The 70048-nt window shown below is 38.6% G+C and overlaps 7 protein-coding genes and 2 long non-coding RNA genes across 11 annotated transcripts; 4 read left to right on the top strand and 5 right to left on the bottom strand.

The window, feature by feature from the left end:
- The first annotated feature begins 3596 nt into the window (after positions 1-3596).
- Positions 3597-4670, top strand: LOC149621333 (uncharacterized). Of its 2 annotated transcripts, XR_016375429.1 has the most exons (3): positions 3597-3957; positions 4051-4179; positions 4240-4670. It is a non-coding gene; the product is annotated as an uncharacterized LOC149621333 (long non-coding RNA). The 2 variants fall into 2 exon arrangements; XR_016375428.1 differs by having other exon boundaries at positions 3597-4179.
- A 507-nt stretch (positions 4671-5177) lies between these two features.
- LOC149621332 (uncharacterized) lies at positions 5178-6549 on the bottom strand. Its single transcript, XM_089854171.1, has 3 exons — positions 6209-6549; positions 6091-6135; positions 5178-6012 (listed from the first exon to the last, which is right to left on the bottom strand). Exons 1-3 carry the CDS (start codon positions 6303-6305, stop codon positions 5612-5614), a joined length of 543 nt encoding a protein of 180 aa, XP_089710297.1. The 5' UTR covers positions 6306-6549; the 3' UTR covers positions 5178-5611.
- A 761-nt stretch (positions 6550-7310) lies between these two features.
- On the top strand, positions 7311-8794 carry LOC149621331 (uncharacterized). Its single transcript, XM_089854755.1, has 3 exons — positions 7311-7746; positions 7811-8078; positions 8174-8794. Exons 1-3 carry the CDS (start codon positions 7311-7313, stop codon positions 8196-8198), a joined length of 729 nt encoding a protein of 242 aa, XP_089710881.1. The 3' UTR covers positions 8199-8794.
- A 1755-nt stretch (positions 8795-10549) lies between these two features.
- LOC149621330 (uncharacterized) lies at positions 10550-11198 on the bottom strand. Its single transcript, XM_089854754.1, has 2 exons — positions 10779-11198; positions 10550-10708 (listed from the first exon to the last, which is right to left on the bottom strand). The coding sequence occupies exons 1-2, from the start codon at positions 11196-11198 to the stop codon at positions 10550-10552; spliced, it is 579 nt and encodes a 192-aa protein (XP_089710880.1).
- Positions 11199-29115: 17917 nt separating this feature from the next.
- On the bottom strand, positions 29116-36139 carry LOC149621329 (uncharacterized). Its single transcript, XM_089854206.1, has 2 exons — positions 35392-36139; positions 29116-30437 (listed from the first exon to the last, which is right to left on the bottom strand). Exons 1-2 carry the CDS (start codon positions 35927-35929, stop codon positions 29584-29586), a joined length of 1392 nt encoding a protein of 463 aa, XP_089710332.1. The 5' UTR covers positions 35930-36139; the 3' UTR covers positions 29116-29583.
- A 4399-nt stretch (positions 36140-40538) lies between these two features.
- Positions 40539-42107, bottom strand: LOC149621328 (uncharacterized). Its single transcript, XM_089854753.1, has 4 exons — positions 42069-42107; positions 41895-41999; positions 41437-41568; positions 40539-41366 (listed from the first exon to the last, which is right to left on the bottom strand). Exons 1-4 carry the CDS (start codon positions 42105-42107, stop codon positions 41199-41201), a joined length of 444 nt encoding a protein of 147 aa, XP_089710879.1. The 3' UTR covers positions 40539-41198.
- Positions 42108-50553: 8446 nt separating this feature from the next.
- LOC149621327 (uncharacterized) lies at positions 50554-53300 on the top strand. Of its 2 annotated transcripts, XM_089854214.1 has the most exons (4): positions 50554-51346; positions 51436-51596; positions 51672-51837; positions 51906-53300. In XM_089854214.1, exon 4 carries the CDS (start codon positions 51958-51960, stop codon positions 52489-52491), a length of 534 nt encoding a protein of 177 aa, XP_089710340.1. In that variant the 5' UTR covers positions 50554-51346; positions 51436-51596; positions 51672-51837; positions 51906-51957; the 3' UTR covers positions 52492-53300. The 2 variants fall into 2 exon arrangements, with proteins under 2 accessions (XP_089710340.1, XP_089710341.1); XM_089854215.1 differs by lacking the exon at positions 50554-51346 and having other exon boundaries at positions 51414-51596.
- A 2107-nt stretch (positions 53301-55407) lies between these two features.
- LOC149621325 (E3 ubiquitin-protein ligase UHRF1-like) lies at positions 55408-62634 on the bottom strand. The gene is made up of 11 exons (XM_089854204.1): positions 62438-62634; positions 62158-62358; positions 61259-61476; positions 60798-61001; positions 60181-60314; positions 59611-60107; positions 58288-58394; positions 57440-57602; positions 57233-57370; positions 56910-57140; positions 55408-55698 (listed from the first exon to the last, which is right to left on the bottom strand). Exons 1-11 carry the CDS (start codon positions 62603-62605, stop codon positions 55468-55470), a joined length of 2292 nt encoding a protein of 763 aa, XP_089710330.1. The 5' UTR covers positions 62606-62634; the 3' UTR covers positions 55408-55467.
- On the top strand, positions 55846-59645 carry LOC149621326 (uncharacterized). Its single transcript, XR_016375207.1, has 4 exons — positions 55846-56025; positions 56105-58636; positions 58721-58994; positions 59054-59645. It is a non-coding gene; the product is annotated as an uncharacterized LOC149621326 (long non-coding RNA).
- Positions 62635-70048: the final 7414 nt, after the last annotated feature.

Raw genomic sequence — 70048 nt, 5'->3', positions numbered from 1 at the left:
TGGTGCGATTCCGCTTGCGGATTTTTTGCAACTGTACTGAAGCCGTTTGTATTGACCTCGTCGCGGTTGTTTAACAGCGCCAGAGGATCCGTTTTCGCCAATAATTCATCGGGAGTTAATGAATTTTCGTCTTCAATAGTTCCGTTAATCTCTTCGGTGCCATAAATGTAATCCTCATTGATAAGAGTAATATCAATGTCTTTGTACAATGGATTAATTTTTTTCAGTTTAGCGACGGCCTTTTTCAAAGCATCAAGGCGAACAATTTTTTGCCAAATCTTTTAGTCACTAGTGGGCAAACCATTAACCAAGACGTGCAATTCGTGATCTTTAGGCAGTGCTGTTGGTATCATATCCAAATTTTTTTGGACTGGAATTGGCAAATATATGATTCTACCTTTCAAAGCTTTCACTGCGCCAAACTGCATGTTGGAATTAGTTTTAGTACCTAACCGGACAACAGTGTGAAATGCCTTCACAAGCTGAATTAAGGCTTTTTCAAACATGTTCAAACTCGTGACCTCGGTCGGAGGAACATCAACCCCCAAGCCGTTGAGGAAACATCTAATTGGAACCTTTCCCTTTTGCAACTCTTTAGAACAATAAGGGCATAAAAGCATGTCCATTTCTCTAAAGTCTGGATTTTTCAACAGTAGACCAGCTCTTAAAATGAGAAAGGCGTGGCTGTCAAAAACTGAAGTGCATGCTAATTTTTCCACGGTCCTCAAATCAGAATTTTTCAATAATCTAGCGCAACAATCGCAAGATGTGTCGTGAAATTCATTCGTATCACGCTCAGCTCTAGCAAATTGTTTAGCGTAGAAAGCCAAGATTTCACCCTCATCGAGACAAGGCCTTATATCGTTCTCACCGCCTTTCGTCGCCTCGTTTTCGGCATTTGACATTTTTAATCCACGTGCCTCCACAACTTTACTAATTTTGGGTATAACTTTATGAAGAAATTCGTAATCACCATGCTCAATCTCATCGGTCAATGTTGAAAAAGCGTTAAGCAACGCTCTAACGGAGTAGATTTTACTCAAAATAGTTCTAATCCCAGAGTAATGCGGAGCCAGTTCTCTGAAGGCCCTCAAGTAACTTTGGCATTCCTCGCTTTCAGAGCAATATAAGAAATGACCAAGATACGGCAAAACTTTAACTTCAAAATCTGAATCGTCCAATGGCAATTTGACAATGGATTTCTGGCAAAACTTGTTTTTGTAGGAGCAAACGTCAAAATCAGAGCCAAAAAGTTCATTTAGGTCGCTATCACTGGCCTTTGCCGCCTGGTTAATGAAAGCTACGACTTTAAAAATTGCCCGCTCTCTAACGTTGCAAATGTCGCTGCATTCCCAATACGAAGCTTTTTCTTTGGTTTCAATAAACCCAGATTCGTTAATTACGATATTCGCTTTGGGATTTTTTTCCTCTGACACGTTTTCTACTGCATTGAATAGATTCGTGACAACCCCTAAATCATTAACTTGCAAGCAGCGTTCAATGCCTTTGTTCAGTCTTTTCTGGTCAATAAAATTACCACTTTCATCAACCCATAATTCATTAACCTTTTCGCCGATACGAGAGCTTTCTCTTAACACTTTTATTAATAGACCATTTTCGTCGAACTGCAAAATTTTTTCAAAACGCGTTTCGTGGTCCTCGTTTTTCAAAATTCTGCCATCATTCCCCAAAGTAAAATATGTTGTCTGGTGATAAAAAGCTTCTTCCAGACTACTGTGAAGCCTTTTTCCTCCAATGACTTTGATAAAATTGTCACTATCCACCAATCCAATTTCTTGCACTTTCTTCGCGAAACTTTTGAAATCTTCAATAAGTAACGAGCGCCTTGCATGGTAGGCCGAATATATTCGCCTTTTTAAATAGAATGTTTTTCAAGATAGCAACTGGCATAGGAGTTTGTGGGATGCAAATTTGGAACTTTGCTTTTTACGTGAATTAGCAAAAGTTCTTTTCGTCATTAAACGGTCCGTAAGTCGCGTCACCAAAAACCGCTTGAAACTTTCGGCAATCATTTTTTTATTTTTTGTTTTAAAAATTCCTTTGTTAAAGGAGACTTTTTTAACATAATTCTTAGTCGGGTTCGCACCAACTTTTATTTGTCGAGAAGCGCCACCTATTTTAGGGGCCTGCAAAACCTTTTGAGTTTTTATTGAACTTGTCAATAAAGACTTGCGATTGAGTCCATCACTCGATTTTTTCTTCTGAAAGAGCTGTTTTTTTTTTATATAGTACCTTTTGCACTTTGATTTGTTTTTGTTCGCTAAAGTCTTAGTTTTAGCTATCAACCCTCTTTGACTTTGTTGTCTCAAACGTCTCTTGTCCCTTCTAGCTTTTTCTCGAGAAACCATTTTGAGTTTTTAAATTTAGCACACAAAGATGTGTTTCGTTGCCACAAAAAGGTCGCTTTCCAAGTCACTATAGTTATTTTTTTGCAAAGCCACAGGTCTTTTAGCAAGCCAGAGAAGGTCTATTAACAAGTCACTGAAGGTTTTCTCAGTGTGCCACAATAGGTCTATTACCAAGTCACTGAAGGTTTTTTCAGTGTGCCACAATAGGTCTATTACCAAGTCACTGAAGGTTTTCTCAGTGTGCCACAATAGGTCTATTACCAAGTCACTGAAGGTTTTCTCAGTGTGCCACAATAGGTCTATTACCAAGTCACTGAAGGTTTTCTCAGTGTGCCACAATAGGTCTATTACCAAGTCACTGAAGGTTTTCTCAGTGTGCCACAATAGGTCTATTACCAAGTCACTGAAGGTTTTCTCAGTGTGCCACAATAGGTCTATTACCAAGTCACTGAAGGTTTTCTCAGTGTGCCACAATAGGTCTATTACCAAGTCACTGAAGGTTTTCTCAGTGTGCCACAATAGGTCTATTTTATTCAGTGTTACAGAAGCCGTAAAGAAGAAAAATAGGATACAACACAAACAAAGGAAACATAAAAGAATACAGCACAAACAACGAATAAAAATCAACAGAAATCTTACTTTAATAAATCCTCAAAGCAGCAAAGTTAAGCTTAGAACGCTTTTAAAAAAGCGTAAACCCTAAGCAACCCTTGCAGCAAAACTAATTAAACGGCTTGGAGAAAAGTAGGCCTATAACCTAGAATTCGTGAAATAAATTCAAAAATACAAGAATTTATCTGTCCTCGAGCCAAAAATGAACACGAGACAAGTGTCAACGTGTTATATTTTCCAGCTAGCTTATGATCAGTTCAGTTCAGTTTAGTTTGAAATGTTATCGAAGAAATTTGCAAATGTTAGAGAGAGGCTGAGTTTGATTGTCGTTTCCGTGGGATATTTTGCGTGGAGTAGATTTATTGTCGTGTAAACGAAAATTCTTATTAAAATACACCAATTCTCTCTTTGGATCACTTAATACTACTCCATGGTAATAGATTGCTAGTACTCCACGGATAACGCAAAAGATTGTAAGGCCAACCCCTTCTTCCACGGTAAGACCTACAAACAGCGCCCCACTCAGATGCGGAGAATAACCCTCCATTGAAATTTGTGTTTTTTTAACCATCATCCATGGTTTTAGTCAAGCCTTGGTCGATCTTTCTTGTTTCTATGACTTCAAAGTTAAATTTTAATTTTATTTATTATGTGAGAGCTTTTCTTTTAATTTTACCAAATTTCCGGGTCCCGCGAACGTAATTTATACAATTTTAATGTTGCCGTATCGCAATGCACACTTTGGTAACATCCTTGAACGTTCAATTAAATGCTACGTTTCGAAATTAGTAAACTTATAGCCAACTTAGGCCAATTAATTAATTATAGTTGGATTTCAGTAATAATCTAGTGAGTTGAACTACGTCTTTATTCAAGGCCAATATAATATGACTCTTGCTTTGATTTGAAATGACTTAAAACAACAACTTGCACATTGCTACCCATTCCCATATCAACGATCCACGTCTGTCTAAAGGTATGAATTAAAAAGTGGCTAACAAAAATGCAAAACGCCATTGGATTTTCTAGAAAGATGGAGTTTGAGAAATATTGTTGAAATTATTAACAGCCAAATTCACAACTAGGCCTATGACCAGGATATAAATTTGAGTTTTGATTCAAACATTAAACGTGCGTCTAAATAGTATGGAAGAAAACTCGCGTGGAATGTTCAATCTGAAGAAGTGGTAAAATTCAGGTAGAGTTGAGCTTTACATTTGGTGACATATTTCCTGTTTCAATACTTCCTTCGTTGCAGGGTGGCATGACTGTATGTAAAAGGGAGTTTAGTGAATAAATACTGAAACCGACAAGTATCACGTTGCAATTGGAATTCAAACTATATTAAATCAAAGAGGGTAAAAAGAACGGGAGCGGAACTAGCAGCTTTGGGAAAGCATTTTAGGACCACATAGGAAGTTCAGAGAGAATATTTTAAAGCCAGAAGACTTCAGTCAAGCCTTCTACTACTCGTTTTTTACCTTCTTTGATTAAATCAGAAGATAAAATTACTGTTTGTTCCTTCAAATAGATAAACATATTTCTTAAACTACACCGTTTCCTAAAGTCGTCACTTGAAATAGCACAAACTTGTTATATACTAATACTTTTAAAATTAATATGTGGTTGTGATTATTTCCTGTAGTCAAGTTGCTATTTTAGAAAAAAAAATAAAGAAATATTGTAACTATATTGTTCTTATATTTTTCCTTTAAAAGCATGGAAAAGTCTATTAATGAAGAAATAGGTTTGCTTTTTTTTAATCTCTTATGATAAAAGCTGTGCGGGTAAACTTCAGGTAATAGAAAATTTTACCCGCGGGTATAGGGTCCAATTTTCAATTACCCGTTGGGTCCTAGGGTCCGTCAAAATCCCCAAAATTAGCTTGCGCGTGTCCAATTCAGACAAGTCTTTGTTCTTCCTTACAGTCCAATTAAAACCTAGATTTCAAAGCTGAGCCATTTTCCCATAGCAATATTAATTAATAACTTGTTACTAATTAAATTGTTAAATTATGAAAGACAGAAATATTGAAACATGCGCGTCATAAACTGGACCCATAGGGATTTTGTCAGACTCATAAAAAAATATGTTTCAGATATCGAGTCGGGTACCCGCGATACCTGCACACCCCTGATTATTCAATTATAAGAAATTTGAAAATTTTAACCAATAAGCCTCGAAATAATTAAAATAATTGTGGAAAATGTGATCTCAATAATTTTCACTTTTATTTGAAATAACGTACACAGAATGAAATCACAAAAATGGATTTAATTAAGAAAAAATAAGCGAAGCTATTTTTCAAAACTGCCATTGATGTTATTTAAATTTGTGAAAATTAGGCAAACATTTATTTTGATGCAATTCTATAGTCATTGATTTTTAATGACAAAATGTTCAGTAAAAATTACTCTTGCATTTAGTTCCTTTCACAATTTCTAGACTTCATCTTCCGTCGCATGTTGTTTGCAATTGTTGCAATTAAGCTTGGAAGGAATTTAAAAGGTATTCTTTACAAATATCTCTGGCATCTGTTTAAAATATTAAAAAGTGTTTTCCATTTCTTCTTTCGAACTATTCTTCATACTACATTCTTCATTTGTGGTTAGTTTTGATACTGTTTCTAATCAATCATTTCGGAATGTTTTCTCTTCTAGTAGCAATACCCGAATAACTTCTTTCGATTGAAACCAAGCATTGTTTATGTTAAGTGTCTGAGTACCTTTTGAAGCCATTGTAATGACTGTTTGCGTAGCTTTACATTCGGTGCCAATTTTCGCTGTTTCAATACTAATTCTATCCATGCAGGGTGTCATGACTTTATCTACAAGCGCTGGGTTACCTTCAGTTGGTTTTGATTTAATTGCTGTTTCTCTTTCATTATCATCAGAAGCTTGAACATGTACTAGATTTATATCGTCATGTACTGTTAGTTGAATTTTAGAATTTGAGCTCTCTTCAAGCTCGTTATGTAAAATTGTTCCAAGAATTGGTACTGAATGTGGTTTAAGTAACATCCTTTTTCTCCCTTTAGTAACAATAACATCGTCGTCACTAAAATGTTTTGAACAAATAACGGAAACTTTGTTCGGTTTCCATTTTTTACCACGATTTGTAGCCAGAATCCACTTTTCAGTAAGATCACCATTACCTTTATGTTGGGAAATACTTAGCCAAATACCCCAGTCGCCCAAAAAGGCACTTTTTGTTAAGGTTTACAATACCTTTCGGGAATAAATGTAAACTGTAAGAACCATCTTGGGCTAGATTGTCACTACAACTTGAACATCCAAGAATGACGCATCGTTTATTGTATGGCATTGTAAATAGATTCTGAACACTTGCTTATTACTTTAAACAGGTAGTTTAGTAAAGAAATTACCCATAATGACTAAACTTATATTAAGATCAAGAAAAAGGTTACAAACAGAACATTAATGCCGAAATTATACTGTTTGCCGTCCCTTCTAAGAGAGAGCCTCAACATGTTTTTCCTAGAGATGTCGCTTGAAACAGTACAAACTTGCTATACCGCGACTTTTAAAATTATTATGTGATTGTTTCCTGCAATTTAAGTCGTTATCCTAGAAAAAAAAAGAAATATTGCAAATATAACTGTTATTATTTGAATTTTCTTATTTTATCTTTAAAACCACGGAAAAGGTCTATAGATGTAGAAACTAAGTTTACCGTATTGCCCGGTTTCATTAGCAACGTTCAGCTAGGTGTACCATAAAAGCGCATTGGGTTACGGTTCCGTATAAAATTACAATTCGGCATTAAACCGAGAACTTGGTTGTGATTGCTGAACGCACTTACTCTTTTAAAACATTGCGTCCAGAAGAAGTAAGCGAATTTAGCTTTATACTTATTGTCATGGAATATGATTTTAAATGGAAAATTTATTAACAAATAGAATTTATTTTGCCTTTAATTACATTATTAGTAGCCTTTCAAGCACCAACAGCTTATATTTTCACTTTGAAATCTTTTTAACGTCTTTTTTCAAAATATATCCCTTAAGCCTCGGTTCATGAACGCTGCTTTCTTTCATGGCTGCAGCTAAGGCTTAGGGGAAGTAGAAAGAAGGCAGAATATTAAAATTACGATACAGGCCCGTAATTAAGATAAACAAGGTTACAAGACTGTTAAAATTAATAAGACTTAAGATTATTCCAGTGCAACCTTTTTCTTCCCTGTTTTTCAATCCCGTTAATATTTTTTACTATTAAAATCAGCTTCCATGAATGTGAAAATAGTCCGTGAGTGAAAGAAAGATTAGTACCATAAAAATAAATGTCTTTATTTCAAATTGTAGTTACGAAAATGGATAAACTATTTTATTTTTCGGAAAACTGCCATGTTACGGTGCACCATGTGCACCTTAACAGTAATGGAAGCGAGGAAGGTGGAAGAGGAGGCCGTATTGCGACGGGGGAAATGGGGCCGCCTCCAAGTCGTGGAGAACGCGGAGGTCCTGGAGGCCGCGGGGGCCGTGGAGGCCACGTAGGACGTGGGGGCCGTGGAGGCCACGTAGGACGTGGGGGCCGTGGAGGCCACGTAGGACGTGGGGGCCGTGGAGGCCACGTAGGACGTGGGGGCCGTGGAGGCCACGTAGGACGTGGGGGCCGTGGAGGTCACGTAGGCCGTGGAGGCCGCATAGGCCATGTTGGCCATAGCGGTCGCAACGCCAGAGGCCGGCGTTGCAATAATTGTGATCGCTATGGCCACTTGGCACGCGACTGTTGGAGCCGCGTTCGTGGTATAAAATTCGTTTGATACTTAAATGTCAAAATGTACAAAGTATTATTCAATTCTGTTGAAAGGGGTCCAAAATGGCCAACAAAATCCGTTGGCGGAGATTCCGCGTGGGGAGGCGCCTACCCCTCCTCAGGGCGCTGGAGTGCAGCCCCCCCAGCCTCTAGGCGCTGGGGAGGAGCCGGCCCAGCCTCTAGGCGCTGGGGAGGAGCCGGCCCAGCCTGAAGGCGTTGGGGAGCAGCCGGTTGAGGAGGATATCTCCTTGGACGAGCCGGCGGAGGAGGAGGGCTCCGGGGACGACATGTCCCTGGATGAACTAGAGGCCAAGTTAAATTCGTAAGCTTTATGTCCCTTATCACAACTAAAACAATTACAGAATTGGACCTTCATCATTATAATTTAAGTCACAATTTTAAACGATTTCCTTACAGGATTGGCATTAACAATAAAATTTAATTGGTTTGTAAATATTTTTTTTTTCTCAAGTGTTATTATTTTAAATGAAAATTTTTATTTTAAACTATAGTTTTTTTAATATTATGAATTATTTTAAACTTTATTTTTTCCTAATTACAATTGTTTAAAATTATAATTTTTTTTTATTAGAAAAATGTCCTTTAATTTTTACAAAATTTTTTCTTCAATAATTTTTTAAAAATAAAACAGTTATTTAAAAAAAGAGACGATGTTTTTTCTCGCATAATCCCTGTGTATTTTATATGGTAATGTTGAAAGAACTGCGCTAATGTAAACAGCTCCAGTGTTCAAAACACAATGAACTTTCTGTCAGTTCTCCCTCAGGAAGATTTCCGTTGTTGAAATTTTGATATGGTACTTAGCTCCTACACTGAAGACCCTGTATATCAAATGGGACTGGAAGTACCTGAAAGTTGAGTTTTCAAAGATTGCCAGATTGAGCAGGTCATGGGATTTAAAGTGAAGAAGGTCGCTTTAACGTTCAACAAGTGACACCGCAGTATGTTTGGATTTACCAACGGCTTGGGTAGTTTTAATCTTAATTAAACAGTTTATTTAAAAGTTATTTGAGCTTTGAATCCAAAAAATGAATATTTTTGGTTTGATTTCACGTTAATTATATTTAATTGATTTTAAATTAACGTAGGATTGTGTTTCGGCAGTGTACATTTAGGTTAAAAATGACTTTCAATATATACTTAACCTTAATTGCAATTTTTAGCGGGTTTTGAATCTTATTTTACCTTAAACTTTCGAATTTCGCGCCTATTAATGTACTTTAAAGATAATTTAAATAAACTAAGTATAAGATAGAAAACATGGGGCTATACTAACAGCTTGTGCAGTTTTAATCTTAATTAAGTATTTTATTTCAAAGTTACTCGAGTTCTCATCCATAATGTATATTTCATGTTTAAATTCCCGTTAATTATACTTAATTAAGTTTAAATTAATCAAGGATTGAGGTTTGGCAGTGTTGATTTAGCTTATAAAATGAGTTTCAAAGCACCTTAATTGTAAATTTTAGAAGAGTTTTTCATTCTTGCCAACACAATGTGTTCAATTTTTATCATACCACGTACTAAATTTGCGGTAACATATAGATCATCTATAACATATGTTAATGAATGATGTGATTCTATAGTTTAGCAACTTTGGCTTCAATAACAGTAATTAAATTAAATACCTAAACAATTCATAGCAATTTAAACAAATAAACAAACGGCAATGTGAACTGTGGAGATAGCGAACAACGTAACCCTCCGTTGCTGACGTGGTTACATTGGAAAAATCTGCGCTGATGTAAACATGGAAATTATTTGACTAATTAAATTACATAACGACACTGTACTCCAGGATTAATCAGCACCACTGTTACTTATATTTATGAATTAGCAAAATCCACTGTTGGTAAAAGTAAATACAGCATAAAAAACCTAGGGTTAACCCGGTTAGGCTATGTTTGTAGCATAAAATTGAGCAGACTATACACAGGATTCCAAAACAAATGAGAGGCTTCAGAGCTGGAAATCGGCCTTTTTAATAATCTTTAAAGAGGAAAGACACTATATGAGACTATAATTACACAGAGTAACTAAAATAGGGTAATGGCAGCCCTCTGCCTTCGACTGTATTAAGCTCTATGGGGAAATAACATGAATTGACATTAGTCTATACAACTTAAGCCTTGGCCGTAAAGAACGTCGAAAAACTTACTTCAAAAGATATAAAAACCTCTATTAACTGTAATTATTTACCTGAATTAATTTTTTAGACGAAAATTCGACCTGATATCAAAGTATTTGTTATTAAGGGTGTTATAGATAATTAGCAAATCCAATCAAAGGTGTTCAAGCTCGGACAAAATACCAAAGTAACTAATTCTAGTTGCCTTACTGTCGTCTGCTATGAAATTAGGAATTTTCAACATAAAAGCAAACGTTTGAAATATATCAACGTAACTTGTTAGCACCCACAAACCTAGTTGTCAACGAGAACGAAATGAAGAAAATAGGTTTAAGCGCGCTATAAGGTTAGGCTGACATCTGACCCAAAAGTAATTTTTTGACGTACTATCTTAATTAGTTAAATTACAAAAATTAGAATTCATTAATTAAAAATCGAAACAGGTAAGTTTCCGATTTAATAAATGCTTGTTAATTTAGAAGTATCCCGAAAACTAACTTCGCTATAGTTTTTCCGTATGGCCGGCTTCAATTGCCTTAAAAAACCGAAATTTTTTTAATGCTTTTTCTATGGGACGCTAACCCTAAAAGGTGTGACTTTTTCTTTAACATTACGGAAGGGTGTCATGTCATATCTACAAGGGCCTACCGGCCCTGTAGAATTTTGGATTGCAAAACTTGGTTTTCTGATAGGTTTTTGGACGTCCCATACATTGTTCTTCTTTTTGATTTGCGCCAAACTTCCCCAATACAACCGCCACCGATTGTTAGCAACGATCTTGCATAAGATTCTTCTTCGTATACCTATTCATAATTTGTTTCTCGTTAATCAAAACCAAATTATCGTCACAATAATGTTTTAAGGTTAACATACTGTTGTTTCTTTAATTCCCACTTCATCACTTGGATTTGAGCGTTCTTTTTTTTGACACCAATATTTTACTACCTCTTCTCCATATGTTTGCAATATTGATAGTAAGTCATTCTTTTCGTATGGTGTTATCGACAGGATAATATCTTCAAATGTTTTGAAATTGTTTCTTATAAACGTATAAAATTTGAACATAGTACTACAACTCTGTAGTTTTGAATCCCTAGCAGTAGCATTTCGTTTTGGTTTATTCCCCTCGAAAATGATTAAAAACTGTTTAGACAGTTGATCCACAATCGCGAAAACTAAGCCGGCCTCTTTTAATTGTTGGTGTAAACACTCCTTGGCACTGGATTCACCAAATGTCTTTATAATTACAGAATTAATTGCTTGCACAATTTCAAATACTTCGCACTCATCCATATCAACTGTTAGACGTGGCTGACACGAACGTCGAGCAGACGACCAACCGGTAGCTTTGAACTAAATATACTATCGCGTAGGGATATCGGAACTTCCGTATTCCGGGGGTTCGGCTAATGACGTAAATTTCGTCATTTCAAAAAAAACTACGTCATTTACGTCATTTCCCTTAAACAAGGTTTTAGTGAATAATTACCTATAATGGCACACTTATGTTTATTATCCGCTTATGCTACAACCTATAGAGCTATTTCAGAGGGAGTAATGGCTACGTCACCAATGCTATTTGCCCATAGAGAAAACCCTCATAAAATGGCCGCCCTACACTCAAAGGCAGGCCCAATTTTCGTACCAGACGAAATTTTTCCCCCACTGAAATAGCTCTATTTAGTCACTTAGGGAAATTTTAGGACATGAACTATTCGTTTTAAAACTTCGAAATTTTGCACGATAATTTAAAACCTTTCAATATGCCTCTCACTAAAATTTCAAGAGACTCGAACCAGTGATACCAGAAGTTAATGACTTCATATCCAGGGAAGTATTGGACACTAAGGCTTTATATAGTATCCATCCCTGCTAGTCAAAATTGCCTATGGCAATCGTAAAAGAGGGTCGAAAGTTTCCTCCCCACTAGGTAAACGATCTAATCTACTGAAAAAAATCCCACGCCGAGAGGCTGTGGCACTCAAACTGTGGGGCGTGTTCAAAACTTCTTCAGCGCCAATCGTTGAAAAGCCGTCTCTGAAAATCCATTAAAATCCGTGGGCCTAGGACCCCAAACTAGTTTGAACGTAATTTCTAGCAAATTCTATTAAAACAGTTGTTCTTGTCACCGTTTCTGATTCGTTACCTCAAACATGGAACTAACTAACGCTAGGGACGGTCCGCACCGATAGAACTTACATTAGTCTCTCTGAAAAACATTCGTTGATAAACCCTCCCGCTTTTAACTCCCCCCTCCTGAAATTTGGTGATTTAAAACGGAAATGAGCTAGATTCTTAACGCCATCTATAATTTAGTTTTAGTACTAACATGCGGGATCTGCTGTAGAAGTCGTATGCTATGTTACGCGTGGCGTTACCATGGCGTAACATTTGTGTAAATTGTGCTACTATGGAACTAATTAACGCATAGATATTCATTTTATCCCTAACCTTGAAACATAATTTATTTGCGGAACTAAGTATTTAACACTTAAAAGATTGTACCGTTGTTTTTAAAGTAATTATAAATATGGACTTGTGTGTGTATAGTGATTGTAGAAGTGACAATCGCCAAGCTCAAAAACAGTACATGAAATATGCAGAGTTTATCGCTTTTCCTAAACCTATGCGTAATAATGAAATAGCAGACTGCTTTTAAGGCTTATTGCTACCCGCTGCTTTTAAAAAATTGAATCACTTTTCCGGTTCGCACCAAATACTCGCTAGGGTGCGTTGTCACCGAACATTTCTCAGATATTCACGCTTGCGGACCGTCCCTAGCGTTAGTTAGTTCCATGATCGCGAGACCCCGCTCGCAATAGTTGGTCTAGGTTCTTAATAGTGTTCTAATGTCTATGGTAGTCAATAGAGTACAAATCATTTGTAGGGAAGTTGTAGCCAAGGAGTACTAACTACCTAGGAGTAGAATTGGTAGAAAATGTGTTGAGCTAGAAAAATTCTTATAAGGAACCCCGAATTAATAAACTGGTCCCACCGTCTATTTTTTCCAAAAACGATAATTAATAAAGTGGTCCCTGGGACCACTGACCCCAGGTTTTGGAATAAATAAACTGGTCCCAGCAATTAATAAACTGGTTTTTGACTTGTAAACCTGTCTTATTTCCTACCCTGACCCTGTCTCTGACAAACTCTCCGAGACTAGTCCTCTATTCGCGAGCGTTTCTTAGCAAGCGGTTTTAGGCGAGGCTGTAGAGTACTGGGCTGGCGAGCGATAGGTCCGCGGTTCGATTCTCCGTGGGGGAAGGAAATTTAAAAATGCAAAATGATTTTTGCCCTTAGAAGTAGTCGCGACCGTAAAGTAAATATGCCTATGATCCGACAGAGACGGCTCATTGGATACATGCCAGTTAGACACAGAAGACGCAAGGTTTTCCGTGGCTAACGTAAGGTCAATGACCTCCCTTCCGCGAACATGCAAAGCTACACTTAAACTACAATTTAAGCGGCAATGAAAGTTCTGAGGGGGCTAGCTGGTGGCAGAAATGGAACTCGTTCGAAAGAAGAAAAGCTCAAACATTTGGAAGTGCGTTTGGAAAAAACTTATCCAAAATTAATTCCGATTTTTTTTTTTTTCATTTTAGCATTCTCTGTGAGAATTTCAATATATTTAATACAATATTAATTATGAAAATGACGTTGTAAAAATTGGATATAGTGCTTCAAGTGTCTTGTCTCTGAAAATGTACACCGCTTCCGATAATACCCACCAGAACGGAGAAGGTTAGTTTCACAGTTTCGGCCCAATCATTATAGAAAATGAAAATCCATCTATTCATTCATGTGACTTTGTATTATTCCACTTTTCTTTGTTGCTAACTTAATTGCTGTTAAATCGTTAGTTTCATTAGAACTTAATGCGATGAAACTAATAATGAAGTTTAAAGTTCCGCGTAGGTCTGGTTTAATTACGTTCCTATAACAAAGAGGAGAGAGAGAGACGGAGAGATAATCAGTATAGGCAGCCGTGATCCATGCGTGTTGAAAACGGGGGTAAATCTACAGACGGTACGTCGCGGCGCCTGAACGCAGCTTTGTCGCGCATAGTTGACATAGGGGATGACAGAGACACGACGAGGAGGTCTATCCACCCATGCGGAAATGATATGAGTAGAGAGTAAGGATGTCCCTATAACACCAAAAATTTTACCCCCCTTCTTTTCCCCTTTCAGGGGGGAGGGGGTAAAATTTTTGGTGTTATAGGGACATCCCTGGGGTTGGGGGGAGATGGGGGGGGAATTGATGACGTCACGTGATGGTGTTGGCGGGAAATTTGAATTTATTTTTAGTGTAGTGGTATGACGTCACGGCTAATTTTTGATGACGTCACGTGGCTGGTACCTGTAGGGATAGGCTTATGCTATTGTAGATCCTGAAAGATAGGCTTATGATAGGTTATTCTAGGCTTATTATAATTATGAATCAGATTTTCTAGTCAGAAAACATTTAATGAAGACAATCAATTCCAATTAATTCGCGAATGTACGCGTCGTTATTTAAGCAAATGTAGAATAAATTATATAATTGTAGCTTACGCGTCAAGTTTTTTCACGAACTAAGTTACAAAAATCTTCGAAAATGCTCGAAGGAACTATACACGCTGCTAGGAAATTTTTTACACGGTCGTAATCATTGTGCGACATAGTACCGCGACTTACATAATATTTCTGATATATATCATTCATGCGTTTTACAATAGCTTCGTACATGCATTTAATAACTTCGGCTTGATCATTTAAAAGCTTGAAGTGAAATCTCATAAAACTAAATTTCTCGTTCAGTTTCCCTGCCTCGGCCTTTGTTAGAGTGAATACGCCACCATCGTCGAATACTATGCTCCCCTCCATAACGGTTACTTTTATTTTCAAGTTCAAGTAACGATAATTACCCCAGTCGCCAGTTTCCATAGCTGAATAGATCTCCGTCAACTCCTCCATAAATTCCTTCAAAATGTCTTCCGAGATTGTGAGAATAGTCCCGTCCTTCTTTGTCAAAAGTAAGCTTGGCTCGAATCCATTTACACCGAAAACGGCATAACATTCATTACTTAGTCTAACACGGGCGTTCACGCGGTAATCTCTGATCTTGGTGGGCATTCTTACGGCAGGTCTTTACGGTTTAAAAGGTTACAACTGAATGATCTTTATTGCGAGATTTTCTGGAGTGCGTGGTTGATAATTAGCCTGAGGGTATATTGACTGATGCTTTTCTTTTTTATTGCCCTTTATTGGCCAGGTGGTTGAGGACCATAAAAGGGGGCGTGGCTAAACCAGTTGTATTGTTAACAATGGAATCTGAGTGATTTACTAATAAAAACTGTCATTGTTGACAAAGACCACACTCTAAGAAATTGGGGTGTGCTTTAACACCTTTAAAAGTAGTTTATATGGGTCCAAATTTGACACCGTTACAGGTGTTCATTTACACCCCTGAAAGGGTTTAATAACACTTATTTGAGAAATTGGTGTTAAAGATAAGAATAAAATGGTGCAATAGAGGTGTATTTTAACACCTTTTTAACTCTTATATCGAACTAAAAGTTAATTTTTTACTCTCATATGAGTGTTGTGCAACTCCTTAAAAGGTGTAGAATAGCACATTTCCGAGTTTAAATAACGTTTTTAAGAGTGTAGCATAACACGTTTCTAAGTGACGCATAACACCTTTCAGGTCATCGTATAACACCTTTAAGAGTGTCGCATGACACCTTTCAGAGTGTTTGATTTATTCGCGAATAGCGCTATATTAATAGCAAGGTTCCACCTTGAGAGAACTTAAGAGGACAGTTCTAACATGCAGAGCTATACCCCTTTATGCAAGGGTAGTTCTCTCATGCAATGTGAAACTGCATAAAATCCAGCGTGAATCTGCATGATCAGTTGGTCGTTTTCACCGACTTAATAACTTCTGAAAAGGCAGAAAGTTTTAAATTAGTATAAATGCATCGGGTGTTAAATCGGTTTTGGAGGCTATAATATCCCAGCAGTAGATGCACACGAACTTGTTAAATTTAACAATCTCTTTTCACGAAGAGTTTTTCGAACACCAGAAACGCCTTTGACCTAATCTACTGTAAAATATTTCAAAAAAAAAAACCATTTTCTACTCTAATTTTTCTCAAAATAAAGATAAGACATGTCACAAAAGTATGTGCCCTACATGTTGGCCTCTCAAGCTGGCGTTTATAGTCCATAACGGTGGAACGAGTTCTACGCTACACCGCGGTCACAGGTCTCTTCAAGGCCTGAATATGAGGGTGCACAATATGCCTCAGGCATCGGTGCAAGGATGTGAGCCCCCTCTCCCCAATAGTAACAATAATAATAATAGTCGCCCTACTGTGAGGTCAGTACCTAACCTAGTCTCGTTTTTTTAGTGTCACACAATACTTTAAAGAGTATCGCGTAACACTTTCAAGAGTGCAATAGCGTTGCTAGGGCTTGAAATTTGGGGGGGGGGGGCTTAATCTTATGATTCGTATATAAAAGATATACAAACTTTTATTGATAAAGAGAACGGAACCGAGTTATTGACTATGAACTAGCCCGTCATGGGTTTTACTATTTAAGTTCGGGGACTGACGCTGTTAAATGCCATTTTTGTGACTTAACGCTACGAGGATGGGAACCTAACGACAATGTTTTCGAAGAGCATCAGAAATTCAAGGCAGACTGTCCATTACTTCAAGGATTACCAACAAATAACATGCCTATATTCATCCAAAACCCATTGACTAAAGACATGCCACCAAACAGAAAGTACAGAGATGTCCCTCAAAAAGAGTGGGAGAAAGAAAAAGTCATTCCGCCAACCCAACCCATACCAACAACACTTACTCCTAATGACGATATTGTACTAAGAATTAAACGCGTTAATCTCGAGAAAGCTATAATTGAAATGTTTATTCAAGAACTTTTGCGACATGAAAGTCAGATCCTATTATTGTAATATATTCCATACCTTATTACGTTTCTAAATTATAAAAGAACCAATCAAAAAACTTGAAATGTAACTCGAAATAAATATAATTTTTTCCTTAATTTGTTCTTTGTATTGCTATTATACCTACTACAGTCTTGACAAAACCTTTTCAGTGGTTATAGTGTAGGATGTTACTTAGCTTTTATCAACACATTTCGTGTTAAAAGTAAAACGTTTTTGAACATTTACATTGCCAAAGACCAAAGCGAAACGCGTCATTTACATGGGGAATTGAATAATCCACCGACACGAAATCAGTCGTATACATTACATTTTAACAACACGAAACGCGTCATTTGAAAAAAAAACCATTTCAAATGTTTAAAGCGTTGAAATAAATTCTAACTAAATTTATGCAAATCATTCCTATTTTCAGTCTTGAGAGTTCCTCAAAATTATTTTATGGCTTTTAGGGATGGGGGAATGACCTCGGGTCCCTGAGATGCATTGGAATTTATTTTTCTTTAATTGGGCCACCCCACAGGTTGGTTTATGACCTTGAAAAGGGGGGGCTGAACAAAAGCATCTATTCCCTTTGTCTTTTTGGGTCATTCCAAGACTTCTATGGCCATAAAAGAGGGCTGAACTTGAACAAAAGAATTTATTTTGTCAATTCTTTAATTGGACCCCACACCAGATGGTTTAGTACCTTAAAAGGGGGCGTAGCTAAACCAGTTGTATTGTTATCAATGGAATTTATATTTAGAGTGTTTTATGACTAGCCCAAACGTGTTAAGACATGTTTATGACATTGAGGGGATCTATTTTTCTAATTGTATCACGAAAGTATAAAAGGGCGGATCACTCTAGGCTACTTATCAGTTTACTTCTGACCGCTGTTGATGCAAGCCAAGAAATCTTCTGCTCCCAAACAAAACTTGTGAGTTATTCCGTGCCCATATCCTAGTGCTTTAGTATTTTTAACTTAGTTTTTATACGTGTTTTAGTATTTTAACTTAGTTTTCACAAGTGTTTTCAATTTAACTTAAATTTTTTACAAGTATTTTCAATTTAACTTAGTTTTTACAAGTGTTTTAGTATTTTTAACTTAGTTTTTTACAAGTGTTTTAGTATTTTTAACTTAGTTTTTTACAAGTGTTTTAGTATTTTTAACTTAGATTTTTTACAAGTGTTTTAGTATTTTCATTTAGTTTTACAAGTATTTTCAATTTTTTACAAGTGTTTTAGTATTTTTAACTTAGTATTTTACAAGTACTTCAATTTTTATAAGTACTTCAATTTTTTATAAGTACTTTAAATTTTTTTTAAAAGTACATTACTGTTTTATTGTTTTAGCATTAGTGTTTTAGTATATTTTTGTGTTTTAGTATATTTTTGTGTTTTAGTATTATTATTTAGGCCTATTCAGATTTATTATTAGTATTTTGTGGTATTTGTATTTTTAAATTATCGCATTGGCCAACTCTAATGTAGAAATTGAACTCCCTATTGAAGATGATAGTTTTTTAAGCGACTTTCCAGACTCGTTAGAAATAGCCTTTTTAAATGCCGATGACACGTTTATGGCAAACTATTCTACACCCCCGTCTATGTTAAACATTACCCCGCAGTCTAGGGCCAACAATAGCCCTTCTCCTCCTTTGTCGCCTCTGGAAGAGGCGTTTCAAAACGACGACGTTTCTTTCTTATACGGTTATACTACCCCTCCTATAGCTCCATCTCAGAATGAGTCAATGGATCAAGGGGAAGGACAGATAGGGGGTGGGGTTCTTACTCCTCCACCTCCACCCCCATCTCCGCTAGTTGCACCACCCGGTGTAAACGTACTATCTAGCGGGGTAGTGTCCTTCCCCAATTTTAATCTTGATGGATGGGAAATGGAGGTACAATTCGACAATAACATCGTCGAATCTGTAAGCGACTTCCTAGAATACGTTTTGGACGACTGTTTACCCGATGACATGATTGCCATTTCAATGACAAGCATTAGTAATCCAGGCATTCAAACCGCGGACTTTAGTTTTAGAAGAAGAGACCATATAGATATTGGATTTATATTAGAAGTAGTCGCGGATAAGGCGTATAATTCTGAAGGAGTATCCAAGTTTTTTCTCGGTCCTATAGGAATAAACATACAGCGCGTGAGGTTGCCCCAAGGCGCCAAGCGTTGCAAGTCCATTGGTATCTGTACCTTCGAGACTTTTGCCAGGGAGAAAAAATGCATTGTTCAGATCAAGAACAACGATCGGCTATGCCTCCCTTATGCTCTAATTTTTGCTAGAATACATAGGGATCATACAATGCATCCCCCTTGACAAAAGCCTCGAGGCAGATTTCAAAACCTTATGTCGTACTGATATTAGGAAAAAAGCAGGAGAGAGGCTTAGGAAGATGGCGGAGGAATTAGCCGTGGCGGCGGAAATACCTTTGGACGAATGCTCGGGGGCGGGTGCTCTACCTCGATTTCAATCGTACTTGGTTGAATACCAGATTATAGTATTTACAGTTAGAGCAAACGTCCCCTACCGTATTTTCGGGGAACCAGATTTTATCCCCGGTGCCGATGGTAATCCAAAGCCTCGGCTATACCTTTTCAACTATCAAAATCATTTTGACGTCATCACTAAACCTAGCCCTCTCTTCCGTTTTAATTTTTTCTGCGAAAGGTGCCTTGTGGGGTACAACAACTTAGATTTTAACCACGCTTGCAATAAGTATTGTTATTCCTGTCAAAGGGCCGAGGAATGCGAGGGGGGAGAAATTAGATGCGGGACCTGCCATCGCGACTTTAGGGGGCAAGAATGCTTTGACGCCCATAAGGCTAGTGGAAGCAAAACTTTATCCGTATGCCAAAGGGTTTTTAATTGCCCCCGTTGCGCAATAACAATAGATATGGAGAAACGCAAGTCACCTCACAACTGCGGTGAAGTCTATTGCGTTATCTGCAATAAATTCAACCCACACCCCCACTATTGTTTCATGCAGGTTACCGACTCTAAAGCCCACCCTGCGGCTAAAAAAGCTAAGACCCATCCTTCGGTTACTATCTTTTATGATCTCGAATGTGTTCAAAATACCCCAGACCCTTCAAACCCTAATGCCTTCCTACACACTCCTATCTTATGTATTTCTCAAAAAATCTGTGATCAATGCATTCTCGAGAAATCTGATCAATTTACTTGCGCCACCTGCGGCCCTCGAGAACGGGTGTTTCTCGGGAATGATCCTGTTCTGGATTTTTTAAATTATCTTCAAGAATTCCACAATTCTCCCAAAATAACAGTTATCGCACATAATGTGAAGGGGTACGATTTACAATTTCTGCACAAAGCCATGTTAGCCATCAAAGCGTGGCGCCCTCAAGTGATAATGACGGGAACGAAGATTATGCAAATTCGATATGAGAATTTGACATTTATAGATAGTTTAAATTTCATCCCATCCCCCTTATCTAGCTTTGTATCCACTTTTGGCTTAGACCCTAATTTAAATAAGGGACATTTCCCACACTTGCTCTTCAACTTTGTTCCCGAACACGTGTTTGATCCAAAAGATCCTACGAGTACAAATTATGTCTTGAGGGAAAGCATGCCTCTTTTAGAATCTTACGCGCCAGACAGGCTAACCGAAAAACAACGTTCGGTTTTAATTTCATGGTACAACGAGCAAGTTGAAGCCAAAAAAGGTTTCAACTATGTTGAAGAGTTGATACATTATTGCCGTTTGGACGTTAGGATTTTAAGAGAGGGGTGCTTAAAGTACAGGGAGATTTTTGAGAAGATTGCGGACGTTAACCCTTTTAACACTGCCGTGACAATTGCCGGGCTTTGCAACGCCGTTTTCAGGAAGGACCACCTAGCGCCAAATTCAATTGGAATTGTTCCACCTCACGGCTATAGAATGAACGACCCTCAATCTAAAGTAGCCATCGAGTGGCTGAGGTGGGAAGCCCATAAGCGCGGGGTCATAATTAAGTCGGCTTTTAACGGTTCCGAACCTAAAATTTTGAACATTAAAGTCGACGGGCTTCTAGTAGACGATCTTGGCGCAGATCAAAAGGTCGTCTACCAATTCCAAGGTTGTTTTAGGTACGGGTGTAGAGCCTGTTTCCCGGTAAACAGAGACCTGGTTTTGCACGGTGACGTCACCCAAACTTTACACTCCCGCTATACTGATACTTTGAACTGTAATAAGAGGCTTAGGGAGCTGGGGTATAAGGTAATCGAAATGTGGGAATGCGAATTCCACAAATTGAGGGAGCAAAAGCCCGAAATTAACACCTTTCTATCTTCCATCCATATCCAAATCGACGCGTGGGAACCACTTAATCCCCGTAACGCATTTTTCGGGGGGCGTACTTCCGCTCTTTGTCTTCATCACAAGGTTAAGCCGGGAGAGGAGATTCGATATGTCGACGTCACTAGTCTATATCCATGGTGTAACAAATACGGTAAACTACCTTACGGCCACCCTACGATCTTGACAGACAACTTCCCACCCATTAACGAGATTGAAGGTTTTATTAAACTGGATATCCTGCCCCCTCGTAACCTCTTCCACCCAGTTTTACCCCAAAAGATCGGGGGAAATTGTGCTTTGCCCTGTGTCAGCTGTGCGCTGAAAACAAATATCAGGGGGATTGCACACATTCCGACGAGGAAAGAGTTATTAGGGGGACGTTTGTGGCGGACGAAGTCCATTTAGCGGTTAGTAAGGGTTACGTGGTTGTTAAAATCCACGAAGCCTGGTCGTACAAAATATCTCAATACGACCCTTTAACTAAACCAGGCGGGCTTTTTAACAATTACGTCAACTGCTTTCTGAAGCTAAAACAGGAAAGTAGCGGCTGGCCTTCTGACGTAGTAACCCAAGCGCAGAAAGATCAATACGTAGCCGAGTACTACGAAAAGGAAGGGGTAAAACTTAATCCTAGCTGTATCGAGAAGAACGCTGGCAAGCGTACCATCGCCAAACTGTGTTTGAATTCGTTTTGGGGCAAATTTGGTGAAAGGACTCGCCCTGACAAGGTAGAAGTCTTTGATGATCCACAGAAGTTCTTTAACTTGTTCTACGACCCAGCAATTGAGGTCAAGACGTTGATACCAGTTAGCGACGACATTTGCGTTGCTAAGTGGTGTTATATCAACGAGATTGACCCAATTAATAAAAATGTCAGTGTTCCGATCGCAGCATACACCACGGCCATGGCTCGGATTAAGCTTTATTCCTACTTAGAGTGCTGTTTTATATACAGACACTGATTCGATACTGTACGTTTACACACCAGGGGGCGTAGAAATCGAAACTGGGAATTTCCTCGGTGAAATGACCAATGAGCTTGAAAAGTACGGACCCCAGGCCTACATCGAAGAATATGCGAGTGGTGGATGTAAGAACTACGCATACCGAGTTGTGAACCCTGATACCGGATCGACAGCCGTCGAGATGAAGGTTAAGGGGTTCCGACTTAACCATACCACCAAAGATTTGGTTAACATGGATAGGTTAATGGGGCTTTTAGGCATTTACGAACCGCCGGCGGAACCAATCCAAGTACCAATCCCCAAGCAAATACGCCGAAAGGCTGATCACCCTGTTATAAGTGTCGACCAGTCCAAGGTTTATAGAACTGTGGTGGATAAGGTCAGATTGATTGAAGATTTCCGCACGCTACCTTACGGTTATCGAGTTTGAGCACATTCGACAGTATCTGTTTCTGTGAGGGGTCTCTTCTTTTTTTTTATTTATTTATTTATTTATTTATCTAGTCAGTCCCGGTGATATTTATTTATATATTTATTTATCTAGTCGGCATGTATATAAAGTCTAGCCATATTGTTTTTTGATCAATATTATCAATTAGTCATTTTCGTCTCGGTGAAATGTCCTGTGATTAACTAATTTTTTCGTCAATGCTTCCTTAAATATCCCATGTATTTTCGAAATTGCAATTGTTCATTTTCGTGTCGATCTCTTCTATATATATATATATATACAAACACTTCACAATCTTTATCTCATTAGTTCGTTGAAAGTCAAAGTGTAAGGTCATGTATCCTTTCTACCATCCTTTTAACATGGTGATAGCAGGCCCGTCTCAAAGCGGGAAAACTCAATTAGTTTTAAAAATATTAGAGAACAGGGAAGCCATGTTTTCCCCTAATATAAGCGAAATACATTGGTTCTACGGTGAATGGCAACCTTTTTTCGAAAGTTTCAGGAAATTTGTGGTTTTCAAACAAGGTATGCCAGATTTATCAGAATATACCGGCGGTAAGCCTTGCCTTTTAATCATCGATGACTTGATGACCGAGAACAAAGGAGAAGTTGGGTCTCTTTTTACCAAGGGAACGCATCATCGCAACTTGAGCGTGATTTATATCGTCCAAAACGTATTCCATCGATCCAAAGACTCTAGAGATATTTCTTTGAACGCTCATTATCTTATACTTATGAAATCTCCTAGAGACAAATTGCAAAGTTCAATAATAGCTAGACAAATGTTTGCCGATAAATGGCGTTTCGCTGTCGACGCCTACCGTGACGCTACTAGTTTACCTTTCGGATATTTATTATTCGATCTACACCAAAGATGCCCCGAGAATCATAGACTTAGGACAGGAATATTTCCCGACAACCCTTGCGAAGTTTACATCCCCTAATAATCATAATAGTAGATGGGTGTTTAGCCATCTCTTCATTTAGTCACTATGCCTTATGCCGTTCGGTCACAAAGAAATTTGCTCTCCGTTATTGCCAAATCCCCTCGAAAACAACGTAGAATCATTTTACGTAACGCCAAGAAGCCCTTAATTGACGCAATCGCAGAGTGTGTTGAAAATACTTTACACGGTAACGTTAAATTAAATAAAAGTCAAAAAGCTAGATTAGCTAGGCATTCCGCCAAACTTAGAAAAATTGCTAATAAGAGAATATCTTGGAAAACAAAACGTGATATATTAGTTCAGGAAGGTGGTAGTTTCTTTTCTTTCCTTTTCCCTCTAGTTTCCTCTATTATCGGCGCTATAACAGGAGGTAGTCAGTAAAATATGCAGTACGCTCAGAAAATGCTCCTTGTCCCTAGCTCTACCTTTAAAAGCGACCCCTTTCTACACCCCCAACAACAAGTAGTTTCGGAATTGGACAATGAAATGAATGTTATTTTAGCTCGTAAAGATTTAGACGAAGCTTCAAAATGGCGCTTATACGAACAGACTGTACAGAGATATAATAATTTACATAATATCGCTAGGCAACCTATACCCACGGTCCCCCAACCAACATCCAACTATTTTAACTTGGCTTGGTTAGACGATATCCCCCTTAAATATATAGGGCATGTACATAGTATCGTTGATCAGATTTCAACTAACCCTGAAAAGCTTAGGTGGACAGATAGTGGGGAAGTTATAGTTAATGATTCATTAATACCCGGCTCGAATATTAGAGATATAGCTTTAGAATTTGTCAAGCCTTCCTCTAACAAAGACCCAAAACCTAGAGGTTTTTACGCATTTACAAACCTACTTTCTAGTTTTTCCCCTCTAACTTCGTATACAATACCCCAACAAATTAAAATCAAAAGAACTAGAGCTCCCAAAGTTAGTGTCAAGGTAGCAGCTAAAAAACTTAAATCTGAGAAAAGTCTTAAGACAGCAGCTAAAAAACTTAAAACTGAGTCTCCGAAATGGGTAGCGTACGTAAAATCTCCAAAATTTTAGAAGGTATCTACTTTAACCCTTCCCACCCTGCCAGTTTCGGGGGTGCTGAAAAATTATATTTAGCAGTGAAATTAAAGGGTATTAGTAAGAAACAGGTACTAGATTGGTTAAAGGGAAAAGACACGTACACTCTACATAAGAGAGTTTTTAGAAAGTTTAAAAGAAACAAGGTGGTTGTAACTAACATAGGAGATCAATATCAGGCGGATTTGAACGACATGCGTTCTTTGAGTCAGTACAACGACGGGTACAAATACATATTAACCGTAATAGATTGCTTTAGCAGAAAAGCCTGGGCCGTACCTTTAAAATCCAAAAGCGGTGTTGAAACGGTTGAGGCTTTTAAGTCTGTCTTTAGAGAGAGGGTTCCTAGGAAACTACAAACGGATAAGGGTACTGAATTTAGAAATTCCCAATTACAAGGATACTTGAAGGAGAAAGGGGTTATATTTTTTACAACTGAGAATGACGATATAAAAGCGTGTATGGTGGAAAGATTAAATCAAACTTTAAAGTCACGCATGTACAGGTATTTTACAGAAAAGAATACCAATAGATATATAGATGTTCTAGATGACCTGGTTAAGGCTTACAATAACTCGGTGCATTCCGCGATAAAAATGACTCCTTTGGAAGTTACTGGTACCAATGTCCTTCAGGTTTTTAAAAATGTTTACGGAAAGTACTTTAGCGAAAAGAAAGTTTACGGGAAAAAATTAAAGGTGGGCGAATACGTCCGAGTAAGTAGAAATAAGATGATTTTTGAAAAAGGGTACGAGCGAACGTACACAATAGAGGTTTTTAAAATAGTGGGAAAAATATACAGACGCCCTCCTGTATTCAAACTAGAAGATTTAAACGGGGAACCAATAAAGGGGGTGTTTTACGGGATGGAACTTCAGTCGGTAGCTAGACCCGAGACGTACAAGATCGAGAAAGTAATTCGTAAGCGGACTAGGAGAGGACAAAAGGAGCTCTTTGTAAAGTGGCTAGGCTATCCCCCTTCTATGAATTCTTGGATTCCGGCTAAAGATGCAGTCTCCCTTTTACCTAACGCTCCCCAGCAACGCTAGCATGAAAATTTATGACAACAACAAGACGTCTTCGTACACTACCAAGTTGCCCCAGGCTATAGAGCTGATCGGGGATGACTGGGAGGTTGCTCTAGAAGTTTTGTACCCAATGTCCTTTTTTAACATACCCAGTGAGGAAGGTCATGTGCAGGTGGTCTCGCATGAAAATAAAAAAGGTAGGGACGGAAAATCACAGCCTATTGTTAAAGCCGAGGCCTTTATAGTTCCCGGGGGTTATTACAAATCATTAGAAGCCCTACTTAAACAAATAGCTTCCGGGTTAAACGGCTTTCAATACGGTTCAAAGTTTAAATTTGATTCGGATCCCCTCTCTGATTACATTTCTTTAACTATTCAACCTAACGGTATCTTGGCTCTTTCTCCCACTTTGAAAAGGATATTAGGATTTAAAACCCCAAAAGGCCAAAGTACGTCTTTCTCTTGCCCTTCAGATAAAACCAGCCAATCGTATAGAAGCTCTGTTCCCGCTAATTTAAATTATTATATTCCCGACCAATTGTTTATTTATTCCGATATAGTAGCTAATGAATTTATAGGCGATACGGTAGCCCCGCTACTTCGTATAGTAGGCGTAGACAGCGAAAAGCTTCACGGTTCGACTATAACTAAATCATTTAACTCTCCCCATTACGTTAAAGTTGCTAAACGTTACTTTGATACTATAGACATTGATATAAGGAATAGTTTAGGCCAAGCCGCGTCATTCGAGTTTGGAACGTCGACCTGTAAACTACACTTTAGACCATGCCAAAACCCCAAACATTAGAGTCTCGTTGCGAATATAGGAGGTATTATTTAGATCAGGTAGGGGGTGGAGGGGTGTCAAAAGTATTTGTCGGGACCCCCCACCAAAAAGGTCACGGAATTGGGAGCGCCCTGAAAGGGTTATTTAGATGGGCACGCCCCTTATTAATTAGAGGTGCAAAGTATCTGGCACCTAGAGCCATTAGTACGGGACAAAAGATTCTTGGTGACGTAATGCAAGGTCAGAATGTGAAAAGTGCCGCGAAAAAGAGATTGCAGGAAACTTATGAGAACATGTCTGCTGCTCAGCAAGGTTCAGAATTAAAGATAAAGAGACGCAAAGTTAAACGCCTGTCAGTTTATCACCGTCATTCAAAGCAGACGCCACGCGATATATTTAGCTCCTGAAAAAATCATGTTTTCTCTCCAAGCTCTTAAGAGTGAATTGGACATTTTTGCCCCTGTGCCGATTCAAACTAGTGTCGAACATGCTCAAGGTGTATGGGCCAAACCCTTGGCGGCCATTGGTGATAGCTCTACCCTCGAATACCTCATCTCGGGCAATGGAGATAGCTACATCGATGTAGCCCACACCGCATTACAACAAAGTCAAAATCACCAACGAAGATGGAAGTGATCTTCCTGATGCCGCCGTGGTAGCTTTCGTGAACAACGCTGGCCACGCATTGTGGAGAACTTGCGATGTTTTCTTGAACAATACCCGAGTTTCTTCAGCCGCTCAAAACTACGCCTTCACTTCTTTTATCGAAACTGTCTCAAATTACGGACCCGCGGCCAAAAAATCTCACCTCATGATGGCCGGATGGGAAAAGGACGAAGCCGGAAAGTTCGACGACTTTTCAAATAAAGGTTTCGTCGCTCGAATGGCTAAAACTGCTAAATCGGCCGTGATTGAATTTTTTACACCCGTGTTTAGTGACGTGTTTAATATTCCAGAATATCTCTTAAACGGGGTGGACCTTAAAGTCGTGTTTACTCGCAACAAGGATGAGTTTGCCTTAATGTGTGAAGAAACAGCCACTCTCAAAAACTGTAAAGTCAAGATACTAGACGCTGCACTCGCGGTACGTAAAGTTAAACTCAGTCCTAAAATATTGTTAGCGCATGAAGCAGCGCTTAATAACGGTACTGCCAAATATAATTTTACGCGCACCGAACTTAAAACTAAAACTATCTCTACCGGAAGTAGCACCGAGAGTTTTAACAATATATATCTAGGCCCTCAGCCTAATCGCGTCATTATTGGAATAGTCTCCAATGCGGCGTTCAAGGGCAGTTACGCTCTGAATCCCTTTAACTTTAAAACTTGGGATTTAAATTTTTTGTCTCTGTACCTCGATAACGAACAAATACCCTCGAAACCGTTGACTCCTGATTTCGGTAAAAACTTGTATATACAAGCTTATCAAACGTTGTTCGCGGGCACGGGTATTCATTATAAAGACGACGGTAACGATATTACTCCCAACGAGTTTGCCAACGGCTTAACTCTGTACGCTTTTGATCTGACACCGGACCTATCTGCTAGCGAAACAAACCACTGGAACCCCGTTAAGCAAGGACAATTAAGATTGGACATGGGATTCGCTAAACCTTTGCCCGAAGCCGCAGTCTGCATTGTATACGCCGAATTTCAAAGCATGATTCAAATCGATAAAAATAGAAACGTAATTGTAGATTATTAAAATGTCAGCAACCACCACCGTAGACTTGATTCTCGCTTTATCAGATACGCCCAACTTTTTGGGTGTTTTCGCGTCAAATAGGTTACCTAAGGTTACCAGATATCCCGCATCGTTAATTATAAATTTAGATCAGCACTATGAAAAGGGGTCTCACTGGGTATCGGTCTTTATAGACGGAGCTCGTGTAGGCTATTATTTCGATAGCTACGGTTTGCCACCATTTCTGCCTAGTATAAGAAGATTTTTATCTTTAAACTGCAGAAAATGGACTTTTGGTAAACGACAACTTCAGAGGTTAGAAAGTAGCGTATGTGGGCAGTATAGCGCCCTCTATCTTATTCATAGAAGTAAGAAGAAAAGTACGAAAGCTTTCCTAAAAGCTTTTACCGCAAATCGAAAAATTAACGATATGAAAATTGCTAAACAATTTCAAAATCATGTACGGCGACTAAAAAAGTGTAAAAGGAGCTTATTAACAAACCGTGTGGTTGCCTGGTGGTAATGCGTCCAGCTCTGTGTTGTTTCAACAACATTTGAGTTTCCATTCCAGGGTTCGACTTCCTACCAACGGCGCTTTATTAGTCCGGTATAGAAAAAAAAAACATCTTCAGATACGGCTTGAATCAAGTTTAAGGAGGAGGTTTTTTAAATATTTAACTAATTTATTATTAATTTAACTTAATTATGTATGTTATTATCACGCTAATTAAATGCTTTTTGATTTAAAATCCGATTCATAATAATAATAAGCCTAGAATAACCTAGCATAAGCCTATCCTTTTCAGGATCTACAATAGCATAAGCCTATCCCTACAGGTACCAGCCACGTGACGTCATAAAAAATTAGCCATGACGTCATCAAGAAAACCACCACCAGGTGGCTCAACAATTCAAATTTCCCGCCAACACCATCACGTGACGTCATCAATTCCCCCCCATCTCCCCCCCAACCCCAGGGATGTCCTTACTCTCTATGAGTCCTGAAACTAAATTTATAAAGCGCGTTTCTATCACCTTTCTCTCCTCTTTGCCTATAGAGGTAAAAAATTGCGTTAAGAATGTTTACCGCGAAAAAACGTTATCCACATAAATGTGATGAACATCAAATAAATAGGGAGTACTAACCTTAGGTCAAATGGTCGTTAAATGTTTCCCTCAAAATGTTTAACAAATGTTCGTGGAATTAATTGCAAGTAAATTTAAAGATAGGAAAAGACAAGTTACAAGTATTTATTCGCTCTCGATTGCCCCCTCCCCATTTGCGCAATTGGCAATTCTCTAGCCTTGCAACCACAACAAGATATAGAGGCGTCTCTGTATTTTTTATTTTACCATTAACAGTTACGGCCCAATCATTACAGAAAAGGATGAAAGATATTGTCCAACAATATTTAAAATGTTCATGTTACGATTAAAAAGAAATTTTACATTGTCTAGCAGCCTTCAAATCCATCTAGTCATTCATGTGACTTCTACGTTCATGTTTTGTCAAATCACCCTTCCACTTACATGCATAGTCACATTGATCACATTTGAAGGGTTTTTCACCACTGTGAATGCGTTGATGATTGATCAAATTACTCTTCATTGTGCTGGCATAGTCACACTGATCACATTTGAAGGGTTTTTCACCACTGTGAATGCGTTGATGATTGATCAAATTACTCTTCATTGTGCTGGCATAGTCACACTGATTACATCTGAAGGGTTTTTCACCACTGTGAATATGTTGATGTGCGATCAAACTAATCTTCTGCGTACATTTATAGTCACACTCTTCACATTTGAAGGGTTTTTCACCACTATGAATGCGTTGATGTATGATCAAATTATACTTCTTCGTGCATCCATAGTTACACAGATCACATGTGAAGGGTTTTTCACCACTGTGAATGTGTTGATGTGCGATCAAATTACTCTTCATTGTGCTGGCATAGTCACACTGATCACATTTGAAGGGTTTTTCACCACTGTGAATATGTTGATGTGCGATCAAACTAATCTTCTGCGTACATTTATAGTCACACTCTTCACATTTGAAGGGTTTTTCACCACTATGAATGCGTTGATGTATGATCAAATTACTCTTGACCGTGCATCTATAGTCACATTTCTCACATTTGAAGGGTTTTTCACCACTGTGAATGCGTTGATGTGCGATCAAATGATACTTCTTCGTGCATCCATAGTTACACTGATCACATTTGAAGCGTTTTTCTTCGTTACCCTTTTTAATGTGACGTTGTGGACCCCTTTTATATTCAGCAGAATATTTGATCCGAGTTGAACGTTTCTTCTTGAATTTTCCTGCAGAAAATTATTAACGAAATATAAAAACGACACACATTCCATTTACAATATAGTATCAAAAATACAGTAACATTCAAGCGCACTTCATAAAAAATGTAATGCTAAGGCCTCTACGAAAACTCAGTCTTAAAGAAAAGAAACAATGCTGATCAAAGCGTTAGCCGATGAGCAAATGACCTCATCAACCAAAAGGGGATGAACGAACATCAACTGAAATGCACGAGAAACCTTGGCGCAAAACTAGAAAGGTTGTATTTTCGGTGGATCAAATACCAGCTGATGCTGCGTGAACACAAGTTACCAATTTATATCGTTCTTGCACCCCCTCTCTCTTTTCTAATGTCTAGTTTTCACTTTGTTTCTCTGTCTGACAAATGGCACCCCCGAGATCTTATTAGTGTTATATTTTCCACATTTATGAAATAAAGTACAACTGGCACATGATTAAAAATAACTAATGCGGATATCCCTTCGATAGATAAAACTTATTGTTACAAAAATCTGCGTAACCAGAAACAATATCTCGTTTTATCGAGCAACAAATAATATCGTTTTATCGAGCAAAAAATAATCTCGTTTTATCGAGCAACAAATAATCTCGTTTTATCGAGCAACAAATGATCTCGTTTTATCGAGCCACTGCCTTCTCTAATACTAGGCCTGGAAATGTGCAACAGAAGTATTTTTTATTTGACATTTTGAATTTGCGCTTAGTAACCGTTAGATGGCTCTTTTCTGGGGAGAATTTTCGCGATGACGAAAGTAAATTCGTACTGCGCAGTCTCGCATGACGTCACTTCTTTCGCTTATGGCAGACCAGGGTGGGAAATAAGGGTTTTTTTAAACTGGACTAAATAACCTGGTCCATTTCACAAGGGCACGCCGTCTGCTAAACTAGAGAAGTGGATAATTAAACTATTAGAGTTAATGTTTGGACTCTAGTTTCCCTTGAATTATCTTAGTGGTCCCGAGGACCATTGACCCCCTCCGATTTAATTTCTAAACTGGCCCAGGCAATTTTTAAACTGGTCATTTGCCCTGTGCCACCGCCTTATTTCCCACGCTGTGGCGGACTATGGGTGCAATTCGTCGCTAAAATGATACTTAGGTATTATGATTGTATTTTTCGTCAAATTCAGTTAAATCTGAAGCCCATCTTCAATGAATAGATCAATGTGTTTGGATCGTGTCTCTCAACCTAGAACCAACGCAAAAACTTTTGAGTTTAATACGTTTGCTAGATCGATAGAGACGAACATTTTAATTGATGTTGCAGATTTTGTGAAGGAAGAAATGCACTTCATTGACGATACTTGTATATTTCATTCAATCATATTTTGCGAAGGCTTTAAAATATGACTGTGATACATATTTGGAATTAATGAAACTACTGTTAACAAAGTTTATAAGACCATTGTTAGACAACTACGCAAAAGATTTAACAGATCGCAAAGAATCGTACAAAAAGTTCAAGAACAAACTTCTCCCATGAAAAACTCTAAAGATGTAAATACATTTTACCCACACTGTGATACATGCCTTTTTATATTGTCGTTTGAATTTTTATGTGTCTTTTTATATTAGCCAGCTGCTATATTATCCTCAATAGCTTTACTTTAACCGTTGTCTTGCAAGCTTTCAAAAATTTCCCCTAGTTTTGAATTTGCCGCCAGTTTAAAACCCCAGGAAAGCGACATCTAGCGCCATTTGTGAAATACTAACTCCCACCCCCTTTTTTTTCGTATTCCATGGCCTAGTATTTGAGATGGCAGTGATCGAGCAACAAATAATCTCGTTTTATCGAGCAACAAATAAACTCCGAATTTTTGGTCGAGCTAAGTACCAGCATAAGAAAATGATATAAAGCTCCCTATAAGTATGAAACTCTCCATTTAAGCCATGTAAACAGCATTTTCTTCCATTGAAAGAAAGTTTCTAAAGCCACCTATTAAGAATTTATGGCGTTAAAAATTTTTTTTTATTTTGTAATTAAATCGTTAAAGGTCTTGAAGTTATTATTATGATAATTATAACTGATTAAGTGCATGTCAAAATTATCATAATAAATTAAGAGATGGCGCGAGATTTCGACGACCTGGTACGGGGTAAGGAGTGTCTCGTGTCTCTACGGGCGTGGTCAAAATTCCCCGGCCCATCGTGCTTTTCGTGGACACTTTAGGTGGCGGTTTCGTCCCCCCTTTACTCGTAGTGCCAAAACTTCTCCCACGGGTCGTAAATAGTAAGCGCGCCAAATTTGGAAGCAAATGCTGTAGTATGAAAATGTACTACGTTTCATACTTATAGAGAGCTATGTATTATTTTCTTATGGTACCAGCGTTTAGAAAGGAGTGAAGACCCTTGCGAAAGAGGACATTTTAAAGGTTCTGATACATAATAATAATCTAGCTTTATTGCGCGTCCATACTACCCAGTGGGCTATATTTCAATGGGTCACGATTTCAATTTAAGGCCGTTGACAACCATATTTTCTATATCTATATAAATCGAAGTCCTGACTGACTGATAATCAACGCCCAGCCCAAACCGCTTGCCCTAGAAGGCTGAAAATTTGCAGGAACGTTACTCATAAGTAGTAGGCGCGTACTAAGAAAGATGTTTCCAACCCGCAGCCAGCTTAATAAATGGCGTCCAGAAATGTAAAAAATCTTCTCTATGCAACAAAGTCCGAGCGTTTCAACCGATTTCACAAATATTTTGTACACTGGTTTCCTTTAACCTATAGACGGGCTGAATGGTCTTTTGGCGCTAAGCATGAAAAGTAATAAAAATGTCCCGACGGGCTGACGGGCAACGCTGAATCCTTCGCTTCTAGGGTGCTACAAAAAGGTTAGTCATCAGTAAAATCTAACCATTCTTTATATCATTTTCATGCAAGTAATAATTACACGCGAGTGACGCCGCGGGTAAAAGCTAGTTCTGAATTAAAGTGGAGGAGAGATGGAAAGTAGAGCTCGTCGAACGATATTTTCGGATAAAAATCCTAGATGGAAACTTTTGACGACACACCTAGAATCCTCGAGATATTTCCCAATTTTTTTATACGGGTTCTGCACGAACCCTGGAATAGGGATCTGCCTGCTTTTACCAGGAATATTAAATAGGTTTTTTCAGTTTTTCACCTAGATACCAGCATTGCCAATAGCGTATTCAGCTTAGCGCTCAAGGGCGCTAGATCTGCTCGCGCTCGGATTTCCGTTTTCCATTTACCGAAAGCTGGACCCCAGATCCCATCGGTGCTAATCTGTACAGAATAGATAGCTCGCTAAATTTGTATCGACGATTAGGAAGGAAAAAGACAATCGTTAACGCAGCTCAAGAAATGAAGCGCATTTCACAGTAGCGTCGCTAGGGTTTGAAATTTGGAGGGGCTAAATCTGGGCTAACTATTTTAAAGTTATTATAAGAACTTAATTTAAACAAGATGGCCCAGGGGTTGGGACTTAATAGTAGCCACATCGTTATCTATTTAATTAGCACATAAATAAAACGAAAAAAATTCAAAGACCCTAAAAAAATCAGAAGTGTCCGACCCCACAGTTGTAGCGTATCTAACTGCTGCGCCAGCCAGCCGGGTTCAATTCCCGGGTGCGGTGTGAAAATTTTTTAATTAAAATAAAATCTCTAACTGAGCTCAGCTACCACTATTGGTGGGTTGAGGTACTATCGAGTTCCATTTTAAGCTAAAATCTGACTATAAATATATGATCAGTTCCCGGTAGAGCAGTTCTCGGAATAGCAACCGCGATTCCAAAAAAACAGCGGAGTTTTCTAAACTGCTGTTTTAGAAATAGCGGCTGGTATTTTGGGAAATAGCAGTGTTTGTCATTTTTTCGAAAAGGCATTCGATAAAGGTTATTTTATTTCGGAAGTAGATAATTGTAAACAGTAATATTTTGGAAAAGGCGTAACACTGTTACGCAATTTCCAAAATATTACAAACCTGAGTCTAACCACAAGAAACAAAACCTAACCTAACCTGACCTAATACTATTTAGTTGAAATAATCAACTTTAACCTAACCAAATTATCCATATCTGACCTAGTTCTTTTTGAGTTCATATAACCCAGCTGGGCCAGCTTACACCATTATAAACAACTATAGTTTTTCGCATATCTGTTTTTCCGCTCTTTAGAGAACTGCTGTAACGATACGCCACGTTTACGAGAACCGCTGTATCGGTAATTTCTGTAATGGGTAAACTGCCATTTCGGGAACCGCTATTTAGAGAACTGTTGTTATGAGGACCGCTCATAAGGGAACTGCTCATGTGAAGGCTTCCCACTACTACAGCTACAACGGCTCGGGTCAAACTAAGAGCCTACCGTATACTACGATGTAGCTAAAAATTGCATAATGGGTTCATTGGAAAATGTGTAGACCTTTAAAACTATCCGTAAATTTATGTCAACGTAAAATTATTCGTATTTTAAAGATATACAACCTTTTATAGATAAAGACTACGGAACCGATTATGAAGGATTTTCGCTCGTCTTAGGCTGATTTTTAGTTTTAGTTAGCTTTTAGTCCACACTATTGGGACTCCCATCGTAAGAACGTGAAACATTTTACTTGTCTCCATCTGTTTTTTCTTCAAAATTTTTCTGTTTGATATTGAAATTTTTTTACATATTGCCCCAGAATTTTAAGTTGGTAACAGCAATTTTTTGGTAGGGTTTACGGATAATTTTGGGGGGGCTAAGTTTGGAATTTGGGGGGCTATAGCCCCCCCCAAAAGGCCTAGCGACGCCACTAGCATTTCATGTCGTCTAGAGCAAATCAAGAGCGATCTCAGAGCAGTTATGTGGAAAACGCCATTAGACTATACACCGAGAAGGTGGAAATAATTGATTAGCATATTTCCCCCATTGGGGGTAGTAATATGAAACCCCACTCTAGGCATTCAGACGACTAAAGAATAAAATGACTTACCAATTTCCGAACAACGTGATTCGGAATTCTTTGGAGCGATTTCTTGAAATGTCTCCGAGTTGGACACCGAACTATTATTTCCAACTTCAACTGGAACTTCGGGTAAATTGATTTCCATAGAGACCGAGGTCAATTCTGATGGTTCATTTGGGTTACGTACAGGTTTAGGAACACACGCTGGCACACTCATTGGATCAACACGCTTCAGTTTTGGCAAACACAGTACCAAACTTCGATTTTGTCTTTCAGTTTTCTTCGCACCTGTCCAGGTTATTCTGGATTGGTTATCATCGAGATCGTTTTCTACGGCTAATTCTAGTGAATCGCTTTCGACATTTGCGCCAAGAGAAAGATCCAAGTGTTTTTCGACTTCAACATTCAATTCGGGAACACGAAATTCCTTTGATCGAGTTGTTCTTTCGTCAGTTTCTCCCTCTGTTGCAACACTTTGCGATTTACGATAAGAATCGATAATTGTATTATTGTTCTCAAGAGGTTCTCGTGACGAATCACTTTCCGTCGTTGTGTCGAGAGGCATTTTCAATTGGATTTCGACCTCGAGCTTCGGCGAAGGGACACAAAGTGGCGAATTCTCACTGCATATCAATTTAGGGACACATGCATTCGTAATTCGCGTTATAAACCCCACATTTTTAGACTTTTTTGGGATAATTTCAGTTTCGTTGTTTGCATTGCCAACCTCGGCAACATATTGAGGCTCAGAATCCGCCGATTCTTGACTAATTTCTTCTCTACCTGTTACATTTGTACCTGTTGTATTACGCGCCTTACATTAGTACCTTAAAACCTCCCTAGACGGCGCCAGCCTAATCACAAACATTATAACAAACACTATAACAATTACTAGCTACATGAGGGACTGGCAGTCCAGAGCGGATCTCCAGCCCGCAGTGCAGCTAGGAAGAACGCCTCTTAGCCGCAGTTTGTAACAAAGTTAATTGTGTATCTCTTGATTAAAATAAGCTTCATTTAACCTGGCCCATAACTGTGTATGTGAAGATCTCATTTACTAGTAACTTAATCTAACATGGTGACAGCGGTGGGATGCTGAATTTCCTTCGGTAACGAACTCATCGCGACTGCTAAGCCTTGGCCACACCACGTTGTGCCTTCGCAACTCTTGCCGACACAATGACTCATTTTAAAAGCCCTGAACCTTTCTCACCTGGATCAGACCCAGCTTTGGCGTGGTCTGAGTATAAAGAGGGATTCGAACTATATGCTACGGCTTCTAAACTCGGCACTGAAACAGTTTCCACACAACGGGCTACGTTTCTTCATATACTGGGCCCCGCTGGGCGGAGGATTTATAAAACTCTAACGATACCCCAGGTTGACGATGCTCGTACGTTGCCAATCATCTATGCGGCATTTGACACATATTATGAACCTTACAAGAACCTCACATATATCAGGTATCAATTCTTCACGTCTAAACAAAAGGAGACCCAGACGTTCGATGAATTCTATACCGATTTGAAAATTAAAGCTCAGGACAGTGAACTTTCCCCCTTAACTGATATCTTATTGTGCATGGCTATTGTTTTTGGTATTCGAAAGGAATCATTGCGTAAAACCTTATTAGCCAAACCGAAGTTAATATTGACTGACGCCATTTCACTCTGTCAAGCGGAGGAAACTTCTGGTATTCATGCCAGTGCCATGGCTCTCACTAACACAAATACGACACCTCAACAGGTTGACGCGGTAAATCAGATACATCACCGCTCGTCTACGAGCCGAAATCGGTTTCACCCTCGTGGTGGGGGTCCACCACGAGAGTCTGGGCGTCCGTCTCCGCACACGCCTTCCTCTCGCACTTTGCCACGTTCATCGTCTTCCCCGCGGCCTGACTTTACGTCTTACGGGCGGCCGGAACTTCGTCGCAATCCTGCCTCCCCTCAACAGCGCAAATGTCCTAACTGTGGGGGCAGACCTCACTCATCCAGACCTTGCCCTGCTCGAAACACCACATGCTTGAAGTGCAATGCTCGTGGTCACTGGGCTTCCGTCTGTCGGTCTACTCATGCCTTAGAAGCCCGTGACGCGCCCCATGACGATTATGTCGACTCTGACACCGACGCTCACCCGGGCTATGATTATGAGGGTGACCATGACCATGCCCCTTCCGATTATCTAAGTTATGGCCTCACCCTCCATCCACAGTTTTCACAAGACGGAAACCTTATGGTACATACCGTTCAATCACGGTACGAGTCTGAGCTCTATGACGAGATTTACATCTACAATCAACCAACCACGTTCAAGGTCGACACTGGCTCACAAGTGAACATTATCACGAAAACCATTTACGATGCCTTACCACATCAACCGTCGTTGCAGATGCCAAAGCACCGCGTTACGTCATATTCTGGTCACACTGTTCCCATTACGGGGATGACGAGCCTCCCGTGCACCTCTCACACTGCTGCCTGCTCCTGTCAATTTTATGTCACCGATGAGGACCGCACTCCTATATTGGGCGCCCAAGCTTCGCTCGCCCTTGGGCTTATCGATCACATCGACCGACCCCTTGGTCCCCCACCTCGCCTTCAGACGATGGAACTGCGCACTCAGGGTGACGACGACACCTTCACTCCGGCTGCAGTCATGGCGCAGTATCCCATGCTTTTTGACACCTTAGGCCAACTTCCTGGACGCCACTCTATCGAAACACTGCCGAATGTCTCGCCATCCATCTCCGCAGCCCATCATATACCTCTCCATTATCGTACCCAGACCCAACATGAGCTTTCTCGTATGCAAAAGGAGGGCATTATTGTCCCAGTCTCTGAACCGACAGAATGGGTACACCCTATGGTAGTGGTACCCAAACCGGATGGCACGGTACGCATCTGCCTGGATCCCCGCAAACTAAATCTGGCCATAAAGCGCCGACCCTATCCGCTGCCAACGCCAAAAGAAATATTTGCGGAACTACAGGGCTCGAAAATTTTCACGGTCCTCGATGCCAAAAGCGCTTTCTGGCAAATTGTGTTGACTGAAGACAGCTCGAGGCTGTGCACCTTTGCCACGCCTTGGGGTCGTTTCCGCTATACGAGGCTGCCATATGGAATCGTCACGGCCACAGAATACTTTCAATGTGTCATGCGCACCATATATCCAACTTCGGAGTTCCCCAATGTACACATTTCGACCGATGACTTTCTTATCGCCTCAGTTGATGTTGCCTCCAACGCCCGGATGTTGTTGCAGGTTTTGGAGCGCGCCAAGGAACACGGCCTCCAATTTAGCTCATCCAAAATCCAACTTGCGATACCCCAGATCACGTACTTAGGTCATGTCATAAGTGCACGTGGCGTACACGTGGATCCCAAAAAAGTCAAGGCCATCTGCTCATTACCACCCCCCGCGGACAAGAAGGCTCTCCAGCGGTTCTTGGGGATGATCAATTATGTGGCCAAATTCTTACCAGAGGCAACGTCTGATACGGCACCACTCAGGCTCCTGTTAAAACCAGAAATAGCGTTCGTGTGGGAGTCCCATCACCAATCACACTATGATCACCTCAAAGCCCTCTTATCTACCACACCAGTCCTCGCTTTCTACAATCCGGCCAGGCAAGTGTCATCTCCGTGGATGCCAGTCAGAGTGGCATCGGAGCGGCTTTGCTACAGGATTCCCATCCAGTCGAATACACGTCGACAGCCTTCACACCAACACAGCGTCGCTATTCGCAAATCGAAAAGGAACTGCTGGGTGTAGTGTTTGCGTGCGAACACTTCCATTTCTACATCGCAGGCGCTACAGCTACGGTGCAAACTGACCATAAACCCCTCATCGCGATCGTACAGAAACCACTACATATACTATCTCCGCGCCTACAACGCCTGGTCATGCGTTTATTCCGCTACAACATTCAGTTGGTTTACGTGCCTGGGTCTGAGCTATACATAGCTGACACGCTATCCCGAGCCCATGAATCCCACGTCTTAATCAATACGGACAACCTGGAGGGTCCCCATGCGGCTGTCCATGCCATTACGACCTTTCCCGCCTCCATTCAGGACAGGTACAAATCTGCCACAAAGGACGACACTGTCCTGCAACAGGTCAGCGAACATATCCATCAAGGTTGGCCCCGAACCCACAAGAATCTCTCACCGGAGCTGGCAGCGTATTGGCAACACCAGAACGAACTATACATCGAGGATGGTCTAGTCTATCGTGGTTGTTGTCTGGTTATCCCGAAAGCACTTCAAGGGGAAATGCTTACAAAAATTCACAGCACGCATCAAGGCATTAACTCCTGTGTTGCAAAGGCAAAAATAAATGTGTTTTGGCCACACATGTCCCACCATATCACAGATTTTGTTCGAGCCTGCACCATCTGTCGTGAACGAGACCGCGCTAATATCGCCATGCCTTTAACACCCCATCCAGTCCCACAACTCCCATGGGAAACTGTTGGTTCTGACCTTTTTCAAGTGGACTCCCAACATTACATTCTATTGGTGGATTACCATTCCAAGTTTGTTGAGGCAAAGTTGCTTCAATCCACCAATGCACAGGCGGTGATCAATTTTATGAAATCCAATTTTGCCCGCTACGGCGCACCTCAACTGTTGGTCACGGATAATGGCCCGCCGTTCTCGTCTGCGGCTTTTAAACACTTTCTTGAGCAGTGGGGTGTTAGACACACTACCTCCAGCCCCTACTATCCGAAATCGAATGGCATGACGAACGGACCATTCAAACGCTTAAGAACTCCTTAATAAAGGCCAAGAAGGAACATCGTGACCTGGATCAAGTATTACTGGATTATCGCACTACACCCAAAACAGATCATCCATCACCAGCCGAATTACTTATGGGTCGTCGCCTACGCACACACTTAACTACCACCAACACCTCACTTGAGCCATTGTATCCCACGAACGACACCAAACGGGTCCTTCACGAACGCCAAAAGAACATGGTTGCAACTTTCAACAACACGTCAACCAAGCCTCTACCTCAATTATATCCTGGTCAGGCTGTCCGCTACCTCGCTGGCCCTAGATTGTGGCTCCCGGCTAGAATAGCTTCAGTTGGCCCTGAACCTCTATCCTACCAACTACACACAACCCTGGATAAACTCATCCGTCGCACGAGAAGCCAAATTCGGTTAGATCCCTCGGACATCGAACGTACACCCGATACACATTCCGATCACACATGGTTCACCCCATGCGAACCAATGAGGCATGACCCGGAACCATTTGCATGGCACACTCACACGAAGGCACGCCCGGCTCCACCGCCACTTGTCCCTCCTGCCGTCTCATCCCACCATCGTGAGACTCCTCTACCAACCGGCACTGCACCGACCGATGTGCCGATCGAACATTCGGTCTCCCAAGGTGCTCCGCCCACACCGATGGATCCACCGTTATCACAGTTGCCTAGTCGCCCGAAGCGTGACATTCGCAAGCCACTCCGCTACACAAACTAACTACTTAAACAAGCAACAGTACACTCGCCAAAAAAAAAAAAAAAAATAAAAAGAAAGTTGTTACATTTGTACCTGTTGTATTACGCGCCTTACATTAGTACCTTAAAACCTCCCTAGACGGCGCCAGCCTAATCACAAACATTATAACAAACACTATAACAATTACTAGCTACATGAGGGACTGGCAGTCCAGAGCGGATCTCCAGCCCGCAGTGCAGCTAGGAAGAACGCCTCTTAGCCGCAGTTTGTAACAAAGTTAATTGTGTATCTCTTGATTAAAATAAGCTTCATTTAACCTGGCCCATAACTGTGTATGTGAAGATCTCATTTACTAGTAACTTAATCTAACACTACCCAGCATGCCTTGGACATTGACAGCTTCGACACTGTGCATCACAATTGGAAGAGATAACTCCTCGCCATTAATTCCCGAATCATTTTCAACGGGTTCAGATTTCACTAATTCATCGTTAGCTAATTGATGTATTCCACTTTTCTCCTATTTTTCAAACAATCAACTTTCGAGTAACTCTTTCCTATCGACCATTAAAATGAAAAATGTTCCATACCATCAGATCTTTGATTCTCCTTTCCAACTCTTTATTGACCCTATTGAGTCTTTCAATTTCGTCTCTTTGCTTATTTATCGTTAATGTTGTTTTCACTCTCTCTTTTCCCATGTTTGAAATTAAAACATTACGCTAAACAAAATAAGATTTCATTTTAACAGTAAATATTCTTTGGACTTTCATTGGCTGAACGTATTTTAAAGGGGCAAGCAAGATAGAACAAAGGTCCTAGTTGGGTTTCTTTGTTACTAAAGAGGGATGTGTTATCAATCCCCTTAGATCAGAGCCAATCCTGATTGGTATTTTCACAATTAGACCTAATTATTCACCCACCCGCAGAGTTTGGTTCTACTTTAAGGGACATAAGATTCAACAACTCATTCTGTACATTGAAAATGGGCTACGATACCAAACGGGTCTCATTTTTCTGTGCTTAATTTCACACTAGTTAAAAATACCTCGGCTTCCAGTTCCCTGACTCGATCATCCCTGGCTTTAACTTCATTGATAAGATCATCTTTACTCAAGTGATCATAATTACAATCTCCCTCAGTCTTCATTTCCTAAAAACCAAGTTTCCCTAATTTTATATTTGCCTTAAACAGCCAATATTGCAATAATTGCGCAAATACCTCTTTAATCGCCGCCCTTTGAAGATTTACTAAACTCATTTCGGAATTTTGTGCCGAGAGTTTGTGAAATTGTAAATCTTCCCTAAAATAAAATTTCTTTTCAAACAGAAGAAAACGAACATATAACAAGAAAGGTTTCCCAATACATTGTAGCTTTCGCTATCAAAGCTTAGAAAAACATGCTTAGCTAGTTCAAAAGATTGTGACAACTGACACTGCAACTTCCTACAAGATTAGGGAATTCCTCAAACCCATTTTTTTGAATACAACCAGCTTCGTATAAATTATTTATTCTGCTAGTATTTTTTATTTTTGAAATAGCAAGAAAGATCTTTTACTTTTCAAGGTATAATAGTTTCGATAGGCTTGGATCCGTAACATGCCTTACTGATATCCATCACTTACCAGCTTAAACGTTCGACCATAACACGACAATCCTTCAAATCCATCATACTTTGTACAGTTCCCTGTTTAGATAACATACGTAACATTTTAATGATAATAAAAAACATGGCCATAAAGAAAGATTCAGCGTTTTCCTCTCAGTTCGATTCTTACCAGCCAAGGCTTATATGAACGTTTTTCTTTCACAGTTACTCACACTGTTCTGTTTTTTATGTTTTTTTGGTCTTTGGGAGAAAAAGCTTCCACTTTTATTAAGCGCTTTTCTTGTACATGGATACTCTTTTTGATAATCAATAAACTATTATTAAAGGATGAACCGTTACCGTAGCAAAGGAATTCACAAAAAAGTACAAACGCGAAAAAAGAGAACCTCTAGCAGACAGCTTTAACGTTTTCCAAAGGCCACAGCCACTCAATAGCAGGCTTGGAAATAAGGTTTATTTCTGAACTAGTCCTCCGGACCAGTGACCCCTGATGTCATAATTATGAAACTGGTCCCGGGACCAGTGACCCTTCTCCAATTTATTTTTCTACTGGTCAGTGGTCCCAGGACTTGTGGTCGTTCTCTCTTCTAAAAAAATCTCTCTCGGCTTAGGGTTGTATACACAACTGGACTCCTGGAGTCGAAATTTATGTTAAAATGAAAATAATTAAAGAGGTCCCCATATCAATTTTTAATAAAGGTAGGAACTATTAAACTAGTCATTGGGACCAGTGACCCTCGCGTTTTGAATAAAAAAAGTGGTCCAAGCTATTAATAAACTGGTTTTTGACCTGTAAACCTGTCTTATTTCCTAGCCTGCTCAATAGACTACAAAACTTTGGTACAGGCTAGGAAATAAGACAGGTTTACAGGTCAAAAACCAGTTTATTAATAGCTTGGACCACTTTTTTTATTCAAAACGTGTGGGTCACTGGTCCCAATGACTAGTTTATTAATTCCTACTTTTATTAAAAATTGATATGGGGACCTCTTCAATTATTTTCATTTTAACATAAATTTCGACTCCATGAGTCCAGTTGTGTATACAACCCTAAGCTGAGAGAGATTTTTTTAGAAGAGAGAACAACCACAAGTCCTGGGACCAGTAGAAAAATAAATAGGGGAAGGGTCACTGGTCCCGGGACCAGTTTCATATTTAAGACATCAGGGGTCACTGGTCCGAAGGACTAGTTCAGAAATAAACCTTATTTCCAAGCCTGCTTTGGTAGGGAAGTTGTAGCCAAGGAGTACTAACTACCTAGGAGTAGAATTGGTAAAAAATATGTTAAGATAGAAAAATTCTAATAAGGAACCCCAAATTTGTAAACTGGTCCCACCGCCTATTTTTTCCAAAAACGATAATTAATAAAGTGGTCCCTGGGACCACTGACCCCAGGTTTTGGAATAAATAAACTGGCCCGAGCAATTAATAAACTAGTTTTGGACTGCTTAAGTATTTGGGCCAAGGTCGCAGATTGTAAGTATACGTTTTTATAACTCTTACTAAATTATTTTAATTGAAATAATTTATTTTGTTGTCATCAATACCATCTAACCAAAAGATTCAGTAAAAAGTGAATAGCCCCAAAAACATTTACGTTAATTTTAGGATGAAACTTTTCTCTATCATAAAAATTTTATGACTGACCCCTAAAATATCAACGATAATTTAAGGAAGACCCCTGTCACAACGGAAAAATAAGTGCCATCTATGGTGAAAATATTTTTCCTAACAAACTGGATATTTCCCCACATACAATTTGACATGCATGGGCCTAGCTCATCCCGGAGGCTCCGCTATAACAGTCTGGGAAAAAAGGATAATTTTTAAACTAGTTCTTGGGACCAGTGACCCCCCCCCCCTCCTAGTGTCCGAAATAATAAACTGTTTTGGTCTCCGGAGTGGTCCCAGCCTTTGTTCCCCTATAGAATTGCAATTAATAAACTGGTCCCGAGGACCAATAACCCCCACTTTTTGAATAAAAAAACTAGTTCAAGCAATTAATAAACTGGTTTTGGATCAGAGGAAGTGTGCTATTTCCCAGACTGTCCTATTAGACATTTTTCTAATTTCCGGCTCTGAGCGCGAGCAGCCTGCGTCCGCGAGTCGCGTGATCCAGGAGGCTATGACCAAACAAAGCCGTCTTAGCTCGTCTGCTTCAAAACCGCGGTGAAACGTGACATGTCGCCGAATATTGTCTATTAAAAACGCGTCGTTTAATGTCATAGACATTAGAATACTATTAATAACCTAGACACACTTATCGGAAGAGAAACACGCGCTTTTTGGATGCCGATTTTACGCTATTTACCCATTTTATATGCTATGGGGAAAAACAAGACGTTGGCCACCTAGCGGCGGACGGAGGAACTAAAAATCAAAATAATTCCAAAAAGGCGGTAAATTTATGTTGCGTTTTCTGTATTTTTAAAAGAGAAGGCATAAAAATAGACCAATTATGTTAAGAAAGTTAGGTTTTATTAAGATATAAAAGCATTTGCTATTTATTTATGTTGCATTTTCTGTATTTTTAAAAGAGAAGGCATAAAAAAAGACAAATTATGTTAAGAAAGTTAGGTTTTACTAAGATGTAAAAGCGTTTTCTATTTATTTATGTAAATTTCAATTAAATAAAAGCCGGAATCTGGCACATATACAGACAGGTGAAGTAGAATCATAAATAATTACACTTTGCGAGCATGAGGTTTCTTAATGTACGGTGATATACATAAAATAATTATATAATTTTTTTATTTCGACTCTTACAAGTCTGAGGGCTAATTTCATGTCACACAGGTATCGATATTTTACTCTTATTACTACTTTTATAGAAACGACTATACTGTAAATGACTCGCTACCATATAAGCGGTGAACTTAGTACCTAATAAGTGGTATTCATATTGGATTTGTGTAATTTTTACTAGGAACAATAACTATGTGAGGCCTACCATAAACCACTGTTTGTGGTTATTTACTTGTTTTGCATTGGCACAGAAAGTCTACTTGAGACTTGTGTAGACTGAATAGTAAAAGTGAATAATAAGAGTCTCTGAGTTAATTTAACGGCTTGCAATAAAACAGACACACACAAAAGCTTACATACATATGTAAAATTAGTATGATAAAATAAATTGAATGATGAATTTTATTTGGCCAAATGTTAAAGGAACAATATAAAACTTGACACAAATGTTTAGATAGAAACTAATATTGAGTACCTTTATCATCTATACTAGTATACTCTAACAATTTTTACCAATCCAGACAATTACCAAGTAGTTGTATAAACACTAGATTAAAACACTTATTTTGATAAAAATACTCTGATAATATATGTTAAATGACTCGCTGTCATGCTGCTTCGGACAAGAATCTTTGGACTCAGTCATTTAATCACAAAGAATATTCTGATAGAGTAGTGCTCATCGAGAATAATCAACTAATACTCTTAAAACAACTTTGGTAGGCCTAAATACTCTTAACTCATTCCTATAATAGGTTTATTAAAATGTAGAATTTCGGTAAATAAATCAATAAGAAAACACAACACTACTGGTAAAAAGAACAAACTCTGAAGAATGTCACAATCTGGAAAATTAAGACCAGTTTATCAAGGCTAACGATAGTGAGATTAACGGTAGAGGACAATTAGTTAATGATGACACAATTACTTCGTTTTTTTTAATTAAAAGATTTAATGAATCCAGTTGAAAAGTGTACAAAACGATTGAATAAAGAGTTTAAAAATTTAACACAAAGACACATTACATCGCAATCACGACCCAATATCTCCCAATAACGTCTTATAAATCCCAGATTATTGTCTTTCTTTAACCACGAAATTGTTGTTGCCAAGAAGTAAATACCTTTAAGAATATTTAAAAAGACCAGCTTTGTTAATACTATTTGAAATGGGAATTCTGAGGGTATCGGTGTTTTGGAGTAGCTCATTGATACTGATTTATCGATGTTGTCATCGGTTGATGATGTAACTAATAGGCCAGGACAGATAGGCCAAAAAAGGGCTTGACCTAGAACATTTGAACATAAAGATGAAAATTGGTACATGTGTTGTTTTCGACCCAACAAAAAATATACTAAAAGTCCCCTGCTGTAGAGCGCGAGCTTTCGCCGCCATCTTGGAAAATGGCCGCCGGGAATTACAGCTACAATGTATTCCACGTTCTTCTTCAAAACTGATGAAAATTGGTACACATCATGATTGGAACCACATGAACATCATGGCAAAAGTTTACAACTCTGTGTTCAATAGTTTGGTCGCCATATTGTAAAATGGCCGCCGTGAATGCTAGGTACAGTCAGGGCCGGAAATAAGAAAAAATTCTTATAGGACATGTGTCCAGTGATCCCCCCTTTGACTGGAAAAATTATAGGACATCGTCCACTGGAGTGTGCAAAAATAGTGTCGTATCTTCATAGTCAAACTATCAAAACTTCGGAAAATTTATTGGTCAAAACGTCCAGTGACCCCCGTAGTTTTTGAAAAAATTATAGGACATTTTAAAATTTTAGTGGACAATGTCCAGTGTCCTGTGCTTATTTCAGGCCCTGGGTACAGTATGTTTCACCATTTTGTTGGAAAATTATGAAAATTGATAGGTATTATAATCAGAGCTGTGTCAATCTCATAGTAAAATATTGAAGCCATTAGTCAGATAGTTTGGCCGCCATGTTGGAAAATGGCCGCCATCAATGCCATTTAGACAAAGAATATGGTTCAAAAATTATGAAAATTGGTAATTATTATGTTGAAGACCGTCTAAACATCATACTTGAATATTGAAGACGTGCTCCTGATAGTTTGGGCGCCATCTTCGAAAATGACTGCTCGAAGTGCCAAATATATTACCGATATATAAATTTTTTCGATATTTTTTATTGAGTAGATGATTTTTATGAACGTATAAAACGCCATAAAAATAACTATTTTCGAGTCTAAATTATTGACCCATCTTCAAAAATGGTCCCTGAAATATTACTATCCTAAAATCTGGAAAAAAGAAAAGGAAAGCCATATTACTCGAATTTTGGTTAGAAAAAACCGTTTTATATGGGGTATATACATTCTAGTGTCGTTAATGATTAGATTTAAGACACATTTTTAACATTTCGTTCCTATTTCTCGTCATCCTGAAGATTTTTTATTACGGCTAATACCTTAACAATGACCACACATTGCTCAGCAAGCTAATCAGGGTTGTTGATTTTTTTAATTTTTTCAAAAAAATCAAAAAAATCGATTTTTTTTTATTTAAATCAATTTTTTTTTATTTTAATTGATTTATTTGATTTTTTTGATTTTTATTGAACTAATAGATAGTAAATTACCAACATGAAAACTTTTGAGTCAAAATTAACCAAAAGCAAAATAATCATGACATTTAAGTAGCTATTGGATATTATTACTATTCAAATGCTTGCATAAAAAGACTAGCTTGACTGCTATTTCATTTCCTAGCCTTTCCAGCAAGACAAACTGGAGTTCTGGGAAAAACATAGATTAAAATATACCAAAACCATGATTATTTTTAATTTAAGGTCTCTTCTAGTTAAGTTTCTTCTCGAGTTTCTTAAACTACTTCTTGGAATCTTAGAAAACATTTTTTAAAAATAAAAATATATTCTTGATTTTAATCAAATGATTTTTTTAAAAAAATCGCTTGATTTAAATCATGATTTAAATCAAACTGATTTAAATCAAACAACCCTGAAGCTAATCCAGATCGTCTACATTCACAGTTCTTTATACAAGATGTTTCCTAGCTATTTTGGACTTGAAGATACGCTCGGAAAAAATGTAGTTTTGCGGTGTCGGTTGTTGGATGAAGCTCAGCGAGATCAAATGAGGACTTAACAGTATATGTGGCAACGGTTCCATTATAAGTGTAATATCTACATAGTTGAAGCGTGACGTGTCAATTATCACCCTAAAAAAAGCGAAAAAAAATCTCTCTTCGGCAGCAGCTATGGCTTCCCTAGATGCAATATGGTCATTAAAAAAGCGCAACAAATTTGTAAGATGTTGATTATCTGTCATTACTTTAAACCACGCCTTATCATAACCACACCCAGTTACAGCACGTAAATGAAAGAAGTGTTCTCTTAACCTTTTTAACTCAAAGGACTTATCGTGGCGGAGGGGGCCCGAGTTCGGTGTGACGGTTCGGGAGTTCCTTGGCTTCGCCCTTGGTTCAGACCGTTCCATGCCTCATTCCGTGAAGGTTTTGCTGGGCCGTTTCGCCCCCGCCCAGGTGTTTCCATGGCTCGCCTCCGCTATTGGCAACCCTCTAGGGGACGCGGATACACTATTGGTTTTTGCCGTATGGCACTGTTGTGCATGGAGAGAACTCCTCCGTCCCCTCGAGTCTTCTGCTGCCTTAATCCTTCCCTGTCACCGACCACCTCCTGACTGGGCTCGCCGCTGACGGTGTCCAGCTTCTGTCACCTGCTCAAGAGGCGTTTGTCGGTCCCACTGGCCGATACCGTGTGCCATGACGGCGGTTCCGCAGGTTAAATTTGGAATATGATGGGGAGGGGCGCTGATATGGCCCCCAGCTAGGTGTAGCGCCTAATCAAGGGTTCTGACATGCAATTATTATGAAAAATCTTCAGGATGATGATGAATATGTATGAAATGCTAGAGATTTGTCTAAATTCTAATCTTAAACAACACTAGAATGTATAAACCCCATCATATTCTCTAATCAACATGTTGAGAATAACAGCTTAGAATAACTTTTCTTTCTTTCAGAATTTAGGGCAATGATTTTCATGTGGCCATTTTTAAAGATGGTGTCGATAATTTCGACTTCAAGATATCCATTGTTTGTGGTTTATTACGTTAATGAAAATCATCCATTCAAAAAAGGAATTTCAAACAGATTTATATATTTGAAATATATTTAGCATTTCCAGCAGTCATTTTCGAAGATGGCGCCCAAAGTATCAGTAGCACGTCTTCAATATTCAAGTATGATGTTAAGACGGTCTACAACATATTTATTACCAATTTTAATAATTTTTGAACCATATTCTGTATCTATATGACATTGATGGCGGCCATTTTCCAACATGGCGGCCAAACTATCTGATTAATGGCTTCAATATTTTACTATGTGGTTCACACAGCTCTGATCGTAATACCTATCAATTTTCATAATTTTCCAACAACATGGTGAAATATACTGTACCTAGCATTTACGGCGGCCATTTTCCAATATGGCGACCAACTATTGAAGACAGAGCTGTAAAATTTGGCCATGATGTTCATGTGGTTACAATCATAAAGTGTACCAATTTTCATAATTTTTGAAGAAGAACGTGGAATACATTGTAGCTGGCATTCCCGGCGGCCATTTTCCAAGATGGCGGCGAAAGCTCGCGCTCTACAGCAGGGGACTTTTAGTATATTTTTTGTAGGGTCAAAAACAACACATGTACCAATTTTCATCTTTATGTTCAAATGTTCTAGGTCAAACCCTAAAAGTCCTGGGCTATAAGCTCCCAGCATGATGGTATCATCTCAACGCTTTGATAAAACGAATTGATACTATTTATTTTACTTTTCGTCAACACAAAAACCACTAAAAACATTTACAACGAAATTAATAGAGAAACTCTAAGGAAAAACCTACCTTACCAATTTACCAAGTAGTTAAGCCTTTGACAAGGGCAGTAGCCCTAACTTGAAAAGAGTTGATTTTGCTTTATAATAAATTATATATTTCTCTCTCTCTCTTTAAGGAGAAAATCTATTAAAGTTGCTTACCATTTATATTCTTTTATCTTGAACATTAATAATTTAATTTACTTGAAAAAGTAAATAATAATGCCCTAGGCCCCTACCGTATAATTAAACTGTATTTTTTTAACACTCTCGGCATTTTTCGTTCGTGACGCTGGTGCGCATGACTTAAATAAGTTAACCAATCATATTCCAGCATTAAATTAAAAAAATATATTTTAGTTACCGCCGCCGCCGCAGAGTGTCGCATGGCCTTTTTTCCCCATATGACGTAAAATACATAAATGCTGTGACGTCAGCAACAATCGGCCTCAATTGCGGGAATTCAACAGTGACTCTATGTATCTCTATGCTCCCTATAGTAAAAAGTAGACAAGTCGATACTAGCGCCGCCTGGCTACCAGTGCTGGAAACCCTCGCGGGAAAAATAAAAATACTGGACATAAGCAAAAAGAGAGTGTCTATTCTCACCCCCGGGTGGAAATAGCCTACGCGCTATTCTCACCCCCTCCCGGGTGAAAATAGCTTATACCCTATTCTCACCCCCCCCCCTACCACGCGACCTCCCGCGTAACGCCATGCGGCCAGAGAGAATTTAGAAGGGGAGTGGAAGCAGAGAGAATGTAGAAGGGGAGTGGAAGCAGAGAGAATTTAGAAGGGGAGTGGAAGCAGAGAGAATTTAGAAGGGGAGTGGAAGGAGTGGTTTGGAATGCAGCGCAACGTCGTCTGCTAAACGTTATCTAGGCAGGTCGATTTCCGGTATGATGCGTTTGTAACGGAGAGATTTTAGAACACGTGACCGGAAACTCGCCTACCCCAAAAAGCTCAACGCGACATCTTGTTTGGGCGTCATCACCTTTAATAGGGTCAAAGGGGGGCCTTCCACTCCCCTTCTAAATTCTCTCTGGTGGAAGGAGTGGTTTGGAATGCAGCGCAACGTCGTCTGCTAAAACGATTTATCTCAAGAGAACACCGGAGTTAATTTAAAACTTAGGGAAGGTTTTCATCCTTGTATCATCATGGATGGACGTTCAAAGTCGAAATCGAAATTCGGAGTGGTCATCAATCGAAGTACTTCATTTAAAAGGAATGGTCATAAAAGTCAAGATTCAAGCCAAATAGGTATGTATCCTAATAACCAAGGCACGCAATCATCTTAAAATTCCTAGTGTTAATTTAAAATAATTCCTTTCAATGTGCAACTGATTTAGCCGCTAAAACTCGAGCCAAACTGAAGCATGCGCTGGCTCTTAACAAAGATATAGCAAAAGCGCACTCTTTATTAAAATTAGAAAACCAAAACCTTAAATCTCAACTGACTAATTTATATGCCACAGAACTTAAATTTACACAGCTGCAACGGCAACTATTAGTACGCTCTTATGATTAAACTCTAATAAACTCATACGGGGACTTATTAATTATTATTATTATCGATTAACATTAGGTAATAAAACCACTTATGAACACGGTTAGCCAATCACTCTTACAGTCTGTTCGTGAACATTGTAATGCCATGAGCATACTTTAGAAAATCGATAATAACCAGCAAATATACTGGAACCATACATCATCGAACTCCATTAACTTAAAGAAAACCATCAAAATCCACAGTAATTAAATTTTGAAAGCCTTGTTTAATATCTTATATTATATAACCCTGTTTTAAAAAACGACTTAGATTGGAAGTGGAGGTAAATGATCCTAAACCCAAACTGTTTCACGGCCAACCTATGAGGAAGCCATATTTTCAAAAACTTTATGCAATCGAAGAAACAGTATCGCAGGCTGCGGCTGCACTTTCCTCCAATGCAGATTTCTTCTCATCCAAGAACAGTGTCCCTATTGATGAAGATATGACTGAAATTTACCATGTTTCACTTTTTAAAGCCAAAACAATGCCGATTGTTGCAAAGAAGAAAATTGGAAAAACTGTCCCGAAGATTCCTAAAGAGGGACAAACGTCTCTGGCCTTCAAAGATGCACTGCAGAATCAAACGTGTCACTTAACTCCAAATCCACTTCAGCAACACTTATCAAGCGCTACTACGGCTCTCGCGGTGAACTCTAAGGTTTTTAAAGCTACACCCACTGAGACGACTAATCACGAAGCGTGGGACATGGAATTGACATCGATGATTGAAAAAACTATTGTCGAATCGGATAAGAATAAGAAGCAAGCTTTGTCAGGCAATGATGTCGGAAAAATTAATCCCAAAGATAAAGTTACTTCTACTCAGTTGTTGATTCGTTTTTACAATTTTTAACAATGATAGTCTTATTTTTTTTTATATTTAATATTAATTAATTTATATTTAATTTAAATAAGTTGCCTATTGAAATTTTAAATGATTCATTTTTAAAATTTTTAACACTGATTGTCTTATTCTTTTTTATATTTAATATTAATTAATTTATATTTAATTTAAATAAAATTCAACCAATTGATTTTAGTATTCATGGAAATGTTTTGATTTTGAAATTTCGTGGGTTATTCTATGTTCACCCGGGGTAGACTTCACTGGGCGGTGAAAATAGCAGCCAAGCTATTTTCACCTAACCGCAGCCCTTACCTCAATTCTTAGTCACGTGGTAGGGTGGATATAGCCTCTACGCTATTTTCACCTAGGGTAGGAATAGGCTTCCGCCTATTTCTACCTGGGGGGGGGTGAGAATAGTGACACTCAAAAATAAAATTAAACGGCGTAAAAACACAATAAATCAGCATAAAAAACCTGAATAAAAAATAAAACAGCATAAAAAACCTGAATAAAAAATAAAACAGCATAAAAAACCTGAATAAAAAATAAAACAGCATAAAAAACCTGAATAAAAAATAAAACAGCATAAAATAAACATAAACAGCATGAAAACTCAATATAACATAATAAATGAGCATAAAAAATTAAAAATACAATAAGCCAGCATAAAACACAAAACAGCATAAAAAAAACTATAAGAGCATAAAAACAGTGTAAAAACACAATAAATCAGAATAAGAATACAGTAAACCAGAATAATATGTATGTATATGTTGCATCCAGACCCTGAAAATAAACTAAATTTCTTTTATTCAAATTTTGAGCGTCTGCAATAAATAAATAAATGCTTGCTTTATTTGGATATCCTTTTAAGAAAAAAAATTCTTATTTACAAAAGGGTCCGATTAAATTAATTTCAAATATAGTTAAGTAATTAAATTTAAGATCCATTTAAAAAGATTCGAGTAGTCGCGTTGTCTAAAAAAGTTTTGAGATTGTGTTTAAAATTATTTATATTTCATGTTTTTTTAATTGTTGGCGGTAGCTTATTCCACATATATAATGATGTTTAGTACTTTTAGTTCTGTAACGGGACGAAAAAGGTTCCTCCGCGAAATTCGTCAATTTACCACGAGTGTTATGGGATTGATTTGTGGCGGGGAACCAGTCACTGACGTACTTCGGGGCAGTTGTGTGTATGTGGATAAGTAAAAGAATACGCGTGAGGAAATTTTGGTTTTCGTGGTTTTGAGGTTGCCAAAGGATAGAAATCCAAGTTTATCTTATTAATTAGATTAATTACAATTATTTTGAAATTTGTTTCGCGTTAGGAGACCTTGATAATTAAAATGAAAGCGTATAAAGTGGAAAAACAATCTTCTTGAGGGTGCCTAAGGTTGCGAAATCTCTAAAAAGACGTTGAATAACTATTCTAGATGTTGTATACGACGTTTCCCATCATGATTAGCCGTTATTAATCGGTTATTTGAGTTAATTTATTCTTAATTAGTGAAACAGACTCAAAGCTGCCAAGCTGACTAAAGTACATATTTTTTTACGCAGCATCAGCGCCTTCTGTCGCTAATTTCCCCCAAGTACGCGGGTCCCTAAGGGCGATTTTAGTAAAATATTGTGGAAAAATAATTTCGAAAGGTAAAAGGGATGTTTTTGATTGATACTGCTTGTTTATATTCGATTAACTAAAACCATCAGTCCGGGACAAAACAGAATTTTGGTGAGAGTTAAGTAGGTCTAATCCGACTAAAGTATAGAATTGCGAGGTCATTTGGCCGTCAATGTAAATCGTTTAATTTTGAACAATTACTTGTTTTCAATGGTAAAAAGGTTAAATTGGTAAAATGTAAATCACTTAATTACAATTAACTGTATTTTACTTCCCGTTGGTCTCCTTGGTTAAAACGTCTGTGAGGAAACTAGGTTTTTAGTGATTTTCGACCATTTAGGCACTCTTAGGCACGTTCGCTTTCTTTTCTACTTTAGTCTTAACCCACAATGGCGGTAAATATATGCAATTTTAAACTTTAAAAAAACAGTTTGACCAATTTGCGTAGAGGGATATGCTATAGAATTTTTTTACTATTTTTTTCACATTCCCGAGTCCTCATGGTCTAATTAGTCAGAAACCAGCTATGGTTAGGTTAGGCACATAAAATATAATCCTACCAAAATACATTTCCGAGTAATATTGATATCACCCATTCAAAAGTATATTAAGTATATCGCAAATGTGTTTCATTTCATCTGGAAATTTGTGTTTTTTATTGTTTGTTAAACGCTAAACCTTGGCGAAATTTATACAAGCTGTCAGCGGACAGTCACTACTCTCCCTGGCACCAAGAAGATGGCGGCCTCCCCTCCCTCCTGTCTGTTCCCAAAAATTTCGACAAATCGGTGAGAAATCCCTTCTTGTATGTAGACTGTACACTTGTGTTTAAGGCAATTTAATTAAACTTACGTTTTACTCCATTTAAACTACTCCACGGAAATATAGCTTGCCACTATGGACCAGTAGTAAAGGAGACAGAGATACATTTAAGGCAACAAGGACTTGGCAGTAATACGACATGCAACGTCACGCTAACTTCTACTAGTGCTAAAATTTTACCAGGAGGAGGGGCTTAAACAGCTTTTATTCTGTAAAATAACATACCATAGTGGCGCTGGAGGTGGAACTAAGCTCGAATTGCCTAGTCCCCATTTTTAAGGAACTTTCGTTGTCACTGCAATAAAATGGAAAATACCGACAGAAACTTCAACGGTTTTTCGTGTGAAAACGTTTGCCTTTTACAATTGCAATATTTCCGTGGAGTAGTTTTAATGGAGTGTAAACAAAAGTTTCAAATTTCAATTCAGTGCCACAGTGGAGCAATATGCCATGAGACGTAAATGCATTAAAATAAACTTAATTAAACTTTAATTTAAAGACAATTTAAAACACTACAACATTTTTTTCGTCCTTTCTTAAGGAAATAAAGTATTTAAAATTTTTGTTAAAATTACATTAGGACTAGGGCGGAAATCGTTCGGAATGACAGTCCTACAAAGGGAACACTCGTATTGCTTGGATTTTAGTTGTTTTTTAAGACATTTCAAACAGAAAGTGTGGCTACACTTTAAACTCACGGAATCTCTATTCATTAAAATGCCACAAATAGTGCACTGAAATTGTTCTATCACTTTTTCAAGGAATTTCTGAAATGATAACAATAAATAATATTAATTTCGCAAAAACAATTCGCTGGCAAGCCTATAAGCGTGAAGGCAAATTATAAGTCTTTTAACGAGTCGGGGGGGGGGGAATAGAGAATGGTCATTATTAGGCCTGGGCTGGTACTCAGACTTGGACTGCAACTTGTTTACCCCCTAGAAATTCGCGGGTACTCGCGCGAGTACTGGGCAAAGCTAGTAACTCTACTCGAAGAGTTCATTTTTCCCTATGCGAGTAATCTTTTGTCCTTGAACTAGTCTAATTTTGTTGGGCAAGTCCATTTCTTCTTCGCGAGGAAACTAGCCAATCAGGTAAGAGCTTCTTGACGTCATGAGTTTATAGAAAGTATAGTACACGATGTTGGCGATCCAAAGGTTAATTAGTTTTTAGGAAAAAGGGGCGATTTCTCATATTACACAGCGCGAACAAGTTTAAACAACAATGAGTAAGTTTTCTATTTATTATATCTATATATTTTTTGGTATAATCATTAACCTCAGCTAGTTTTGATGGAAAGGATAAACCGGGTGGCCTTAAATGAAGAGTTAAGGGGTGTGGCTTAAGATTATAAGATAGCTCCTCCTACTGAGGGAATGTGCCTAATTGGCTTAGAGCGGAATTTCACCATTTTACCACTCTCTAGAGAGACAATTCTAAAGATACTAAGAGTTGATTGGGGGAAAGCTATTTTCTTAGTAAGGGTGGGCGAATACTCGTGATCGTCTATGACGAATAATTCGATCGAATATCGAGACCAATAACTGTCTCGGTATTCGTTTGAACCCATTTTTACTATTCGATAAATATTCGACAACCAATTTCGCAAAGGGCCTTGGTACATCTTTGTACCAAGGTGTGTAGTCAAATATTAACCCCTAAAAATGTACTTTCACTAAAAGCATAGTCATTTTCGAATAAATATTTTGTAAAAACTGGCTACTAACAACCTCCTTTAGTACTGATATTCGCCAAGTATTCGCGAATAATAGGCCTAATATTCGACGAGTATTCGATAAGACTATATTTTCATTAAGCCTAATTATTCGATATTCCATTAAAAAATCATTATTCGTCTCGGTATTCGATAAGAAAATTTTTGGGTATTCGATATTCGTCTCGATAGTAAAAAGTGGTATTCACCCATGCTTAAATGGGGGGCAATGAGTGATCAAATTGTAATAAAATATTAACTTACTAATTCGCCTTTCTCACAAACCAAGTTGCACTCTTCCCAAATCCTTTTATTCACGCTATCCTTTGACATCAGGGCCGCTACACTTTCGGGTATAACGTAAGGAATCGGTTTCGTTTTCTTCGGTTCGGGAGCAACAGAGTCTTGAGGAGATCTCTTCCTTTTCCCATTCTTACTAGAAGGTTTTTCCTTACTTTCTTCGTTGGTTTCTGACAATGAAGCTTCATATAACATCTACAGAGGAAATATTAATTAAACTCTTTGCTAAAAAATTAGTACTATTTCTATTCAAACCAAAATATTTCGTTGCTTCCAAATTAATTTACCTGCATTTCTATTCCGAGATCTTGAATTCTTTTTTTTCCTTCTTCAGTCCATGGGGCTGGTGTTGGATCGTCCCTTTGAAGAAGATAACGCCAAATTTTAAATCCGGCACGGCCTTTCTCGGGCCAGTATTTGACGACCTACAATGTTAACTTCAGTTAGCTACACCTGAACATTAAATAGGATCAGTCTTAATGTTATTTCTTCACCTTATAGATGCCATCGTATCGATAACCTTTTTCAGGACAATACTTGGAGTGTTTAAAACCTTTGAAACCTCTTAAAACCCTAATGGGTTTCCCTCTCCGCCAGTCTTTGGCTTCGGCTCCCTCCTTATCGTTTAACGGCGCTGCGCAACTTTTGGCTAACGCTCTAGAAAAGTAAATTTAATATTTTATGGTTATTTAAATGATGGCGACTATCAACTAATGTTAACCATAAAGTGCTAATAGCGTGTAAATCTGTCATTTAATTGTAAATTAGTTTCTCAAGATAGAATATGAAAATAATACATTTCATATACACTATAAAATAATGATGTATACCGATGACTGATATCACAATTTTACTGTTTAATCGGTTCGAGGTTCATTTTATTTAAGGTGGTTAAAAAGATAAATAAATCAGTCCCAATCAGATTCACTGGGTTTAAATAATCGGTTAAAAAAAATCAACATTGATTCATTTACGTGGACCGTCATAGATTCTCGTAAAGACTAAAGCGTCGCCTGGTGAGGCGCTGTCAAAGGCTTAGTGTAGAAGGAAGTGTAAATAGGAAGATGGACTGCAAAACCGAGTAAAGTCAATTCTCGCTTGTCGTTCTCGAACTAGCTCTAAATTAAGTCTCTAGCATTATAAAAAAAATTTGGTGTTATCTTGATGTTAACGACACTGTTATGACCTGAAAAAAAGTAGCAATAAAAACAGTTCACCCGTGTTTAACGCCAGCGCGAACTACAGATCTTTAAACAGGATTGTGACAACATATTTATGATGTCATAAGCTTGTATGCCTAATAGCTCTTCTTTCCCCCGAATTGAAATAGCTCTATACTTACTTGTTATCTCTGGTTAGAACTTGATCGCAAGATTGTTCCGCCGTTCTCTTATTGCCCTCTAAACTTCGGCCTCCACTTCCGGTGTAGTAGAATAGGTCTCCTTCATCCTAAAAAGAAACGAATCCGTTCATTGCTATCGTTCCGTGATAATGTGGGCCAAAAATGTTGTGCTTCTATCAAATAGGCGTTTCCCACACGCAACAAAAACCACATAAATGAAGTTCAAGCTGAGCATTTTATACACAAGAGGAAGTGATCCCGTAGAAAGGACTGTATGCGGGAGAAAATTGCGACTTAAATCACCAGTAGCCCTTTTGTGAACATTGCAGCGACACTCACTACGCTAAAGGTGGGTTTTAATAATAATAATAATCTAGGCTTTCTCTATGAAGGGATTTACACACTAAGCCTGTGGCTTGTTTACATTGCATAGAGGGGTGGTGGCTAGCCCCTATGCCACAGCTAACCTACAGCGCCCAGTATACTAACTATTACCGTTAACCTCGGCCAGTTTTGATGGAAAGGAGAAACTAGGTTAGACCGCGGAGGAAAACTCCTTTTAACAAGCGGGGAGAACTTGCAAACTCTACGCAGAAGGAAATCATTTGTACCCAGATTTTCACCCGGTGCCACAGTCCGGGCTCGAACCCGGGACCTCTTGCTGCGAGACGAAAGCGCTGGTTCTTGCTGAGGATAAAATCGACCGGGTAGGATAAATTTATTTGAATTTTCGCGATAATTTTTAAAATTTCCTTGCACTCGCTAGATTTTTGCCCTCAACACACGCTTTTGAAAATCCATCTTTAGATAGAGCTCGGCATTTTCTATCCATTATCCACAAAGTGGTGGACAACCCGATTATTTATAAACTAAGTTGTGGATTATAATACGATTTAACACATAAGTTCTGTGGATAATTTTCGAGTATGGATAAAGATAAAATAACGTGGATAATGGATAGATATTGCCGAGCTCTATCCTTAGGGAACAATGCATTAGAAGCGCAATGCAATAAAGCTTCGCTTGAAATTTCTACACGGAATTTCGATCTACGCTGCACTTGAAAAATGGGCCATTATTTTGAGAGCAATCTAAATACGTTATGATCGATCAACATTATTTTAAGACTAGGCGTTGCATTTGAGCCAACACATCATGAAACGATCTTTATAATTCTAAAGTCAGAAACCCATTTTCCACTCTCACTGGAATTAAGCGACTCCATCAGGCGTCCTATTTTTTTCGACAAGCCAGATCTTAGCATCACTTTTTTCCAAGATAGATCGAGCGTACATCGAAAATCGGGACTCTACGAATACTAACAAGATCGTCTTCATAGCCTCCAGAGAGCACTATCGAAAAGGCGCCGTCCTCTTCCCGTCCGTGTATTCCAGCAACTGGTGGACGATGAACGCCAGATCCAGCGGCTAGATTCCTGTACTGCCAGGACATTCCTACTACTATTCCCGGTATGGGTCCAAAATGATCCATGGGCACAATCGTGCATTCTTTGGTGCTTCCGGCGCAAGCCATGCCTTTACCCCAATCACGAGTGGATGGTCCGATGGACACTCTCGAATTTTTTTTATTTTTCCCTTTTTGTCCGGGTCTGACAATTTTGCAATCTCGGCAGTAATAATCGTCCTCTGGTACCGAATCCAGTTTCGGTTTCAAACACCAGAGGTGAAAGAATTTCAAACAGCGATCGCACTGGATTTGTTGCTCAGGTGCTTCTTTACCACCACACAGTGAACACGAACATTCGCGGCACTTAACATCCGGTTTATCGTCGCAATAGTCACATTCGGGTTTTTTAAGTCCTGTAGGAAGGAAGGATAAAGTGAACAATTTAAGCGATATACTAAAATTGGCTGACAAACAAACAAATTGTACTTTTTAGACTAGAGCCGTTAAGCATCAGTTCATTTAAGGCCGCGTCTCTATCTGCCAAGAGGACATTTTCTTCTATAATATACATTTCATCCACTAGATGAATTTTGCAGTCCCTTAGCGCAGTGTCGTCAACTCTGTTGGGAAATAAAAATACGATTCAAGGAACTGAAACCTTTTTAAATCTTTTTTCGAGTCTTAACATAAATTAAGTATTGTTAAGTTTTGTTTTTCTTTCAAGGAAAGATAGGATTTGATGGGACTTGGTCGAGAATGAAAGGATCAAACCATTATTTTAGGAGTTTCAGAAGCGATTAAGATGAGAAATAAGTGAAATTAAAAACTTTAACATCCTCTTTTACTCTAGCGCGTGCGTTAACGGTGGATTAAAATAATTAGCTCAATCAGCAGTTGCTAATTAACTCTTAGCTATAATTACAAAATTCATATTGAGCCTTTGAAGCTCAGCTTAAACGCGCAATTGGTTTAAAATATGAAACTAGGAATTTTAGAGAAAATATCGGGGGGGGGGGGGAAACTGGGGTTGACAAGAAATTGGGTGTTCGTTGATTAAAGCAAACCTGCCAATAATTATGATAAACGAGAAAAAAACAAAATACCCAAGCAAGAGGGTTCCAAAGACAAATTTCAGTCTCCTTGCGCTTTTACGGTTGACGATCATATCGTAATAATATCCAATTTTAGTTGGAGCATCATCGTTATAATTCACCATAACCTTCAAGCCAGGCGTCACTTTGTCAAATGGCACCTTTCGTCGAGCTCTTGGGCGAATACTTCTTAATGGGAGATCAGCCTTGGTTTTGCTAGAAACAAAACCAAACGAAACCAAAAAAAAAGGGGGTTGGCATTAATTTCGAGAAATGGCCATGAATATGGAGTAGGCAAAGGGGTGCAAATCTCCCCTACTAAGCGTCAGACCCTCACTTTGCCAATCAGGAGCCTTCCCCCCCCCCACTAGCCTTTCACTCTGAGAAGCTTGCCGCCATTTTGGTGGAAAGGGGAGGAGCCATTTTAAGCCACACCTCTCTGGCAGCTCCCTATAGCTTCTGAATATACTCACTCCAGTTCAAACTCAACGGAGTAAATCAGTGAGTCTCCTGTACTGTTTGAGGTTGAAGGTTGATGGGCTTCCTCGGCTTGTCGAGCAATTCTGACAATTTTGGCCTCAAGCCAAGCCCCTTTAAACTCCTCCTGGAAGTTTTTTGCATCAACGAGTTCACCAACATTAAAGTACAGACTGGTTGCTGGTTCAAGAGTTGGCGAGTTACTAATCTCTTCCTTCAAAGCAAAAAAAATAAATAAAGATGTGTTAAAGACTTGATGCCATCTTTGAGCGCAAAATGTACTGAAACGCGACAAGGAAAGTCAACTTGTTGTAGGGGAACCACGTGGCCCGCGCTTTGCTTTAAGCCCGTGACTATTTACAACAACAAATAATGTAAAGTTCTCTAAAAGGGGGCGCTGCTTACAATCTACTCTATAATGGAATCTTTAAGAATTGATGCCAGTCTTGGAATTAAGAATATTTTTTAAACTAGTTCTTGGGATCAAAAATTTTGATCTAGTTCCCCCCCCCATAGTTTTCCTACAGATTTGCAATTAATAAACTGTTTCCCCCAGGACCAGTAACCTCCACTTTTTTAAAAACTGGTCCAATCAATTAGTTTGAGACCCACGCAATTTCCCCCAGCGTACTTGATGCCATCTTTGTGAGAAACGCGACAAAATCTTAGAAATGGTATTCCTAACATTAAACCCTACTAATTACAACAAATAATGTTAAGTCAAGAATTGGGGCGCTTCTAGAAAATACTCAATTAATTTTGGCAACTGCAACTTGTCTAAATGCAATGTTGTTACATATTGCCCCTTCATGAACTAAGTATGATTAAATTTCAGTTATGATACGTGGTTGGTTCCATTACTGCCCAAAATGTAAAAAGTTGTAACGTTACGTACAATGTCGTTTGTAGTGGCTTCTTCATTAATGGCGGTTTCATTGTCAGTTCCAGTTACAGAACTACTTCCCTTTTTACATCTGACTTCAGCATCGACATTAACCTTTACGAAAACTTGCAACGTATGCCTTTCTTCAATCCCATAATGATACAGAAAGGCGTCTTCGATGGTACCACATTCATCGGTGTGCTTATCGGTAAGCTGTTTTCATTCATATTAATTTAATTAATAAAAAAAGGTAGATGAATACCAGGACAACAACGGAAAAAGCGCAACTTACCACTTTCCCTTGAAAGATTAAAACAAACCTATTTATAGGAATATCTATAGTTTGTGATACATCGTTCCTGAATGTAAGAACCGTTTTTGTTTTAGAAAAATCACTCGAATTAATCTTAAATATTTTGCCCGAAACCGAGCCATCAGCGTAGGAGACTTTAACCCGCATGTTAAATGAACCAAGTCCAAGCCGCGAGTGTCGGAGTGCGGGTTACTTCGCGTGTGTTTCGCAACTGCCACCGACCGCCGTGCGCTTCGCCCTAGGCTACAACAGTTGCAGTTATGGAATTTCCCGCCTTTTCTAACCCACCAGGGCCGCGCCCCGGAATTCAAATCGCCGGTAGCGCTAGGGGAATTTCCCGCCTTTTTAAAAGGAGAGCCACGGCCAACTCTAATAACGTGCAAACTATAAAAGCAACCTTAGCAACAGTCTGTAGTCCAAAATAGCATTAAAGCCGCAGCTTCGCAAAGCAATAAGCGGGTCAATGATCTTATGCCTTTTTACCTCTCCGAGTGACGTATGTCACGGAGAGGTTCTAATTTCGACGTGTCTGTGTGTCTGTCTGTCTGTCTGTGTGTGTGTCTGTCTGTCCGTTGTTACACCCACGTGACCGCGTTCGCAGTTTGCAAATCGGAGCAAACGTGTATTCAATTTCCAGACCGCATTTACAGTCCCGGAAATTGTATTCAACTTACAGGCTATTACTCCATTGCCTGTCTAACAACTCTGTTCATTTGTCCACCCCACATGGACACCAGTCTGAACTTACTGGCTTCTAAACACCACCATCTTCTAGTCTTTCGCCCATTTCACATGGACACCAGCCTGTACTTACTGGCTTCTAAACACCACCACCTTCTCGTCTTTGTTTTTGTCCATCCCACATGGACACCAGTCTGTACTTACTGGCTTCTAAACACCACCACCTTCTCGTCTTTGTCCATTCCACATGGACACCAGTCCGTACTTACTGGCTTCTAAACACCACCACCTTCTTGTCTTCGTTTTTGTCCATCCCACATGGACACCAGTCTGTACACCTGGCTTCTAACACCACCATCTTCCGGTCTTTGTTTTTGTCCATCCCACATGGACACCAGTCTGTACACCTGGCTTCTAACACCACCATCATCCTTAAGGTTAAGACATACGCGGCGATCGGCTAGGGTTACGAGAAACGTCTAGCCTTCCAATGGAGGGGTCTTCCTCCAAGGTTCACGCAATTGCGATGTTCTTATCTACAGCTGCGATTCGAATCCTTTATATACTACCTATTTAAGTAAGGCGAAGCAACCGGCGTATGCTTCATTTCAAACGCCAATATTAGTCAAATTTCTCAAGATTGTTTAATTATTCTTTTTTAAAACGATGTAACGCTCAATAAGGCGAACAACTAGCGAAGAAAATATTAAATATTAATTATATTTATTTTAATATTTAAGATAATCTCTTTTCTCAATTCAAAATTAATACGGAAAGAGTTTAAAAGCAGTCTATTTTTTTTGTCTGTGTGTGTCTGTCCGTTGTCACACTAGTGCGCCGCGTTAGCAGTTCGCTTTGTTTTGATGTGTTAAGAAATCCTACAGAACCTTAATATTCACTTTTTCCATAATATAAAGTGAATATGTGGAAATCTTTTTCGTAATTACGATGCATTTAGTACTTTTGTAGCTTTAAAGCTCTGTTTCATTTTGATATTCCAAGGATGTTTTTTAATATTATTATTTGAAATGGCTGTTTATATATTACTTAAGCTATACTACATCTGTATATAGAATAATCCTTGGTTTAGTTATATCAAGACGAAAGCTAAGGCCTGGATTCTGTCGGGTAAATCAAGTTTGATCCGCAATAGGTTAGTGAGACAAAGAGTAAATAATTGAGACCTGAGGTGGATTAAACTTTGGGTTTTGATTATCTTGTCTGTAATGAAGGGACATTAACGGTTCAGAGTGAGTCGAAAGTTAAATACACGTTTAAATAATCAGATTTAGATTTTATAATAGAAGAAAGCATTATGGTAGCAATTAGATCAGTGAAAGGGATAATCGTTATCGGGTTAGTGGTATGCATCAGAGAATAAAATTTAACATAGAACTTATATATTCTTTGTAAGTAATGATTTGAAACCTAGGATTAGCGGATGATTATATATTTTGACAATGTAGAGATAACTATTCAATCAGTGTTGCCAATGTGTGGGAAATTTCGCACATCGTGGTAAATTTTGGTATGGTTTTAGGCTCTGTGGGAAAAAGGTAATTTTTTCCAAAAATCGGTCAAATGTGGGAATTTTCTTGTATTAGTGTTAATAGTGCAGAATATGCAGTTAAGGTTAGTGCATTTTCGAAAATTTTGCTCGGTTAAATAATTGCAAGTAACATTTTGAAATAAATTCGGTGATTTTAAATTTGGCGCTGGAAAAAAGTAGCATATTTAGATAATTTTAAAGCTTTATAGCGTTTTGGCGCATTTGTACATATTGTCAAAGCCATGCGGAGTGATATTCCATATAAAACCTAGTAGGAAAAAATAGTACAGATAAATATGACTGTAACTTTTCTTCCGTATTTTAGCTGGGGGTGGGGCTAAAAAGGGGGTGTGGGAAATGTGGGAAATTTTTCAAATGTAAGTGGGAAAATCCACTTTCTAACATTGGCAACACTGTATTCAATGACTTAAGCCTCGTTACACAAAACAAAGCGAAAAAATGTTGCTCTAGTATTTCGATATTGAGTCCTATACTAGTCTTTTCCCCGACTCGGAGAGGTAATATTTTGGTTTTCCCAACTTGTTCCATTTTGCGTGGAATAGTTTTGTGATAGTGAAAAGAAGTTATTGTGCAGCGAATTCTAAATTATCTGACATTGTTTTAATTGTTATAATTATTATTATTTAATTGTATAATTATTATTATTAATTGTTATAATTATTATTATTAATTGTTATAATTATTATTATTAATTGTTATAATTATTATTATTTTTTTAATATTACATTATTATCCGTTTTTTGTTCTCATATTACTGTACTCCCTTAGTGTCTTTCCGTAACATGCCTAATGTATCGATTTACGATGTTCACACATACGTCACACCAGTTGACTTTGTGAACAACACATTCAAATAAATAAATAAAACCCGAACACAATGAGTGTGGGTAAATGCCTACGTCATTTCATGACAACCTTTCAGTAACCAGTGACGAAGTTATGGTACATATATTATGAACTGATGCAAAAATGTAATAAAATAGGAAAATTTTCTGAGAAAAAGGTTTAGGGATAACGCACCTCGCCAAAATATGGAGCTTCATGTTTTCGATGTCTAGTCAAATTTAATCGCGATAAAGGAACGAAACTTTTGTAAATTTGATATTAAACTGTACCAGAAGTATATAATACTTCTCTTCGAGAGAAGTGTACTACAAAGCGGGGTAAGTGTAACGTCATTCTTCCCAACATCGGAACATTTGGAGCAAGGTTACTAAACCGAATCACATACGCGAAAATAGTTCCCTCGTCATTAGTCTATTTGCTTTAAACTATTTGGCAAGACGCACTTGTGGATTTTTGTCTCACCCCAAGACGAGGTTACGGAGTTGATTGCTGAGGATTTAGTACCAAACAGTTATAGAATTCACCTTACGGTGCGATGCCCATCTGTAGTCTCATGAGCGGGAGAGCAAGCAAAAAGGGTGAGCCTGGGAAGAATGACGTTTAACGTTACATAACTAATGTATTAATCCCCTTCTGACTGTACTAACATTTCGAATAAGTCTGAAATTAGGATATTAAAGGACCTTTCGTAAAATTAATGGATGATATAGGACAGGTTCAAACTTTAGGATTTTATAGGAATTATAGGACCGCTGGGCTTCCAGTATTGAAAATAGTTTTCTGAAACTCATTTACTATTTTTGAATTATAAGAAGGGCAAAAAAATTTTTTGCATCACTCAGTGTGGTTTCCAATGTGCTAAGGTTGTACAGCACCATAGCCCACTCGATCACGCACTCGACAACGCAAGCTGCTCGCGTCGTGTATGCGTGATCGAGTGGGCTATGACAGGACTAAGGCTATTAATAACAAGTTGGGAAAACCAAAATATTACCTCTCCGAGTCAAGAGGAGGCCTACTTACAAACTTTACCCAGATATGGAAATGTTTCTTTTTTTAGAACAAATATTGAAGTTCATTTTATGAAATATTAAAGAGGTATACAAAGCATAGCGAATGTACTGTAAATCAGACGACATTTTACATCCAATAAGGATATACTTGTACACATTAAAATCATCCGATGGGGGAAAAACGGGAAATAAAGAGATAAAACTTTGGAGGGATATTACTTCTACGTGTTTGTAGAGGCCCAAATTTTCTACTCCTCAACTGAATACCCTCTATGTTCAAAACCAGATTCACAACAGGGTTGCAGTTTAAACATGACACTTCTAACAGCGCTGAGCTCTGCTGAACGCGGCCTAGATTTTCACCATGATGCTCTATTCAATTATAAAATCTAAGCCTGATTATTTAAAAGTGTATTTAACCTTCGGCTCACTCTGAACCGTTAATGTCTCTGCATTACAGAAACGAAAACCAAACCCAAGCGTTTACTTTTTGGTTCACTAGGCCTATTGACAAATAAAAGTTTATTAGGCCGACATAGTAGCGTTCTTCTCGTTATTAATAACGAAAGGATTATGCTATAAACAGATGTAGTATAGCTTAAGTAATATATAAACATCCATTTCAAATAATAATATAAAAAAATATTCTTGGGATATCAAAATGAAACAGAGGATTAAAGCTACAAAACTACTAAATGCATCGTAATTACGAAAAAGATTTCCACATATTCACCTTATATTATGGAAAAAGTGAATATTAACACATCAAAACAAAGCGAACTGTTAAAGCGGCGCACTAGTGTGAAAACGGACAGACACACAAAGACAAAAAAATAGACTGCTTTTTAACTTTTCCGTATTAATTTTGAATTGAGAAACAAGATTATCTTAAATATTAAAATAAATATAATTAATATTTAGTATTTTCTTCGTTAGTTGTTCGCCTTATTGAGCGTTACATCGTTTTAAAAAAGAATAATTAAACAACCTTGAGAGACTTGACTATTATTGACGTTTGAAATGAAGCATCCTCCTGTTGCTTCGCCTTGCTCAAATAGGTAGTATATAAAGGATTCGAATAGCAGCTGTATACAAGAACATCGCAATTGCGTGAACCTTGGAGGAAGACCCCCTCCATTGGAAGGCAAGACGTTTCTCGTAACCCTAGCCGATCGCCGCGTATGTCTTAACCTTAAGGATGATGATGGAGTAGAAGCCAGGTGTACAGACTGGTGTCCATGTGGGATGGACCAAAACAAAGACCAGAAGATGGTGGTGTTAGAAGCCAGGTGTACAGACTGGTGTCCATGTGGGATGGACAATAACAAAGACCAGATGATGGTGGTGTTAGAAGCCAGGTGTACAGACTGGTGTCCATGTGGGATGGACAAAAACAAAGACCAGAAGGTGGTGGTGTTAGAAGCCAGGTGTACAGACTGGTGTCCATGTGGAATGGACAAAGAATAGAAGATGGTGGTGTTTAGAAGCCAGTAAGTACAGACTGGTGTCCATGTGGAATGGGCGAAAGACTAGAAGATGGTGGTGTATAGATGTCAGTAAGTTCAGACTGGTGTCCATGTGGGGTGGACAAATGAACAGAGTTGTTAGACAGGCAATGGAGTAATAGCCTGTAAGTGGAATACAATTTCCGGGACTGTAAATGCGGTCTGGAAGTTGAATACACGTTTGCTCCGATTTGGAAACTGCGAACGCGGTCACGTGGGTGTAACAACGGACAGACAGACACACAGACAGACAGACAGACACACAGACAGACACACAGACAGACACACAGACAGACACACAGACACGTCGAAATTAGAACCTCTCCGTGACATACGTCACTCGGAGAGGTAAAAACTGTCTTTGTAGACAAAGATGGGAAAAGACCCATCGTTAATGAGTAACGGGGCAGTTCTTATCCTACACGTGACGATCGACATTATGTCCAAATAAACTTTAATTAAAACTATAACCGAGTGTGTCTTCATTCACAAACACAACATCTTGCCGTGTCGAGGAGGGTCTGGTTTGCTCTTTTCGCAACACCATTTTGTTGAGGAGTTCCGGGTATCGTCAATTGCCTGTCAATTCCGAGTTCGCTAAGCGTCGCCTTGAACGAATTTCCCATATATTCTCCCCCGTTATCACTTCGTAAAGTGCCTATCTTCGTTTCTTGGGCATTTTCTACTTTTCGCCTATACACGTCAAATTTCTCCTCAACTTCGCTCTTTTTAGTTATCAAGTAAACCTCCGTGTATCGTGAATAGTCGTCTATAAAGGTCACGAAGTATTTCTTGCCTCCCTTCGATATTGGCGTGATAGGACCACAAACGTCCGTATGAACCAATCGTAAGGGTTTTTCTTCTCTAGTGAAACTTTTCTTCGGGAAAGGAGTAGCTTTCAATTTTCCTTCCATGCATGTTTCGCATTTGGAATAGATCTTCTCTTCCATGACGTCTAGTTGTATATTACATTTGTTTGACACTTCTTTAACAGCCGTAACATGTAAGTGACCCAAACGTTGGTGCCATAAGTCTAGCGTCTTTGACATGGCTTTGTTGGCAACCTTCTTCGGTTGTACTTCATGAAAGTAATTATATAGAAAAGGACTTGGTTTGCCCAAGCCTAAAAAACAAAACGATAAGAGTTTTTTCCAGTTGACTGAAGCGCGGATATTTTATTTTTCTATATAATTTTAAAGACAATCCGCATTTTACTACTCTTTAGAATTTAATTCAATCTCCTGATTTTACTGCTAATGGATTTATTTCCTATAAATTAATTGAAATAAAAAATTACTTATCTCAGATTTTTCATGATAAAATTTTACGAAAATGGAATTGTTGAAAAATCTGAGATAAGTAATTTTTTATTTCAATTAATTTATAGGAAATAAATCCATTAGCAGTAAAATCAGGAGATTGAATTAAATTCTAAAGAGTAGTAAAATACGGATTGTCTTTAAAATTATATAGAAAAATAAAATATCCGCGCTTCAGTCAACAGCCCCTTCCAAAAAGTTTGACTGCCTTGTTCATCTTGTTGTTTAAGTTCTTCGCGCATGCGCACTTGGAGCTAAAAAACGTCATATCTAGGTTGTGAACTAGGCTATGCGGGGAAACTACTTCCTGTTTGTAGGAAGAACTGAACTGACTCAGACTAAGAACATTTTTTCAAAACTTTTTGGAAGGGGCTACTGGAAAAAACTCTTATCGTTTTGTTTTTTAGGCTTGGGCAAACCAAGTCCTTTTTTATATAATTCAGTCTGCATTTGTATTAATCTAATATAAAGCAATTTTTTGCCTGAAATGCGAAATTTTTCACTTCTAGGACGAGGTTAAAAATGGTTCTACACTTCTACTAATTCTTATAAGATACGGCTCACAATTCGTTTTAGAACCCGAGCTTAATAGTCAACTTCAAAACGAACATCCTGCCACGATTTTTAAACTATCAAATCCGTATCTTTTACAGTCC

This window comes from Phalangium opilio, unplaced genomic scaffold (genome assembly GCF_054372755.1).
Source record: "Phalangium opilio isolate 3A_F unplaced genomic scaffold, DU_Popi_V2 ptg000209l_1, whole genome shotgun sequence".
NCBI classification, from domain to species: Eukaryota; Metazoa; Arthropoda; class Arachnida; order Opiliones; family Phalangiidae; genus Phalangium; species Phalangium opilio.
Note: the sequence above shows the minus strand (reverse complement) of the source record. Positions and strands in the feature narration are given on the sequence as shown.

Excerpts from the sequence above, each read along its gene's own strand:
- LOC149621327 (XM_089854214.1), top strand. The coding sequence starts at position 51,958 with ATGAGGAAGCCATATTTTCAAAAACTTTATGCAATCGAAGAAACAGTA.
- LOC149621328 (XM_089854753.1), bottom strand. The coding sequence starts at position 42,107 with ATGAGTTTAGTAAATCTTCAAAGGGCGGCGATTAAAGAG. Across the intron at positions 42,000-42,068 it reads AAAGGGCGGCGATTAAAGAG|GAAATGAAGACTGAGGGAGA; the intron begins GTATTTGCGCAA and ends CTTGGTTTTTAG. Across the intron at positions 41,367-41,436 it reads GGAGAATCAAAGATCTGATG|GAGAAAAGTGGAATACATCA; the intron begins GTATGGAACATT and ends TTTGAAAAATAG.
- LOC149621330 (XM_089854754.1), bottom strand. The coding sequence starts at position 11,198 with ATGGATGAGTGCGAAGTATTTGAAATTGTGCAAGCAATTAATTCTGTA. Across the intron at positions 10,709-10,778 it reads TGGGAATTAAAGAAACAACA|GTATACGAAGAAGAATCTTA; the intron begins GTATGTTAACCT and ends AATTATGAATAG.
- LOC149621325 (XM_089854204.1), bottom strand. The coding sequence starts at position 62,605 with ATGCGGGTTAAAGTCTCCTACGCTGATGGCTCGGTTTCGGGCAAAATA. Across the intron at positions 58,395-59,610 it reads GAGGCTATGAAGACGATCTT|GATGAAGGAGACCTATTCTA; the intron begins GTTAGTATTCGT and ends GTTTCTTTTTAG. Across the intron at positions 57,603-58,287 it reads GTTCTAACCAGAGATAACAA|AGCGTTAGCCAAAAGTTGCG; the intron begins GTAAGTATAGAG and ends TTACTTTTCTAG.
- LOC149621329 (XM_089854206.1), bottom strand. The coding sequence starts at position 35,929 with ATGCCTCTCGACACAACGACGGAAAGTGATTCGTCACGAGAACCTCTT. Across the intron at positions 30,438-35,391 it reads ATCACGTTGTTCGGAAATTG|GAAAATTCAAGAAGAAACGT; the intron begins GTAAGTCATTTT and ends AATTTTCTGCAG.
- LOC149621331 (XM_089854755.1), top strand. The coding sequence starts at position 7,311 with ATGGATAAACTATTTTATTTTTCGGAAAACTGCCATGTTACGGTGCAC. Across the intron at positions 7,747-7,810 it reads CTGTTGGAGCCGCGTTCGTG|GGGTCCAAAATGGCCAACAA; the intron begins GTATAAAATTCG and ends TTCTGTTGAAAG. Across the intron at positions 8,079-8,173 it reads CTAGAGGCCAAGTTAAATTC|GATTGGCATTAACAATAAAA; the intron begins GTAAGCTTTATG and ends ATTTCCTTACAG.
- LOC149621332 (XM_089854171.1), bottom strand. The coding sequence starts at position 6,305 with ATGCCATACAATAAACGATGCGTCATTCTTGGATGTTCAAGTTGTAGT. Across the intron at positions 6,136-6,208 it reads TTTACATTTATTCCCGAAAG|GTAATGGTGATCTTACTGAA; the intron begins GTATTGTAAACC and ends CCCAACATAAAG. Across the intron at positions 6,013-6,090 it reads GATTCTGGCTACAAATCGTG|GGAGAAAAAGGATGTTACTT; the intron begins GTAAAAAATGGA and ends TTGTTACTAAAG.